Below are 70,498 nucleotides of genomic sequence, written 5' to 3' on the forward strand. Positions count from 1 at the left end.
GGCTGTGTAAGAGACACGTTTGAGTGGGACTGTAATCACAACCAAATAAAATAGCACACACTCACAGACAAGCACATACACACTGTCTCATGGAAAGTCCACAACAGTAAAATTGTGTTCATTGTTTATTTACACAATGTTTAAAACAGTAGAAAAATAAATACTTTATCGGACGTGAGTTCAGAATCCACACGCAAAAATAAATACATGGATTGAATAGTGGGACAATAAATTAAGGCAGTTGATTGACACATAAATAATATCTGGGATTCCAGGCCAGGAGGACGTAGGTCTGGGTCACACACACAGGTCTCCACTGGCAACACATCTCAGGTCCCGGGTGAGGAGGCGAAAGAGGTTGGAGGTGACAGAGACCTCCAGGCAGCCGGGGGACTCCTGTGGGGACAGGGGTGGCTCACGAGGGCCCATGGTCAGGGCTGCAGGGGCTCCACACCCCTGTCCCTCCTGCTCGCTCACCTTGTCCTGGGCGACCTGGAGCCTGAGCAGCCAGTGGGCCAGGCGGTGACTGCGGGGACTGGGGGCTGTTGTGGGCTGAGCCTGGGCCTGTGGCAGAGGAGGCAGTGTGAGGCGGGAGCAAAGGCTCAGAGCCCAGCGTGGGAGGGAGGCCCGGGGCCCAGCACTCACACAGGACTGCAGCTGGGAGTGAAGGTGGCTCAGTGTGTGGAGGGGCTGTTCCAGGATGTCCCCCAGGGCAGAGTCACACACCTTCTCCAGCACCTTCAGTGTCAGGGCCAGCTCAGCCTGCAGGGCCGCGGGGCGCTCCCACACCTGAGCCAGGAGACAGGGGAGGGTTAAGAGGAAGAGAACAGGCTGGCTGAGGAGGACAGTGGAGAGGAGGAGGGGCAGAGAGGCCAGGACAGGTGGATGAAGGACAATCTAGGCAGGAGAGAGGGGAGGTGAGGGGCTGCCGGGAGGAGGGGAGAGGACAGAAGAAGGTGAGGCCAGCCAGGGGCTACTTGGCATCCCTGTCCCAACTCACCTGCAGCTGCCTCAGGTCCCAGGGCCTGGGGAAGAGGCGGGAGCTGCACCTGTGGTCCTGGAGCCGGAGCGACTCTTCCTAGAGAGTGGGCATAGGTTAGCCCAAGATGTAGGGTGAAGGCTAGACCACACCTCTAGGGTGCTAGCAATGGAAAGAAAGCCACTTCATTCCATGGACATCAGTCATCCCAGTGAGGTGAGAGTGGGAGGTAGCCCCTGGCAGACAGAGCGGTGGAGAGCCCACTGCAGCAAGGACACAGCTCCATTCTCAAGTGGGTGAGGCCGCCACAGAGCACGAGTGCAGGTAACCCACAGCAGGAGGGTCCGGGAGACTCACAATGGCGTTTTTGGCCCTCTTGAAGGCCTGCAGCTCTTGTGGGGACAGAGATTGGAACTGGTCCACGTGGCACGGCCTTGCTGCCGGGAGCACCCCGAGGGGCCTGGAGATGGGATCTGCCAGGGTCCTGGTCAGCGCGGCTGCCATCAGCATCAGAAGGAGCACGCAGCTCGCAGCCATGTCTGTGTGGTGGACGAGGACACACGAGGAGGCTGAGTACACCAGGAGAGAGGGATCGTGGGCTGAGGGGCCGTCACCACCCCAGCAGGGCTCACCCGGCTTCGTCCTGGTCTGCGGGTCTGACAGCAAGGGCACCCAAGCAAGCCTGCACTGCAGCCTGTCTCCCGGGGTCGGTCCCTCTGTTGCTTGGAGAGTAGGGCTGGGTCTTCCTTGGTTAATGTCAGGTGTTCCTCTGTCCAGCTGTGTCTTGACTTCCAGCTGGGTTTGGGTTGGAACAGCTGGCTGTGCTCCATGGTGCAGCTTTTAGCTTGGACCTGGGGGCCTCCCCACTGATGTAGCAAAAGTGAAAATCCTGAGCTGGCCACCAGGGAGCCCAGGCTGGGGAAGCCCGGAGGGACGGGGCCTGGGCCAGGTGAGCAGCTGCAGGGAAAGTGAAAGTGAGAGGCCCAGCTCACCTGCTGCAGGTGAGTTCAGAAAGGGCCCAGGCTGGGCCAGCTGCAGGCCAGGGCGGGCCTGGTGCCCTGTCTGGGTGAATCCTGGACAAGGGTGCAGCTAGGGACAGGGAAAGCTCCTTCAGGGAGACCCAGGCAGGGAGGGAGGAAGGGGTTCCCTGAGGAGGTGCTGCCTGGGAACTAGAACTTCCCTGAGCCAGGTGGTGTGGGGAGCAAGGAGATGGGGGGCTGCCAGGGTGGGGAGGCTCAGGAACGCAATTCCCAGGAGTGAAGAGGAGTCAGCGCATTCTCCTCCCCACCCACCGCCACAAGAGGAGGCTGTGAGCTGAGCGGCCACATGTCTCCTTGTCCAGCCAGGAAGGACCATAACATGAGGTTCTGGTCAGCATTTGGGTCTGGGCCTAGGAGGCAAGGAACCATGAAACTCCTGGGAAACACCTTCAGTCATTCTCTAAGGGTCTGCTAAGTCCACACTTTGTGGCAGGCCCTGTTCAAAGGGTCAGTGATATGACACTGATTTTTATTGTTTTTCTTTGAAATAAAAAATGAAACAAAACAACCAGAAGTCTGTCCTCCTTGGCGCTTTAGTATGCCGGAGTCACTGGCTTCCGAGCGGGGCACACCCTGGAACTATGTCAAATAAGAGAAAACAAAACCAGGAATGCACAGTGCCTGGGGAGTTTTCCTCAGTGTGGTGGCCTGAGCAAGGGACATCTCTGCAGAGCACGGAGGAGGGAGGGTCCCCGGAGTCCAGGAAGAGCCTTGTAGGCCCCGCAGCCAGCGCCAGGGAGACACGCACAGCCCTTGTGCATAGCACTCTCGTGTTCAGCGCTGGCCTGGCTCTTGGCCTCCATATGAAATTGAATACATGGGGTGACACCAAAGGCCTACAGTGGCTGGCCTGCATTTCAATAAGTAGTGAACTGGGGAGACTCCGAGGTTCAAAGGCTCTTCCAAGGTGACACAGCAAATAATCCCTGAAATTTTCATATTATCTGTTTTCTCTCATACCCGGAGAGCACCTCTGCTCCTCAACATGGATCTCCTGTACGCAGAGCTGATGAACTGTGGCAGGGGCCTCTGGTCCTGGACACTGGTCTCCAAACTCGACCCCTTCTTCCCTCCCTGCTATTCCAGGAAGTGGATATACAGTTCACAACTCTTTCAGTTCTCCTGCTTAAACATGTTTCCAAATCACCAGAGAATCCAGATGCAGGGATCCTAACTGGGGTGTAGAAGACAGGACACCAGCAAACAATTCAGAACATCATTTCAACTTGCAAATCTCAAAATGCCACAGCTTTTCCCCCCTACTTTTTCTTTTTCTGAGGAGCTTGCCATGATCCCAGGGCCTTGCACCCCTAAAGAAGTGTCCTCCTACTGTGTTGCTTCCAGTCCTGTTTCTCTTGGGATGGAAGTTGAAGCAGTGACCAGGCGAATTCGTGCAGCTCAAGGTGGGTTTTTTTGTTTTGTTTTGTTGTGTGGTACTGGGGATGGAACCCGAGGGCCTTCTACCTCTGGGCTACACTCCTAGACCTATTTTATATTTTGTATTTGAAAACGGGGTCTCTTAAGGCAGTGGAGGCTGGCTTTGAACCTGCGCGACCCTCCAATCTCAGCCTCCCAAGCGAGGGGATAAGAAGCGTGTGCCACCACGCCCTGCACTCAAGGGGTTTAGAGTTCACTCCTGGCTCCATCCTTCAAGAGCTCTGTGGCTTTGGGAAGACTTGGAAAGATGTGTGTGGCTAGCAGGGGGGGGGGGGGACCTGGTTAGGACCAAAAATAATAGTTTTGTTGATTTCTTTCTTTTCTTTTTAATTGAGTCTCAATAAGTTGCTGAGACTGGCTTCCAACGTGCAATCCTCCTGTCTCAGACTCCCAAGCACTAGGATTACAGCCCTGCATCCCCACACCAGGCTCAAATAATAATGAAGTTCTTGGTGTATTCGTGTATAGCGTTTTTTGATAGAGACCACTTATCACACTGCAGTGCAGTCTCACCTGGGAGCTCTACAAATCCTGATTCAGTGCCTGTGATTCCTTTGCAAGAGAAGTAGAACCTCTTTGTACAGCCGAGGAGACTGAGGCTCTGACACAGGAAGTTTCCAGAGTCGCACTCTAATTACAAGGCAGCAGCGTGAGACGGAAAGCAGGCCACCTGATTCCCTGGCTCGGCCTTTTCTGCTGCAGGGTGCACCCCCAAGTGTCATAAGGAAAACAGCAATGCAACCGCAACACTGTTTATTAACGAATAAAGTGACTCCCGCAGACAGAAGAGCGGACGGGCACAGCAATTCCACGCACGGGAGCCACACGAGTAGCAGAATGGAAGGGGCGCGGCAACTCCAGGGCCCTGCCTTTCACTACCAAGTCCCTCGGGGAAGTGGGGCCCTCGGTGGGGATCCCAGCGTCGCAGATGCACGGGCTCTCAGAGCGGGCCTCGAGGACACCGCGACTAGGCTCAGAGGTGCGGTGCCCAGCCACCCCGGCGGCAGGGGCTCGTCCCGGGGCGTGGAGGCGGCGCCGCTCGTGCCGGGGCTCAAGGCCCTGCGTCCTCCGGAGTCGCCGCGAAGGCCGGGGCCGGCCTGGCTCCCACCGCGCCGCTCGGGCACTGCGGTCCCCGGCTGAGGCGCGCTCCTGGCGCCGCGCTCCGCGGGCTCAGCGACCATTGGCTGAGAGCCACGCCAGTCCGGGCGGCAGCCAATGGCGTGGGGCGCTGCGGCGTCGCGGGGCCGGGCGGGCCAGCCCCGAGCCCGAGCGCGCCGCCGCCTGCCGTCCGGCCAGAGGAGCGGGCGCGCGGGGGCAGAGGCCGGCGGCCGACGGCAGGCGGCGGGTCCCGGAGCCCGGGGGCGGCCGGGGCTTCCTTCCACCGCCTCCCCTGCGCGTCGCCGTGCCCGCTCCCTGGGTCGTCGCCGGAGGTGGGCGCCCGCCAGCCCCTGCAGCCCGGCTTCCCGGACGGGCGGTCGCCGAGGCGCGGCGGGTTCCGCGGCCGCGGGCCAGGACGCGGGCCGGCGGGTTAGGGCCTGTGGCGCCGCGCGCGCCTCCCGCCGCTCCCTCGAGGGCCGAGCAGGCTCGCTCCGCGGCCGGAGCCGCTGCCGGGCTCAGCTCAGCTCGCTGCGTCCTGCGGGGCCGGCGCCGGGTCCTGGTCGTCTGCGGTGTCGGAACGTGGCGTGGAGCGGGCCCCGGACGCCCGCGCGTGCAGAGTGCAGAGCCCGGACTCTGGGAAGGCGGGAGCCGGGCACACACCGCGCTCGTCGTCCCCGCGCGGAGCTGCGGCCGTCCAGCGGGCGCCCTTTGCTGCCTGCCACGAGCCTGAGTTCTTGCTTAGGATGGGAACCCAGGGAAGTTTCCTGCCCAGAACTTTGGATCCCGAGGAAGGAGACTGTCCTCTGGACTCTAGGAAGCAATGGCCTCTTGGGACAAGAACACTCGTCTCTGAAGCCTGTGGGACCAGCGCTGGGCACCTTGGCGTAGGGTCTGGGTGCTTGTCCATGTAGCGTCAGTGTTTTGAGCGCTGCCAGCGCCCTGGGGTCCTTCGAGAGGCAGTGAGATGTCAGGCAGCGCCCACGTACTTACACATCAAGGTCCACCACTAGGCCCAAGTTCACAGGACCCACAGCCCAAACCCACTGTGTCTGGGCCTCTGAAGTTGGTCTCTCCACCTGTAAGAGGCGAGGACTTCAGGAAGTTGGAAGAGTCTTTGTGAGGCCAGCCTCTGCCTCTGTGCACATTGCAGAGGAGCTGGCTCCCAGAGCTCAGATGCTGGCATCCGCAAAGGGATAGGGCATACACCTGGGAGCCTCTTGTGCTCAGCCTGTCCCCTCACCTTGTGCTGCTACAGGGCCTGCCCCCCACCGTGTCCTGGGAGGTACACAGTGGTCTCTGTCCTCACTGTGGTCTATGGCCATGGAAGAGGAAACGATCCAGTTGGGCTTCCCTGGCCCAGATAACCTGATCCTCAGCGTTGGTCCCAGGCCCTTGGGATCTCTGCTGGGTTGGAGGACTTTACCCACAAGTTGTCCCGTGCCACCGATGGCCAGGCCCAACTGTCTACCAGTGCAAGTCACTTAGTCATTTTCTTCAACATGGATGTGTTCTAATAGTATCTGGTCTCCATTCTGCTATCTGGGGAGGAAATATAACACACCTTTTTTTCTGTTTGATGCTACATGCTTATCTCTGTCTCTTACCTAGGGAGCCCAAGCTGCATATATTTAGTGCTTTGTCTTCATGGGTCTTCTTGCTTTGTGGTTACATTTCTGTCTCTTTTTTCTTTTCTTCCTTGAATATTCCCTTTTCTTCCTTCTGGTCCTTCCTTTCTTCCTCCCTCCTTTACCTTCCCTTTTCTTCCCTTCCTCCTCTTTCTTGTCTTATTGAGGACTGAACCCAGGGTCGCTCTACCACTAAGCTACCCCCCAGCCTCCCACCTTTTCTTTTGTGGTACTGGAGATTGAATTCGGATATTCTACCTTAGATGCCTATCAGAATGAATCTGTATTCTTACTGCTGGAGAAAAAAGCCTAAGAGCTGGGAGTGGTGGTGGTATATGCCTGTAACCCCAGAATTTAGCAGGCTGAGACAGGAGGAAGGCAGGTTTCAGGTCAGCCTCAGCAACTTAGTGAAGCCCTGTTTCAAAATAAATTAAGAAATAGAGCTGGAGCCAGGCATGGTGGTGCACATCTGTAATCTCAGCATTTGGGAGGCTGAGACAGGAGGATTACAGTTCTCCGACAACCTCAGCTACATAGGCCCTATGCAACTCAGTGAAACCCTGTTTCAAAATAAAAAATAGAGCCGGGTGTGGTGGCTCATGCTTGTAATCCAAACGCTTGGGCGGCTGAGACAGGAGGATCGCACAGGTTCAAAGCCAGCCTCAGCTACTTAGTGAGGCTCTCAGCAACTTAGACCCTGTTTCCAAATAAAGTATAAAAATAAGTCTGGGAGTATAGCCTGGAGGTGGAAAAGCCCCTGGGTTCCATCCCCAGTACCACAAAAAAATTAAATTAAAATAAAAAATAGACCTGGGAGTGTTTCTCAGATATAGAATGCCCCTGGGTTCGATCTCCAGTGCGGTAAGTTAAAAATGAAAGGAAGGAAGGATGGAAAGAAAGATGAAACCTAAATCCCAGGGAGATGCTGGCACCCATCTTGGAAGTACAAATGTAAACAGCCTTCTCACTAGTAGAAGGGTGATCTGAAAGATTTTAACAACAAATGAACTTGAAAATTCATGATGTCTCATGCCACTGGATCAAACCGTACCTGAAGCTTCATTTCTAATTCTGCACTTCTCAGTTTTGTAAGCCCACAAGTTCTCCATTGTAGTAGCGAGCATGCATTGGATTTGGAGTTGTCATCCAATGTGTGCAGGTGATATGCACCATAGGAATGAAATAAATCATATGTCTCCAAAGATTGAAATACTAGAAGTAAAACTGGTAATGGCTGGAAGAATGGAGTACTGTTAAGTACTAGATGCAAATTATTGACAATCAGTGGTTCAGTTCTGAGCAAGACAGTGAGCTCAAGTTATAAATAAAAAATTAAATTTAATACCATTCCAATGGAAAGGCTTCCTGTGGCCCATGGTTTGAAACCCCTGCCCTATTAAAATACAACTCCAGGAATTTAAGCAACAACATCAAAGCAAACGAAAAAGCTCTGGAAAACAACACATTTGTGAGTATAACTCAAAAATTATTTAGAAACTGGGTCACTCAAGCGTTGCTGGTCGGAAGGGGAAGCTGCTGGAGCTGCTCTCAGCACCATCTGACAACTCATAAAACAAATCTAGCAACTCCTACTTGCACAAGCAACTGTATGCCTGGACATTTAAAAATAAATTTATGTATTAATAAGTTATTAATTAAATGTATTAATTAATTAATTAATTATTTTGGTGGTACTGGGGTTCCTGGAAGCCCTTCTACCTCCGGGCTACACTCCCAGACCTATTTTTACATTTTTTTAAAATTTGGAAACAGGGTCTCCTAAGCCAGTGTGCACGGCTGGCTTCGAACCTGCGCGATCCTCCTGTCTCTGCCTCCGTAGCGCGGGGATTACAAGCGTGCGCCACCATGCCCGGCTTAAATGTATTAATTTAAACTGGGGATTGATTTCAGGAGCATTCTACCCCAAGCTACACCCCCTAGCCCTTTTTATGTTGAAGCATGGTCTTCCTAAGTTGCTGAGGATCTGGCTAAGTTGTGGACTGGCCTTGAACCTGTACTCTCCCAAGTACTGGGATTACAAGTGTTTACCACCACAGTCAGCTATGGATGTTTATTCCAGAGAAATAATAACCATGTAATAGCATAGGTATTTGCTATTCATATGTTCATAAAAGCTGTAATAGCTGAAACTAGAAAACCTAGATGATCTTCAAAGGGCTAAAGGTTCCAAAAAGCCTATCATATAAAGCCTATGAAATAGGAATGAACTCTTCATATATGCGGCAACCTGGACAAATATCCAGGGAAGTATGCTGGATGAGAAAAACCCATCATCAAATATGACTTATGGCACGGCCCTCCTTATAGGGTATTTTGAAATGGCAGTATTTCAAAATGGAGATTAGATTGGTTGCCAAGGGTTATGGACGAGGTGGGTGGTGGAGGGAAGCAGGTGAGTGTAGTTACACAAAGGCAACCTCAGGGGCCCTGGTGGGATGGGATTGTTCTGTCTTGACTGTGGTGGCGTGTTCCTGAACCTAGACATGTGACAAAATTCTATAGAACAGAACACACGCACACACTGAATATAAGTGAAACTGGGGATGTCGAATGAGATGGGTGGATTGTATCAAGGTCGCTTTCCTGGTTGTGATACTGTACTACAGTTGTTCTGTGTGATTTTACCCTGGGAGGAGGAGAGACTGGGTAAAGGGTATATAGGATCTCTGTGTATTATTTCTTATAACAGCATGTGAATTGTCTATTACTTCAATAAAAATTTCAAGAAACTGGGCAAATATGAAATCTACCAGAAACTGGTGGCCTGCTAAAAAATTCAACCAGAGCCAGGTGTGGAGGTGCACACCTGTAATCCCAGTACTTGGGGGGCTGAGACAGGAGGATCACAGATTCCAGACCAAACCTCAGTTTCAAGACTCTCAGCAACCTAGCCAGACCCTATTTCAAAACAAAAAAGGCTGGGAATGTAGCTCAGAGGTAAAATGCCTCTGGGTTCAATCCCCAGTATCACACATGCACACAAAAGCTATTATAAGCAAAAGAGTATGGTAGGTAAAGTGATAAGCTAATCAGGAGACAGAATTGAGAGCACAGGAGTAGACCCACACATGTATGGGCCACTGAACTTTTAAAAAAGGAAGTAAATGCAGTGGAGAAAGGATAGGGGTTTTGTTTGTTTCAATAATGGTACTGGAACATCTAGACATCATATACATTAAAAAAAACCCAAATACTTCACTTTCACAAGGATTAACTCAACATGCAGCATTAACCTGTCAAATGCAAGCCAAGAATATTCCTAGAAGATAACATGGTAGGAAATCTAGGTGACCTTGGGCTTGTTGATGACTTTTTGGATACACAAAAAGTACAATCCATGAAGAAAAAAAAACTTGAAAATTTAAAATTTTGGCTCTAAGAAATACACTGTAAGAGAATAAAGGAAAAAACCCAGTCGCTTCTCATCCCCCACCTCATTGATAACCAAGGCTTTAATAAAGTATTGGGAAAGCCTTAGTGGCAGCAGATAGGAGGCTGGTTATTGACAAACCTGCTAGGATGGAGGCTGTCCTGGTGGTTCACGTGGGGTGTCTTCCATTGACCTCTCCACATCCATTCTCCCACATCTCCATCCTGCTCTGCGCACCAGAAAGATAGCGGTTGGCCTCCATTGGGTGCAGCCTAGCAGTAGAGCCAGGGGAGAAGAGGACGGGGCATTTATTCTCCAGGCTTCTTCTCCACAGGCCCACCAAAACTGACCTGGATCTCTAACCTGCCTGTGACTCCCTGCATGCATCTCAGATCATGTAATCACATTCTCCCCATGCTGGTCCAGAGCCTTGAACTGTTCCTGGACACTCCCCATTCACTATCCAATCCCTTTGGAAAGGCTCCTGGTATCAACCCCTCCTCAAGTTATTCCAAGTTGATTGAGCCATCCGTTTCCTTCTGGGTCCTGATATAGTATCATTAACAAAGTGAGAAAATGCAAATGAGAGGTAATAGTGATACATAAAAAGCAGGCTACCAAGCTGTAGAAAGCATAGTTCCATTTTGGGTGAAATAGTTCATGGAAAGGGAAAAAGGAGGAGAAATAGTTACAAGTTGTTAATAGATTTCTTCCAAGAGGTAGGATTCAAAACTTGCTTTAAGACTTCAAATTGTTTTGTGTCAGTGGACTGTTTACAAGAAAACATTACTTTGGTAATAAGAAAACATATGCAGGAATAAAATACAGAAAATCCCTACACATTGGGACTGTTCCAGAGGTGGGTGAAGAGTGAGAGGAAGTGACACTGTAGGTGGATTGTTCTCTTCTTCATGGTTTTCTGTATTTCTCAAGCTTCATCCAATAAATATGCATTGCTAATTTAATCAGAAAAAGGAGTAGTAGATTTTATTTCAAAACTAAAACCCAGAGATTGAGACAGAGAGACCCTGAGCTGGATGATGATTGGAAAAAATGAATGAAGAGAGAATGATTGAGTCACAAAAAGGTAGAGACAGAGAGAGGTGCAGAGAGATTGCATCTTTTGTTGTACTGGGGATTGAACCCAGTGGTGTTCTACCTCAGAGATACACTCCCACTCTTTTTCACTTTTTATATATCTTTTTTTTTTTTTTTTGGTGGTACTGGGGTTCCTGGAAGCCCTTCTACCTCCGGGATACACTCCCAGACCTATTTTATATCTTTTATTTGGAAACAGGGTCTCTTAAGCCAGCGCGCGTGGCTGGCTTTGAACCTGCGCGATCCTCCTGTCTCTGCCTCCCAAGCGCGGGGATTACAAGCGTGCGCCACCATGCCCGGCTTTTTATATATCTTTTTAATTTTGAAGAACAATCATGCTGTTGGTGAGGGTCTAAATTTCTGAGGCTGGCCTCAAGTACTGTGATTACAGGTGTACACCACCATGCCCAACCAAGGTGCAAAGAAACTGGGGCAAAAGGAAGCATATACAGAAAGAGAGATGGGATGAAAGGAAGACAGAGTGAAGGAGACACTGAATTACATGTTTCAATGCAGTTTTGACATTACAGAACAAGCTTTGAAGAAGGACGGTGTATAGGTTCAAATCCTATTTGTACTGCTTAATGGACATGTATTTTGGGAAAGTCCCTTTATATCACTGAACCTTAGTTTTCCATCTAAACTGGGCCAATGATAGGACATAACTTTTGTGAAACTGCTCAGGATTGAGATGATGTTTACACATCAATTGCTTAAAAAGATCTGGAGCAAGCCAGATGTGGCGGCACACACTTGTAATCCCAGTACCAGGGAGGCTGAGACAGGAGGATCATAGGTTTGCATAGCCTCAGATACTTAGTGAGGCCCTCTGCAACTTAGACCCTCTTTCAAAATAAAGAATAAAAAATAGGGCTGGGGTGGAGCGCGCAGAAGTAGAATGCCCCTGGGTTCAATTCCTGGTGGGAAAAAAAACACTCTATGGCAAGATTGGCTAATAAGTAAACTCTATGGCAAGATTGGCAAATGATGGTGATGGTGTGTGGATAATGAAAATAGTGATTAGAAAGAGACTGAATGTGGTAGATAAGGATCAGTTTGGAGCCACTCTTGGCATTGAACTACTTCTAGGTAAAGTCCCTAACAATGGCCAGGAGCCTAGGCCAGGGAAGCCAGCTGGGACTGGTTTCTAATTCGGGTGCAATAAAAGTCACAGTAGATGACCAGAGACCACTGTGCCAGAACCGAGGAGACGTTGGGGGTAGGCCCTGCAGCAGCACAAGGTGAGGGGTGAAGGGACAGGCTGAGCACAGGAGGGTGTACCTCTGCGGGGGCATCTGCATTTGCAGATCCTGGCATCTCAGTAACTCTCTCCTAACTCCCTGATGTCCTCGTCTCCTACAGGCACAGAGACACAGTGGCTTTGGGCTGTGGGTCCTATGAACTTGGGCCTGGTGGCGGACATTGACCAGAGCAGCGCTGCCTAACATCTCAATGCCGCTCACAGGACCCCAGGGTGCCAAGACAGGACACCTCCCCCCCCAACCCCCGCAGAGCGCCAAAACCATCCACCAAGGTACCCAGCGCTGGTCCCACAGGCTTCAGAGACGAGTGTTCTTGTCCCAAGAGGCCATTGCTTCCTAGAGTCCAGAGGACAGTCTCCTTCCTCGGGGTCCAAAGTTCTGGGCAGGAAACTTCCCTGGGTTCCCATCCTAAGCAAGAACTCAGGCTCGTGGCAGGCAGCAAAGGGCGCCCGCTGGACGGCCGCAGCTCCGCGCGGGGACGACGAGCGCGGTGTGTGCCCGGCTCCCGCCTTCCCAGAGTCCGGGCTCTGCACTCTGCACGCGCGGGCGTCCGGGGCCCGCTCCACGCCACGTTCCGACACCGCAGACGACCAGGACCCGGCGCCGGCCCCGCAGGACGCAGCGAGCTGAGCTGAGCCCGGCAGCGGCTCCGGCCGCGGAGCGAGCCTGCTCGGCCCTCGAGGGAGCGGCGGGAGGCGCGCGCGGCGCCACAGGCCCTAACCCGCCGGCCCGCGTCCTGGCCCGCGGCCGCGGAACCCGCCGCGCCTCGGCGACCGCCCGTCCGGGAAGCCGGGCTGCAGGGGCTGGCGGGCGCCCACCTCCGGCGACGACCCAGGGAGCGGGCACGGCGACGCGCAGGGGAGGCGGTGGAAGGAAGCCCCGGCCGCCCCCGGGCTCCGGGACCCGCCGCCTGCCGTCGGCCGCCGGCCTCTGCCCCCGCGCGCCCGCTCCTCTGGCCGGACGGCAGGCGGCGGCGCGCTCGGGCTCGGGGCTGGCCCGCCCGGCCCCGCGACGCCGCAGCGCCCCACGCCATTGGCTGCCGCCCGGACTGGCGTGGCTCTCAGCCAATGGTCGCTGAGCCCGCGGAGCGCGGCGCCAGGAGCGCGCCTCAGCCGGGGACCGCAGTGCCCGAGCGGCGCGGTGGGAGCCAGGCCGGCCCCGGCCTTCGCGGCGACTCCGGAGGACGCAGGGCCTTGAGCCCCGGCACGAGCGGCGCCGCCTCCACGCCCCGGGACGAGCCCCTGCCGCCGGGGTGGCTGGGCACCGCACCTCTGAGCCTAGTCGCGGTGTCCTCGAGGCCCGCTCTGAGAGCCCGTGCATCTGCGACGCTGGGATCCCCACCGAGGGCCCCACTTCCCCGAGGGACTTGGTAGTGAAAGGCAGGGCCCTGGAGTTGCCGCGCCCCTTCCATTCTGCTACTCGTGTGGCTCCCGTGCGTGGAATTGCTGTGCCCGTCCGCTCTTCTGTCTGCGGGAGTCACTTTATTCGTTAATAAACAGTGTTGCGGTTGCATTGCTGTTTTCCTTATGACACTTGGGGGTGCACCCTGCAGCAGAAAAGGCCGAGCCAGGGAATCAGGTGGCCTGCTTTCCGTCTCACGCTGCTGCCTTGTAATTAGAGTGCGACTCTGGAAACTTCCTGTGTCAGAGCCTCAGTCTCCTCGGCTGTACAAAGAGGTTCTACTTCTCTTGCAAAGGAATCACAGGCACTGAATCAGGATTTGTAGAGCTCCCAGGTGAGACTGCACTGCAGTGTGATAAGTGGTCTCTATCAAAAAACGCTATACACGAATACACCAAGAACTTCATTATTATTTGAGCCTGGTGTGGGGATGCAGGGCTGTAATCCTAGTGCTTGGGAGTCTGAGACAGGAGGATTGCACGTTGGAAGCCAGTCTCAGCAACTTATTGAGACTCAATTAAAAAGAAAAGAAAGAAATCAACAAAACTATTATTTTTGGTCCTAACCAGGTCCCCCCCCCCCCCTGCTAGCCACACACATCTTTCCAAGTCTTCCCAAAGCCACAGAGCTCTTGAAGGATGGAGCCAGGAGTGAACTCTAAACCCCTTGAGTGCAGGGCGTGGTGGCACACGCTTCTTATCCCCTCGCTTGGGAGGCTGAGATTGGAGGGTCGCGCAGGTTCAAAGCCAGCCTCCACTGCCTTAAGAGACCCCGTTTTCAAATACAAAATATAAAATAGGTCTAGGAGTGTAGCCCAGAGGTAGAAGGCCCTCGGGTTCCATCCCCAGTACCACACAACAAAACAAAACAAAAAAACCCACCTTGAGCTGCACGAATTCGCCTGGTCACTGCTTCAACTTCCATCCCAAGAGAAACAGGACTGGAAGCAACACAGTAGGAGGACACTTCTTTAGGGGTGCAAGGCCCTGGGATCATGGCAAGCTCCTCAGAAAAAGAAAAAGTAGGGGGGAAAAGCTGTGGCATTTTGAGATTTGCAAGTTGAAATGATGTTCTGAATTGTTTGCTGGTGTCCTGTCTTCTACACCCCAGTTAGGATCCCTGCATCTGGATTCTCTGGTGATTTGGAAACATGTTTAAGCAGGAGAACTGAAAGAGTTGTGAACTGTATATCCACTTCCTGGAATAGCAGGGAGGGAAGAAGGGGTCGAGTTTGGAGACCAGTGTCCAGGACCAGAGGCCCCTGCCACAGTTCATCAGCTCTGCGTACAGGAGATCCATGTTGAGGAGCAGAGGTGCTCTCCGGGTATGAGAGAAAACAGATAATATGAAAATTTCAGGGATTATTTGCTGTGTCACCTTGGAAGAGCCTTTGAACCTCGGAGTCTCCCCAGTTCACTACTTATTGAAATGCAGGCCAGCCACTGTAGGCCTTTGGTGTCACCCCATGTATTCAATTTCATATGGAGGCCAAGAGCCAGGCCAGCGCTGAACACGAGAGTGCTATGCACAAGGGCTGTGCGTGTCTCCCTGGCGCTGGCTGCGGGGCCTACCTGGACTCCAGGGACCCTCCCTCCTCCGTGCTCTGCAGAGATGTCCCTTGCTCAGGCCACCACACTGAGGAAAACTCCCCAGGCACTGTGCATTCCTGGTTTTGTTTTCTCTTATTTGACATAGTTCCAGGGTGTGCCCCGCTCGGAAGCCAGTGACTCCGGCATACTAAAGCGCCAAGGAGGACAGACTTCTGGTTGTTTTGTTTCATTTTTTATTTCAAAGAAAAACAATAAAAATCAGTGTCATATCACTGACCCTTTGAACAGCGCCTGCCACAAAGTGTGGACTTAGCAGACCCTTAGAGAATGACTGAAGGTGTTTCCCAGGAGTTTCATGGTTCCTTGCCTCCTAGGCCCAGACCCAAATGCTGACCAGAACCTCATGTTATGGTCCTTCCTGGCTGGACAAGGAGACATGTGGCCGCTCAGCTCACAGCCTCCTCTTGTGGCGGTGGGTGGGGAGGAGAATGCGCTGACTCCTCTTCACTCCTGGGAATTGCGTTCCTGAGCCTCCCCACCCTGGCAGCCCCCCATCTCCTTGCTCCCCACACCACCTGGCTCAGGGAAGTTCTAGTTCCCAGGCAGCACCTCCTCAGGGAACCCCTTCCTCCCTCCCTGCCTGGGTCTCCCTGAAGGAGCTTTCCCTGTCCCTAGCTGCACCCTTGTCCAGGATTCACCCAGACAGGGCACCAGGCCCGCCCTGGCCTGCAGCTGGCCCAGCCTGGGCCCTTTCTGAACTCACCTGCAGCAGGTGAGCTGGGCCTCTCACTTTCACTTTCCCTGCAGCTGCTCACCTGGCCCAGGCCCCGCCCCTCCGGGCTTCCCCAGCCTGGGCTCCCTGGTGGCCAGCTCAGGATTTTCACTTTTGCTACATCAGTGGGGAGGCCCCCAGGTCCAAGCTAAAAGCTGCACCATGGAGCACAGCCAGCTGTTCCAACCCAAACCCAGCTGGAAGTCAAGACACAGCTGGACAGAGGAACACCTGACATTAACCAAGGAAGACCCAGCCCTACTCTCCAAGCAACAGAGGGACCGACCCCGGGAGACAGGCTGCAGTGCAGGCTTGCTTGGGTGCCCTTGCTGTCAGACCCGCAGACCAGGACGAAGCCGGGTGAGCCCTGCTGGGGTGGTGACGGCCCCTCAGCCCACGCTCCCTCTCTCCTGGTGTACTCAGCCTCCTCGTGTGTCCTCGTCCACCACACAGACATGGCTGCGAGCTGCGTGCTCCTTCTGATGCTGATGGCAGCCGCGCTGACCAGGACCCTGGCAGATCCCATCTCCAGGCCCCTCGAGGTGCTCCCGGTAGCAAGGCCGTGCCACGTGGACCAGTTCCAATCTCTGTCCCCACAAGAGCTGCAGGCCTTCAAGAGGGCCAAAAACGCCATTGTGAGTCTCCCGGACCCTCCTGCTGTGGGTTACCTGCACCCGTGCTCTGTGGCGGCCTCACCCACTTGAGAATGGAGCTGTGTCCTTGCTGCAGTGGGCTCTCCACCGCTCTGTCTGCCAGGGGCTACCTCCCACTCTCACCTCACTGGGATGACTGATGTCCATGGAATGAAGTGGCTTTCTTTCCATTGCTAGCACCCTAGAGGTGTGGTCTAGCCTTCACCCTACATCTTGGGCTAACCTATGCCCACTCTCTAGGAAGAGTCGCTTCTGCTCCAGGACCACAGGTGCAGCTCCCGCCTCTTCCCCAGGCCCTGGGACCTGAGGCAGCTGCAGGTGAGTTGGGACAGGGATGCCAAGTAGCCCCTGGCTGGCCTCACCTTCTTCTGTCCTCTCCCCTCCTCCCGGCAGCCCCTCACCTCCCCTCTCTCCTGCCTAGATTGTCCTTCATCCACCTGTCCTGGCCTTGTTGCCCCTCCTCCTCCCCGCTGTCCTCCTCAGCCAGCCTGTTCTCTTCCTCTTAACCCTCCCCTGTCTCCTGGCTCAGGTGTGGGAGCGCCCCGCGGCCCTGCAGGCTGAGCTGGCCCTGACACTGAAGGTGCTGGAGAAGGTGTGTGACTCTGCCCTGGGGGACATCCTGGAACAGCCCCTCCACACACTGAGCCACCTTCACTCCCAGCTGCAGTCCTGTGTGAGTGCTGGGCCCCGGGCCTCCCTCCCACGCTGGGCTCTGAGCCTTTGCTCCTGCCTCACACTGCCTCCTCTGCCACAGGCCCAGGCTCAGCCCACAACAGCCCCCAGGCCCCGCAGTCACCGCCTGGCCCACTGGCTGCTCAGGCTCCAGGTCGCCCAGGACAAGGTGAGCGAGCAGGAGGGACAGGGGTGTGGAGCCCCTGCAGCCCTGACCATGGGCCCTCGTGAGCCACCCCTGTCCCCACAGGAGTCCCCCGGCTGCCTGGAGGTCTCTGTCACCTCCAACCTCTTTCGCCTCCTCACCCGGGACCTGAGATGTGTCGCCAGTGGAGACCTGTGTGTGTGACCCAGACCTACGTGCTCCTGGCCTGGAATCCCAGATATTATTTATGTGTCAATCAACTGCCTTAATTTATTGTCCCACTATTCAATCCATGTATTTATTTTTCATGTGGATTCTGAACTCACGTCCGATAAAGTATTTATTTTTCTACTGTTTTAAACATTGTGTAAATAAACAATGAACACAACTTTCCTGTTGTGGACTTTCCATGAGACAGTGTGTATGTGCTTGTCTGTGAGTGTGTGTGCTATTTTATTTGGTTGTGATTACAGTCCCACTCAAACGTGTCTCTTACACAGCCACAGAGTTGTCTGTCAGGGTGTAGTGAGTCTGGGTGTCTTTCCTGGTGTCTCTGCTCCTGGTTTCCTGGGCACAAAGGCAAGCGTGGCCGCTGGCCCTTCCGGGGTCTCTGCAGGAAGACACTTTTCTCTGCAGCATGGCGTCCTGCGCTCTCACAGGCCGGGCTCTGCTCCTCTGTCCTGGGCTTCTACATCTCTGAGCCTGCAATGGAGCATCCGCATCTGAGCCTTAGAACCTCCCTGATTCTTCCTCTGCCCGAGTTCTTCTTCCTCTGGCAAAACGCTTTCTCTGTGTTTAAATTACATGTCCTTGGCCTGGCGTGGTGGCTCAGGCTTGTAAAACCTGCGCTTGAGAGACGGACACAGGAAGATCGTGCAGGTTCGAAGCCAGCTGTGCTGGCTCAGGAGACCCTGTTTCAAAAAATAAAATAGGTCTGTGAGTTAGCTCAGAGGTAGAAGGGCTTCCAGGAACCCCAGTATCACAATAAATAAATAAATAAATAAATAAATAAATAAATAAATAAATCCATGTCCTGGAGTGTCCCTGCACATCACCCAGACCCATGTCCCTAGTTAGGTTATAAGCCTTGCCCACACCTGTAGTTCTTGCCCTCACGTGTGCGATGTGCCCAGGGTGTAGGTCACGGGGCGGTGGGGCATTTTGTGTCTTGTTCATCGGGTCATGGTGCATGTGTGGTTTTTCTGATTGTGTTCAGTGTGTCCATTGTGCTCTGGTTCCTCGGGGATGTTTTGGGGACCGTGGAAACCCCTTCTACATTCTTAGTCTGTGGGAAACCATTAAGGTTTTCCCCTAAAAAGAATATTTCTGTCTCAGCTGACTGTCCTTCGCCCAGAGTCAACTAGGTTTGGGGTCATAGAAGGTTCAAAGTAAAAGATCTGAGAGAAGATCAGGTGGTGATGGCACGAGGGTACTGCTTGACCTACCTATAATGTATGTGCTTTGATTTGTTCTTTATTGTATTCTGGTGGTGAAAGCGCGAGGATATTGATTGACCTGTAACAGTATAAATACCTCTAGAAAAATAAACCTTTTGTTGGCCCAATAGAGAATACTGACCCAGGAGTAGTCGTTGACCAGTAGAGATATTGACCCAGGAGAAGGGTTGGCCAGTTGAGATATTAGGCTGGCGCCCCCCCCTCCCCACATTAGAATTAAAACATTCTTGAAATCAAATTCTTAAGAGTTGAATTCTTCATCCTCACGCCTCTCTTCAGAACCCGTACTTTTGCCAGCTGGCTCCGGCAGGTGGTGGCCTTACGGGGAGATTCTGAAACTGAGGATCCCATGAAGGACACCGCTGAATAGAAAAAGGAGCGCGCTCAAAGATTTGTGGTGGCGGTGAAAACCGTGGGAATTATAATATACAATGGATTAATTAAGAGATGCTTTATGCTAGAGAAACTAAGACAGAACACGAAGGCACCTAACGTAAGGGTTGTAATATACAATGGGTCAAAAAATGTAATATACAATGGGTCAAAAAATTCGTTTTTTGTTTTTTGCACATAAATTAAAATATATGCTTTGTGTTAAGCTTCCTAAAGAAGATGAGGATACTTTAGATACTGAAAAAGAGGAGCAGCTTGAGGAAACTGCTGCTCAGTACCATAGAGATGAGTTGTTTTCTTTAATATCACTGCTTCAGGCAGCTATAAATTGGGCTGCAGAAAATGGAGAAGATACTAGAGCATTCAGAGTTTTCCTGGTTACTGAAGACCCTGATGGTCAAGGAGGTGTTATTAGATTTTTAAATGCCGACAAAACTGGGTCAAGGAGGTCAATTAATTTATTGAATGCTAACAAAACTGGTCACACAGCAGCAGATAGATATTGGCATCCATGCTCCAGAAATAATTTTGCTCTAGTAAAATGGATAGATCTTTGCACAGGAATTTGGAAAGGTCCCGACTCCATACTAATATGGGGAAGAGGGCATGTTTGTGTTTTCTCACAGGATGAAGATAATGCACAGTAGATACCTGAGCGGCTGGTGTGACATATGGATCAATCAAAAATAGAAGACTCTCGGATTAATGCTGATGACTGAAACATGGGCTTACGTTCCAGATCATCCCATACTTTATCCAGCTGTTTGGGAACAACGGGAGATCACTGTCTTCATTAACAACTCACGATTGCTGGGACTTCTTGCTTTGAATTTTACACCCATTGTGGAAACTTTTGGTTATTTTGGACAAAGAACTGGTACACTCATGTTTTTCTATGGATGTCAAGAAGATGGGATGTCTGCAGTTGACACCTATGGTATTACAGACAAGTAGTAACTGTGCTATTAAAGGTTTGGTCTTGTGGGGACCTGATTATATAGGGAAAGAAGATAAAAATGTTAGTCCACTAATAACTTGTTTACTCTGTTAAACTGATTTAACATGTAAAAATCATAGTGTTAATTGGAGAAAATGTCTTACTGAAATGCCTATTTTACATAATATTCCCAATACCTTGTTTGTTAGAGACTCAAGACAAAGTGTGGTCTTAGGACAAAGTGAAAACATTTTTATTTAGCAAAAGTGCACAATTTACATTTGAAAAGTAACCCCATTTAAGAGGCTGGTAGCCAATGATGGGTAAAATTTTTTGGGACAAGCAAACCTAAAACAGGATATACAGCTTATCAAAAGACGTGTAATCCTTGATACCTGAAGGAAACAACCTAAGACAGGCACAGTCTTCTTTGAATATAATAAGAAATGGGGAATTGTGGGAAGCCATTAAGGTTTTCTGACTCAGGTGACTGTCCTTTGCCCAGAGTCAACAAGGTTTGGGGTCATAGAAGGTTCAAAGTAAAAGGTCTGAGAGAAGATCAGGTAGTGATGGCATGAGGGTACTGCTTGACCTACTTGTAATGTATGTGCTTTGGATTGGTCTTTATTGTATTCTGGTGGTGATAGCACAAGGATATTGATTGACCTGTAACTGTATAAATACCTCTAGAAAAATAAACCTTTTGTCAGCCTAATAGAGAATACTGACCCAGGAGTAGGGGTCAACCAGTAGAGATATTGACCCAGGAGCAGGGGTCGGCCAGTAGAGATAGTAGGCTGGTGGTCCCCCCACATTTGAATTAAAAAATTCTAGAAATCAAATTCTTTTTTTTTTGGTGGTACTGGGTGTGGAACCCAGAGGCTTTCTACCTCCGGGCTATAATCCCAGACCTTTTTTATATTTTATTTGGAAACAGGGTCTCACTAAGTTGCTAAGAGCCTCACTAAGTAGCTGAGGCTGGCTTTGAATCTGTGCGATCCTCCTGTCTCAGCTGCCCAAGCGCGGGGATTACAAGCATGCGCCACCACGCCTGGCAGAATCAAATTCTTAAGGGTTGAATGCTTCATCCTCATGCCTCTCTCTGGAGCCCATACTTTTGCCGGCTGGCTCCCGCATTAGTCCTTGAGCCTTCACCTTGAACTTGTTGGTGGTCGGGGCTTAATGTTAAGGTGGCCCGACTGTTATCCCTGATTGCCCAAGGTCCCTGGTTCTCTGAGCTTCCCGGCTGTGCTGCTATCTCCCTACTTCTGTTTCCACTAGGACTGGTCAACAGAGGAGCTGAAGGTGTCCTGCAGATCCCTGTGTCCTGAGCACATCCCCGCCCTGTGCCGCAGCCCCTCTGGTGAGCAGGAGCAGGAGCCCGCCATGGCGCTGCCTCCTTCCTCAGCTCTGGATCTCGCAGAGGAGCACAGTGACTGGGTGACAGTCACAACCCAGGCGATGGCAGGGAGGATTTTCTTGGGGATCCGTGGCCTCTCCACGAGCACAGTGTTGAGAGCCCATTGTGGGGAAGACGGGACCAGGTCTCAGCTGGCTCAGTGGGCATGCTGCAAGCAAGGCTGTTTTGGTATCTGGTCAAACCATGGTGAAGGTTGCCATGAGGGGTTCCTGTATTCCATGTATATGAATCTATTTTCATTACTGTAACAAAGGTAACAGTAAGGTATGGAGGTATGCTGACTTTATAATGACCAGTTATCGAGCTTACTATGGTAAGCTGACTATAAACACAAGGTTGTCTGATTTTAGCATCATTGGGTTACAATAACACACATCTACTGATAGCTTGCTTGCAGGTAGGGTCTCTAGGTGGCACATTACTTGGCAAAGGGCAGAGAGCATGTGTGCCTATTTTTTTGCATCTGTCTGGTTCCTCTTCTTATAAAGGCCCAAGGAACATCCTTGGGGGTCCACCCTAATGCCCTCATACAATTCTGATCCCCTCTCAGTCAACCCTCCTCTAAATACCTGGTCAGATTAATCCTCACACTGGGGCTGTGTCCTCACATGAATCTGTGGGGGACTCTTACCACATCTTAGCCATAAAGGGGTGGTGTGGTCGATCCTGCAGTTTTCAGCCCAGCTACAGCCCAAGCTGTGTCTGTAGAAGCATTTCCCCACTCCGTGGGAACAGAAGTTTCCGGGTTGGGTTTGTGGTGGGAACGTGGCCCTGGGCCCCGGGCCTGGATGCATCTCTGCTATGAGCCAGGTCTGCAACCCATGGTGGTTTCTGGGCTCCTGTTGCTACTGGGCTCTGCAGCCCCTCAGCTGGCAGCTCCTGAGCCAGGCAGAGGACAGGGAGGAAGAGCAGGCCTGGGCCTCTGGCTCAGGCAAATCCCTGTCCCCTCCAGTGTGGAAGGGACCCAGGTGCTCACTTGCCCCATCTGCAGCTTGGCCTCCGCAGGGGACAGCGGCTCTGCTGGCAGCGTGGACCTCAGCGCTGCCCTGTGGAGCAGCTGGTAACGTGATTTCAGTGCCCCAGGTAGGATGGCACCTCCCGCCATAGCTGCCCCACTGAACTGCTGTGGGCCCTGGGACAGGTGCTGATGACCTAGGCCAAGGGTTTACCGCTGGCTGAGTGGAGATTCCTCCTGGTTGGACAGTGCGGCTTCTGTGCTAGATTCTCTGGACCATGAACACAAGAGTAAAGAAGCTTGGCCCACAGTCCTGCTGTTGGACGTGGGGGGCTGTGTGCCCGAGGGCTGAAGTGCTGCAGGTTTGGTCCTCCTCGTGTGATGATGGGAGTAGGTGGGCCCTTTAAAAGGTGGAGCTAAGCCCAGTGTGGTGGCGCACCCTTGTAATCCCAGCGCTTGGGAGGCGAGACAGGCTGATTGCACAGGTTCGAAGCCAGCATCAGCTCCTTAGTGAGGCTTTCAGCAACGTAGTGAAACCCTTTTTCCAAATAAAATATAAAACAGGTCTGGGAGCGTGGCCTGGAGGTAGAAAAGCCCCTGGGTTCCACCCCCAGTACCACCCCCCCCCAAAAAAAAAAATGGAGCCAGCCAGGCTGGTTCTAGAGATGGAGACAGGAGGATTGAGGTTCAAGGACAGCCTCAGCTTCTTAGGGTGACCCTTCGCAAGTCAGCGAGACCCTGTTTCAAAATATAAAATGATGACGGGCGTGGTGGCGCACGCTTGTAATCCCAGTGCATGGGAGGCAGAGACAGAAGGATCGTGCAGGTTCGAAGTCAGCCTTGCTGGCTTAAGAGACCCTGTTTCCAAATAAAATATAAAATAGGTCTGGGAGTGTACCCCGGACATAGAAGAGTTCCATCCCCAGTACCACCAATAAATAAATAAATAAATAAACAAATAAATAAATAAATAAAATGACTCAAAGATAGGACTATTGGTGTAGTTCGGAGGTGCAATGCCCCTGTGTCCCATTCCTAGTACCACAACAAATAAATAAATAAATAAATAAATAATAAAAATAATAAAATGTGAAGCCATAGCCAGGCCCAGTGGCCCATTCCTGACATCCCAGTACTTGGAAGCTGAGACAGGAGAATAGCAGGTTGGAGGCCTACCTCATTAACTTAGTGTGACCCTGTTTCTAAAAAAAAAAAAAAAAAAAAGCTGTGAGTGAATTCAGAAGTAGAATTCCCCTTAGGTTCATCCCTAGTATCAAAAACAATTTAAAAAAAAATTTTGTATGGGGGATGGAACCCAGGGGCATTCTAACTCCGAGTAACACCCCCAGCCCTATTTTTTATTCTTTATTTTAAAACCAGTTTCACTGAGTTGCAAAGAGCCTCGCCATGTAGCTGAGGGTGTCTGTGAACTGCGATCCTCTGTCTCAGCCTCCCGAATGCTGGGACTACAAGCGTGCACCACCACGCCCTGCTTTCTTTTTTTTTTTGTACTGGGAATTAAACACAGAGTCATTCTACCTCTGACCAATACCTCTGACCCTTTTTAATTTTTTATTTTAAATTGTTTGAGTGGGATGCTGAGAATCTCACTAAGTTTCTGAGGCTAGCCTCAAACCTGTGATCCTCCTGTCTTAGTCTCCTAATACTGGGATGATAGGTTTGTGAGACCATGCATGGCTATTTTTAAAAATTATTATTATTTTATTTTTGAAACATGGTCTTGCTAAGTTCCTGAGGGTCTCAACAAATTGCTGAGCCTGGCCTCAAACCTGTGATCCTCCTGTGTCAGCCTCCCAAGTACTGGAATGACAGGTGTGCATCACCATGCCTGAGTACCTGCCCTTCAAGAAGACTCCCGTGGCTAGGAGGTCTCCTCCTCCTTAAGCCGCAGCCCTCTAGGAGCTTCCAATCCCCTGCAGAAAATTCTTCCAGGGTATCTACTTACCCCTGTAGGTTTGACCAGCAGGCAGGAAGATGAACCACACTCATTCCCACACCCCAACGCCTCGGGGCACCTGTGGCCCCTTCTTGCTGTCTGAGGCCGCCCAGCCCCAGGGATTGTCCTGCTTAGGATGCAGGTGGGCGCTGGCCGCCTGGGCCACTGGCTTCCTCAAGGCTCCGCCCGCTCCGGCCGCCCCAGCCTGGAGCTCCCCCTGGCGGCTGGAAGCGGGGGGACAGGCTCGGCGGTGTTTTCTGCTACGCCTTGCAGGCCCTTCTGCCTTACCAAGTCTGCAGGTGAAGCAGGCAGGAATGACACCCTGGTGAACTAGGAAGCTCAGACAACCAGGGACTGAGATCTGGAAGAGGACACTGAGGCCAGGGCGAGCCACCGAGCGGCGGAGCCAGGAGAGCCTGCAGCCTGGGCTCAGAGGAGGCGCAGGAGCAGGAGTGAGGAGGTAGGTTAGGGTGGGGTAGGTTAGGGGGAAAGACGTCTTCCTGAGGCTCCCTGTGGTCTAGCCTCCACCCTACAGCTTGGGCTAACCTGTGCCTGCTCTCCAGGAAGAGTCGCTCCTGCTCCAGGACCACAGGTGCAGCTCCCGCCTCTTCCCCAGGCCCTGGGACCTGAGGCAGCTGCAGGTGAGTTGGGACAGGGAAGCCAAGCTGCCCCCAGCTGGCCTCACCTTCTCCTTCTGTCCTCTCCCCTCCTCCCGGCAGCCTCAACCTCCCCTCTCTCCTGCCTAGATTGTCCTGCATCCACCTGTCCTGGCCTCTCTGCCCCTCCTCCTCCCCGCTGTCCTCCTCAGCCAGCCTGTTCTCTTCCTCTTAACCCTCCTCTGTCTCCTGGCTCAGGTGTGGGAGCGCCCCGCGGCCCTGCAGGCTGAGCTGGCCCTGACACTGAAGGTCCTGGGGAAGGTGTGTGACTCTGCCCTGGGGGACGTCCTGGACCAGCCCCTCCACACTCTGCGCCACCTCCACTCCCAGCTGCAGGCTTGTGTGAGTGCTGGGCCCCGGGCCTCCCTCCCACGCTGGGCTCTGAGCCCGTGCTCCCGCCTCACGCTACCTCCTCTGCCACAGGCCCCGGCTCAGTCCACAGCAGCCCCCAGGCCCCGCAGTCCCCGCCTGGCCCACTGGCTGCACAGGCTCCAGGTCGCCCAGGACAAGGTGAGGGAGCGGGAGGGACAGGGGTGTGGAGCCCCTGCAGCCCTGACCATGGGCCCTCGTGAGCCAACCCTGTCCCCACAGGAGTCCCCCGGCTGCCTGGAGGCCTCTGTCACCTTCAACCTCTTTCGCCTCCTCACCCGGGACCTGAGATGTGTCGCCAGTGGAGACCTGTGTGTGTGACCCAGACCCACCCGCATGTCCTAGCTCCTTAGATGTCATGAGCCAACTACCTCCTCTAGATCATAGCCCATGGGAGTCCACTGCCTTATGAAGCCCCCAAAGATGTTTATTCTTGTGATTTTCATACGATTTGTGAAAAATAAGCAATGAGAAAAGCCATTTGTCTGCGACATGGACCTTGTTTGTATAAGAGACTGTATGAGACTGCTTTTACACACCTGTGACTGTGGCTCTCTTGACTGTGAGAGGCAGACAGACAGAAACCAAGAGAGGGACCAGGGGAGGGGAGAGAATATGAAACAGAGAGTAGACGAGTAGTGAAATGACCAGGAGGGAGGCTTTCGGCTCCAAGTCGTGGGCTATTTCTTTGCAGGTGAGTTGAATATGGCAAGCAATCACAAGTACTAAGATATGCAGAGGGAGGCTGCGACAGTCACATCAGCAGGGCAAAGGCACCTCACAGACGCAGGGTCTGCACCTGAGTGTGTTTCTAAAGACACATGTCAAACTTGTATCTGCAGTTCATTCCCCTTCGCCTCCTGTGGTTGCAAACCTGGGGTGATGTCTCAGTCTGTTTTCTGCTGCTATGACAGAAGACATGTGACTGGGTAGTTTATACAGAACAAAGGTTTATTACAGCTTCCAGAGGCTGGGAATTCCAAGAGAATGGCATTGGCATCCAGTGAGCCCCTTCTTGCTACATCAGAACATAGAGGAGGCCATTGAAGGGAGAGAACAGGCTTGTGCTCCAGAGAGCGGAAGAAAGCAGGTGAACTCACCTCGTCAGGAGCGGGCTCCCACAGTCCCCATCCACCCCATGACTGCCGTCTTCATCTACTGATGAGGATGGTGTTCTGTGACCTGATACCCCCTATAGTTCCACCTCTTCATACTGGTATAGTGGCAATTAAATTTCAATACAAGTTTTGGAGAAGACATGTTCAAACCATAACAGGTGACTCTTGTCAGGGTGGGGATCTCTTGGGAGGAATGTCACAGAGAGAGTTGTCATCCATAAGACAGTTTTTTGATGGCTTAGGGAGATTAGAATTCATTTTGATTGCAAGCAATAGAAACCCACTCAAGCTAGCTTAAGTGAAAAGAGGAAAGTAATATAAGGATACAGGGTGTGTTCGAGAATCTAATAGAAACATTTTGGCATTGTCTTGTAAAGTTGAATATATGCAGATTTTATGAACCAGAAATTCTACACTTAAGACCTGTCGAGAGAAACTCTTGTACTGAAGATGTGTATGAGAATGTTCTTTGCGGCACTGTGGGTGACAGCAAAAAAATTCAAAACTACCTGAACAGCCACTAACAGATAGCCCAAGAAAATTGGGGTGTGGAATATTATGCAGTGGGAAAATGGACCATTACACTTTTCAATATGGATAAGTCTTGGAACTCTGTCAATGCTGGAGCAGTACCACTGGATTCCCTTCCAAAAGAGAACATACGAGCTATGTGCAGTGGCACACACCTGTAATCCCGGTACTCAGGAGGCTGAGACAGGAGGATCACACATTAGAGAACAGCCTCGGCAACTTAGTGAGACCCTGTTTCAAAATAAAAAATAGAAAGGGCTGAGGGTTTATTGCTTGGTGGTAGAGTGCCCCTGGATTCAATTCCTAGTACCAAAGGTGAGTGAGTGAGTGAGTGAGAGAGAGAGAGAGAAAGAAAGAAGAAGAAGAAGAAGAAGAAGAAGAAGAAGAAGAAGAAGAAGAAGAGGAGGAGGAGGAGGAGGAGGAGGAGGAGGAGGAGGAGGGAGGGGGGAGGGGGAGGAGGAGAAGGAGGAGGAGGAGGAGGAGGAGGAGAGAGAAAGCGCGAGCTAGCAAGCATGCCTCTCATCTTCCACCTGTACAGTTTGCTTCCAGCCACGGCACCTTCAGGATCTGCTTCCAAATCAGGACGGGAGCCATGATTTTTCAGGCCCTCCCTGACTGGCCCCTTCCTTTTCCCAGATGTGTCACATCTGCACCACAGCGTGGGGTTTCCCGGCCAGATTCTGCCTCCTCTCCTTCATAGCTCTTTCAGGCATCACCCGCCAAAGAACCTCTCACTCTCCAAACCACGCGGCAGCACCTGACCCCAGCAGGTCATGACGCGGATGTGATGTGCTCCGCCATCCAGCTGCCGAAGGCTGCCCCGCACAGGAGACGCTTCTGTAAGGTCCAGCAGCAGTCAGCTGCCTGCTCACGTGCGGTCCAGGCAGAGTCGCAATGGATAGTAGAATGAAATGCGGCCAGCGGTCATCTGAGAACCAGGTCGGTGAGCTCGGGTGGGGCCCGGAGGCGGTTCTGATGGCACTGTGATATTCTCTCTCTTGAGCTGAGTGAAGACGTTTATAAATACTTATCATTAAGATGCATGACTCACATATATACTTCAGATATTCTTTTGTGAGTCTCAAATATTTTATACTTAAAAATGAAGCCCTGGCGGTGGCGCGGTTTGAGGGGCAGCTCAGTGATAACGCATTTGCCTAATAGGTCCTGGCTTCAAGATCCAGCACCAAGCTTGGGAGGCTGAGACAAGAGGTTTGCAGGTTTAAGGCCAGCCGCAGCAATTTAGTAAGACTCTCAGCAACTTAATGAGACTCTGTCGGGAAGGAAGGAAGGGAGGGAGGGAGGGAAGGATTGAGAAGAAGTCTAGAACCAGACACTACAACATCAATTAGAACTCTGTTTCTTTAGGATAAAGACGTGATGGAGACTGGCTGTACCATTTTGTATTCCCACTAGCAATATAGGAGTGACCCAGTTTCTCTGCGTCTTCACCGGCATTTCGTGTTGTCACTGTTTTTTGTTTTAATCATTCTGGTAGGTGTGTGGAGCTGTCTTCTCGTGGTTTTAATGGACATTTCTCTAATGGCTAATGGTTTTGGGCATGCTCACATAGGATTATTGGCCATCTGTGTGTCCTCTCTGGTGAAATGTCTCTGCTTCTAATTAGATTGCTGTTTTTCTTTTATGGCTCAGTTTGAGAATTAAATATATATTTAATATATAACCAATATAATATGTTAAACTAGTATGTATTAAATATGTATTAGTATATATAACATATACTACACAGACACACATATATATATTATATTATATGTATTACTACTTTGTTACAAGTGTGTTTTCCAAATATTTTCTCTCAGTCTGTAGCTTATCTTTTCATTCTCTTACTGGGATCTTTTGTGTGTGTGTGTGTGTGTGTGTGTGTGTGTGTGTGTGTGTGTGTGTGTGGTACTGGGGTTCCTGGAAACCCTTCTACCTCTGGGCTACACTCCCAGACCTATTTTTATACTTTTTTATTTGGAAACAGGGTCTCTTTTTTTTGTGTGTGGTACTGAGGATGGAACCCAGGGGCCTTCTACCTCCGGGCTACACCCCCAGACCTATTTTATATTTTTATTTGGAAACAGGGTCTCTTAAGCCTGTGTGGCTGGCTTCGAATCTGCGCAATCCTCCTGTCTCCGCCTCCCAAGCGCGGGGATTACAAGTGTGCACCACCGCGCCCGGTGTCTTACTGGGATCTTTAATAGAGAAAAGAATACCCATTTTGATGAAGTCCAGGCTTTTCCCGGCGTCTTACTGGGATCTTTAATAGAGAAAAGGATACCCGTTTTGATGAAGTCCAGGCTTTTCCTTTTATGAATTCTGCTCTTGATGTCAAGTCTGAGACCTCTCTGCCTAGCCCTAGATCTCAAAGATCTTCTTCTATAGAGATGTTCCTCTGCTTATAGTGGGTTTATGTCCTAATAAACTCATTGATAAACTGAAAAAGCCATAAGTCAAAAATTTATTTAATATCTTGAGCCCTATAGCTGAGTACCACAGCACACTTCAGGGTATCGGTTGCTTCAGATCCTGTGGCCAACAGGGACCTGCGCCTTGCGGCCACTGCCAGGCATCTCCCGAGACTGTGGTCCCTGGGTTGTCCCAGGTAGAGAGCTCGTCTAGTGCACTTGAGCCCCTGGGTTCAGTCAACTCCAGCACTGGGGTGGGTGGAACAGAACAAGAGCATTATGCCACATGTCGCCAGCTCAGGGAAAGACCAAATTCAAAGTATAGTTTCTACTAAATGCATATAGCTTTTACAGCTTTGTGATATTGAAAAAATGCATATTACACCATTGGCGCTGTTTTCTAAAAGTTTTACGGTTTTTTATTTATCTATTTTATGTATTTATTTGATACTGGGGACTGAACTCGATGGCATTCTACCTCTAACTATACTCCAGCCCCTTTTCTATTTTTTTTATTTTGAAACAGATTCTTACTAAGTTGCTGAGAGCCTTGCTATGTTGATGAGGCTGATTTTGAACCTGTGATCCTCCTGACTAAGCCTCTCAAGTACTGGGATTACGGGCATGTGCCACTATGCCTGGCTTTAGGCGTGTGTGTGTGTGTGTGTGTGTGTGTGTGTGTGTGTGTGTGGTTTCTGGGGGTTGAACCCAGGGCCATTCTGATTCCAAACTATACCTCCAGCCTTTTTATTTTTTTGTTTTGAAACAAGATCTCACTAAATTGCTGAGGCCTTGAACCCGTGATCCTTTTGTCTCAGCTTCTCAAGTGCTGGGTTTACACGTATGCAACACCAGGCCTGGCTTATGCCAGCCTCTTAAAGGTTCCCATGTGCCCTGGGCTGAGCATCAAGCATTTAACATTTGGGCCTTTGTGGGGGATACTTATCCAAACTAGTGTAGGTGAAAGCTGCTAAGAGTTGGGGTTGTTACTGCAGCAAAACAGAGCCTGTCCTGACTGTTAAGATCATTGTGGCCGTCCCATTGAGTGTTTCTGATGATAAAGGAGGACACATACAAGCTCTTAACAGAATCTAGCGCATAGTAAGACTTCACAAAATGGTAACTATTGCTGGTACTGTTTGGGATTGTTTTTTGTTGTTTGTTTTTTGGTACTATGGGATTGAACCCAGGGGCACTGTACTTCTGAGCTATATTACCCCCTGCTCTTTTTATTTTGAAACAGTGTCTTACTAATTTACTGAGGATCTAAGTTGCTGACCCTGGCCTCAAACCTGTGGCCTTCCTGTCTCAGCCTCCCAAGTACTTGGATTACAGGCCTGCGCTAGCAGTCCCAGCTGCTGGTATTGTTTTTCTTATTGCTAGTATCATTTTTTCTTTTTTGGCATAGGTGTCAGCCCCAGGGCCTCACATATGCTGGACAAATGCTCTACCAAGTGAGCTACACACCCTGGCCTGCACTACTACTGCTTTTGAGTAAACTGACGCTGTTTTTCAAATCCACCTCTTGCATGGAGAAGTCCCCTCCCCCAGGCCCCCATAATGACTTTCCCTGGAAGACTTCAGCCCACATGGGGGATTCCAGGGCAGCGTGGCTGAGTCTGTGAGCATTCCTGCAGCCATCATCTAAAAATCTCACCACTTAACTTGGAGGAAAGAAGAGTTATAGTTTTATTCTTATACTTATGGACTTAGTCCATGTGAGCTGGGGACAGCTGATCTCAGGCCATGGTGGCCAGAGAGCGCATGGGCTGCGTTCCTCACATCACAGAGGCCCAGACAGATGGATAGACGGACGGACAGACAGACACACACACACACACACACACACACACACACACACACACACACACGAGGGGAGGAGGAATCTCCAAGGCCGCACCCCCAGGGACCGCCTCCTCTAGCCACACCCTACCAGCCCACCAGGTACCAGCCAAGGGGATTCATGACAATGGACTTACCCACTTGTGGGAGTACACCCTCGTGACTCAGTTACATCACCTCCAAACATTAGTGAGCTCTTGAGGGGACATTTTATACCTAACTATAAGTCAGTGTACTGTTTCCTATGGCCCTGGGAAGACATCCCCGTGAAGCCGGTGGCTTGCCACAGTCCCCTTATTCCTGTGTGGTTCTGGAGGCCAGTAGTGCAGTGGGTCTCATGGGGCTCCAACCAGGTTGTGGCCGAGCCGGTTCCTAGGGAGGCCCCGAGGAAAAGCCACACGCTTGCCCCTCTCCACTTAGAGTGGCCACCTGGGTTCCTTGACTTGGGGCCCCTTGCCCTGTCTTCCAGGAGCATCCCTCCAATCTGTCTCCGCCTTCACATGGCCTTCGCTGAAGCTGGGTCTCCCTGCGCCTCCCCCTCTTAGAGGGGCGCTGGTGATTCCATTTAGGTGATTCCAGATAGTCCAGAAGAATCTCCCCATCTAGAGATCCTTGACACAGTTATCCCCAAGACCTTTGTGCCAAATAAGACACATGCTCAGGTCCCAGGGTTAGGCCCTGGGCATCTTTGGGGACCATTAGCTATCACAGTCTCTCTTTCTCTATCGACTCAGGTCATGGAAAGGTTAGATACTCTCTCTCTCTCTCTCTCTCTCTCTCTCTCTCTCTCTCTCTGTCTCTCTCTGTCTCTCTGTCTCTCTGTCTCTCTCTGTCTCTCTCTCTGTCTTTCTCTGTCTCTCTGTCTCTCTCTCTCTGTCTCTCTCTCTGTCTCTCTCTCTGTCTCTCTCTGTCTCTCTGTCTCTCTCTGTCTCTCTCTCTGTCTCTCTCTGTCTCTCTGTGTCTCTCTCTGTCTCTCTCTCTCTGTCTCTCTCTCTGTCTCTCTCTCTGTCTCTCTCTGTGTCTCTCTATCTCTCTGCCTGTCTCTCTCTCTGTCTCTCTGTCTCTCTCTCTGTCTCTCTATCTCTCTGCCTGTCTCTCTCTGTCTCTCTGTGTCTCTCTCTGTCTCTCTCTCTGTCTCTCTATCTCTGTCTCTCTCTCTGTCTCTCTATCTCTCTCTGTCTCTCTCTGTCTCTCTGTCTCTCTCTCTGTCTCTCTGTCTCTCTGTCTCTGTCTCTCTGTCTCTCTGTCTCTGTCTCTCTCTCTGTCTCTCTGTCTCTCTCTCTGTCTCTGTCTCTCTCTCTCCTGGAGAACTGTGCCCCTGTCTGATTCTCTATCATCTTGCCAATCTGCCTGAGCTTTGTGTCAAACCTCAATATCTGTTCTTCCATCTGTAATAAGAAATTTGATTTTGCCAGGCGTGGTGGTACATGTCTGTAATCCCAGTACTTGGGAGGCTGAGACAGGAGGATCACAGGCCTGAGGCCAGCGTCAGCAACTTAGTAAGACTTTCAGCAACCTAGCAAGACTGTTTCAAAAGAAAATAATGCTGGGGATGTAGCTCAGAATACCCCTGGTTGAATCCTCAGTACCAAGAAAAAGAGAAGAAAGAAAGAAAGAGGAAGAAAGAAAAAAAGAAAAGGGAAGAAAGGAAAGAGTGGAGGAGAGAGAAAAGGAAGAAAGGAAGGGAGGGAGAAACTTGATTTTAGACCAGGCAGATGGCCACCCGGGATCTAGACTCAGCTATAGCTAAGTTCTGACAAGAAGGTGTAGACAGGAGCGCTCTTTACTGTACTTCTGGGAAGAGCACTCCCTTCCCTCCTCCCTCTTCTTCCCCCACAGTTTGGCTGGGATGCAGATGTGGAGGATGGAGCTCAAGCAGTCACTTTGGACCATGAGGAGGTAGCCATATCTTGACGATAGGGCATCAGGACAGGAGTCTGCACTCTGACATTGGGGAGGGGCAGAGAGAGCCACCTCCCTTCATATGACAGAGAACATTCCTCACTTGCAATAAACCCAAACGCTTATTTGTGGGCAGAATACTGGCCTCCAGAGATGTCCCCGGAACCGTGATTGTGCCGTATTAGGTGGCAAGAAGTTAAGGTTCTAGAGTGAAGTCAATTACAACTCAGCGGACCTTAAAATACAGGAGTCTTCCTTTATCTGTGATTTCTCTTTCCATGGACCCAGTTCCTTCTGGTTAATCAGAGTCTGAAAACATTAAAAGAAGAATTCCAGAAATAAACAATTTGCAAGTTTTAAAGTAGCGGTGTGCTGAGTAGCAAGATGAAATCTTGTGCTCTCCTGCTCCATCCTGCCTGGGGTGGCAACCATGCCTTCGTCCAGTGTATCCACGAGGTATACACTACTGGCCCGTTAGTCGCTGCGCCATCTTGGTTACAGATCAGCTGTCACAGGATCGCAATGCTCGTGCTCAGGCCAGCTTCAGTTTACCTCATAATGGTCCCAAGCACAGAGTAGTGATGCTGGCAATTCAGATACGCCGGAGAGAGGCCACAAAGTGCTTCCTTGAAGCGAGAGTGTGAACGTTCTCTACTTAATAGGGAATGCGAGGGAAGAAAAGCTGATGAGCTTGCTAAAAGCTACTAAAAATGAATCTTCTGTCTGTGAAACTGTGAAGAAGAAAAAGGAGAGACATGCTAGTTGCTGGCAACACCTTAAACTGCAAAGCAGTTACGGCCACAGTGTGTTTGAGTGTTTAGTTAAGATGGAAACAACAATAAACTCTATCATAGGTACGTACATACAGGGGAAACACCGTCTCTGCAGTTTGGTAGTATCTGCGGTTTCCGACGTCCTCAGGAGGTCTTGGAATGTATAACCTGTAAATAAGGGGTACGTTTCTATTATGGTTATACCTCTGACAATCAACTTAGAGTAAAGGGTTATTTTGGCGCAGGTGTGTGTGTGTGCGCGCGCGCGCAAGTATATGTGATACTGGGAATTGAACTCAGGGTCATTCTACCTTTGAGCCCCAGCCCCATTTTTTATTCTTTATTTTGAAACAGGGTCTCACGAAGCTGCAGAGGACCTCACTAAGTAGCTGAGGCCAGCCACGAACCTGCGATCCTCTTGTCTCGGCCTCCCAAGTACTGGGAGGGTATACACCACGATGCCAGGCTCTTGGCGCAGTATTCTACCTCGGAGCCACCACACCAACCCCCCCCCCTTTTTTTGTGGTACTGAGGATTGAACCCAGGGGCATTCTACCTCTGAGCTCTACCCCCAGCCCTATTTTTTTATTCTATTGAAAACAGGGTCTCACTGAGTGGCAAAGGGCCTCACTAAGTAGCTGAGGCTGTCCGCGAACCGTGATCATCCTGTCTCAGCCTCCCGAATGCTGGGATTGTAAGTGTGCACCACCAGACCCAGCTCACCCCAACCCTTTTAAATTTTGAAACAGGGTCTTGCTAAATTGCTGAGAGTCTTCATAAATTGCTGGCAGTGACCTCAGACCTACAGTCCTCCTATCTCAGCCTCCTAAGTACTGGGATTATAGGCATGTGCCACCATATCCAGTTTCTTTTGGACTTTTGATGTCCAGAATTGTAAGATAATAAAGCTTTTGTTTTAAATTACTAACTTTTCAATCACTTGTGACAGCAATAGAAAATTAATAGGTGACTGACTCGGGCTTCTTGGGTCTTTGTCTTTAAAACCCCTGATCAGAGCCGGCGTGGTGACACACTCTTGGAATCTCAGTACTTGGGAGGCTGAGACGGGAGGATCGCAGGTTTGCGGCCAGCCTCAGCTACTTAGTGAGACTATTTCAAAATAAAATAAAAGCCGGGTTGCCGGGCGCTTGTAATCCCTGCGTTTGGGAGGCGGAGACAGGAGGATGGTGCAGGTTCGGAGCCAGCCTCCCTGGTTTAAGAGACCCTGTTTCCAAATAAAAATATAAAATAGGTCTGGGAGTGTATCCTGGAGGTAGAAGGGTTTCCAGGAACCCCAGTACCATCAAAAATACAAATAAACAAATAAATAAAAGCCGGGTGAGATGGCACATGCCTGTAATCCCGGTATTTGGGAGGCTGAGGCAGGAGAATCGCAGGTTTGAGACCAGTATCAGCAATTTAGCGAGACCCTGTTTCAAAATAAAAATAAATTAAATTAAATCAGGCTGGGGGGATAGCTTGGAGATAGAAAATCCCTGAGATCAATTCTGAGTATATAAATAACCCCTGGTCAGTAATAAAACCAACACCCACATTAGCAAGTGTGCTAATCACTTTCTGTGTGCCTGACACAGTCTTACATACTGAGCTTTTTTGTTTTTTTGGGTGTTTTTGTTTGTTTTTTGCAGCACTGGGGATGGAACCCCAGGGCATTCTACCTCTGAGCTATGCCCCTAAACCTATTTTTTATTCTTTATTTGGAAACAGGGTCTCACTGAGTTGCAAAGGGCCTCACTAAGTAGCTGAGGCTGTCCTTGAACCACGATCCTCCTGTTTTAGCCTCCCAAATGCTGGGATTACAAGTGTGTGCTACCATGCCTGGCAAGTACACTGAGCAAAATTTTTACCCGTGTGACCCACACAGCAATTCTACACTGAAGCATAAAGGCTTAACTACAAATATGAGAAAATAAAAACAGTTAAACATGCAATGGGAAGATCAGTCTTAAATCTTAGGAAATAGTCTGGGTGTGGTGATACATGCCTGCAATCCCAGTACTTGGGAGCCTGAGGCAGGAGGATGGCAGGTTTGAGGACACCCTTAGCAATTTAGTGAGACCTTCAGCAATTAAGCAAGACCCTGTTTCAAAGTAAAAAGGCCTGGAGTGAAAGCAGGTGTGGTGGCGCACGCTTGTGATTCCAGTACTTGTGAGGCTGAGACGAAGATTGTGGTTTGCAGACAGCCTCAGTTACAGAGTGAGACCTTCCGCTACTTAGTGAGAACTTGTTTCAGAATAAAGAATAATAAAAGCCGGGCATGGCGCACGCCTGTAATCCCCGCTCTTGGGAGGCGGAGACAGGAGGATCGCGCAGGTTCGAAGCCAGCTGAGCGAGCGCACTGGCTTAGGAGACCCTGTTTCCAAATAAAAATATAAAATAGGTCTGGGAATGTAGCCTGGAGGTAGAAGGGCTTCCAGTACCACCAAAAATAAATAAATAAATAAATAAATAATAATAATAATAAATAAATAAATAAATAAATAAAATAAAAGAAAGAAAGAAAAAATAAAAATAGGGCGGGGAGTGTAGTTTAGAGGTAGAATGCCCCTGGGTTCCACTTCCAGTACCAGAAAAAAAAAAAAAGGCTAGATTATATTTTGGAGATAGAACGTTCCTGGGTTTAATCCCCAGAAAACACACAAAAAAATTAATGATTATTATTTTTTGTGGTATTGGGAATTAAACCCAGGAGTATTCAACCTCCAATCTATATCCCAAGCCCTATTTTCTATTCTTTATTTTTGAAACAGGGTCTCACTAAGTTGCGGAGGGCCTCGCTTAAATAGCTGAGGCTGGCTGTGAACCTGTGATCCTCCTGTCTCAGCCTCCCACGTATTGGGATTACAGGCATGTACCATCATGCCTGGCTTACTTGATTAATTTAAAAATAGGACTGGGGATGTGGCTCAGAGGTAGAGTGCTCCTGGGTTCAAACTCCAGTACCAAAAAGGAAAAGCATAGATATCTGGGTTCCAGGCACTGTCTTATGAGGAAGAATCCACCTGAGATTCCCTGGGAAATGTTTTTTGTTGGTTTTGTTTTTATTTTGGTACTAGGGGTTGAAGCTAGGGGCATTCTACCTCCACCTCCAAGCCACAATCCCAGCCCAATTTCATTTTGTATGTATGTATGCTGTATGTATGTATGTATGTATGTATGTATGTGGTGCTAAAGGTTGAACACAGAGGCCTAACTCTGATACGCCCAGCTCTATTTTATTTGAATCAGACTCTTGCTAGGTTAATGAGAATCTCACTACTTTCTGAGGCTGTCCTTGAACCTGTGATCCTCCTGTCTCAGCCTCCCAAGTACTGGCAATAAATTTGTGTCACCACGCCCGGCTCTGGTTTATTTTTTACTTTTGAAACAGGGTTTCACTAAGTCACTGAGAGTCTTGCTAAATTGCTGAGGCTGACCTCAAGCCTGTGATCCTTCAGTCTCGGCCTCCTAAATACTGGAGTTACATGCCCAGTTAGAAATGTTCTTTTTTTTTATTGATGTTTTATAATCTGAAAAATTATATAAAATAAACCTCTAAAAGAGCTGAACAAAGAGAAATATCACTACAGCAACCAACAATCAAAGCCCAACCCAGGAATTCTCAAATTGAGCTTGCTGGATCACAAGACCTCAGTCCCAGAATTCCTGCCTCAGTAGGCGGGGCCAGGCTGAGCAGGGTCCCAGCAGAGGCTGGCGCTCTTGGTCTGGGGGAGCGCACTTTGACCATTGCTCCCAAACCATGAGGTTATGGCTGCTCTGAGGTGATGTTGTCCCTTAAGAGTTATAATCAGCCATGGGTGGTGGTGCATACCTGTAATCCCAGTACTTGGGAGGCTGAGACAGGAGGATTACAGGTTCATGGCCAGTCTTAACAACCTTAGTGAGGCCCTCTGCAACTTAGTGAGACCCTGAAGCCGGGCGTGGTGGCGCACACTTGTAATCTCAGTACTTGGGAGGCTGAGACAGGAGGATCGCGCAGGTTCGAAGCCAGCCTCAGCTACTTAGTGAGGCTCTCAGCAACTTAGTGAGACCCTGTTTCAAATAAAATATAAATAGGTCTGGGAGTGTAGCCTGGAGGTAAAAAGCCCCTGGGTTCCACCCCCAGTACCACACACACACACACAAACACACACACAGAGTCTAACTTAGAACCTGTTTAAAAAAAATTTTATATATATATATATATATATATATATATATATATATATATATATATATGGCTGGGGGTGTGGCTTGGAGGTAGAATGCCCCTGGATTCAAACTCCAGTACCAAAATAACAATACTACTCCTCCTAACAATAATTACTATTATAATTATTATTATTACCATGCCCCACAGGACGTTTGGGCAACGAGGAATCCCATACACGATGTGATCCTCTAAGGTTATATCACCTCGTGACATCACAGTTGTTTAAATTTGTATAAATATTCTGTTTGCACAACAAAACTGTGACACAGGGCTCAAAACGTGTCCCCATTGTTAAGGAACCAGTGACTGTGTGTGGAAATAATCCCGCGCAGTGACATATCATTACACAATTGTAATGAGTCCTGATGCCTAAGTGTGAACTAAGTTCTAATCTGAATATTTTCTTGTATTTATGTAACACACTTAGCATTTTCATTTAAATTAGGAAATTAAGCCGGGCGTGGTGGTGCACACTTGTAACCCCAGCATTTAGGAGGCTGAGACTGGATCGTGGTTCGTGGACAGCCCTTTGCAATTTAGTGAGTGATAAGTAAAATAAAAAATTAAATGCGAGTAAAATAAAAATAATGTGCATACGGCGGAGTGTGAAAAACACGAGAGAGGTCCGGTACACGTGGCATGTAAAGTTTTAATGGCACGGCTCTCCCGGGGATCAGGGCGAGGCACCGTGGGGCCCGCGCGCCTGTCCGAAGCTTGAGGACGCGGGCTCTCCTTTTAAAGGCATGCATCTCGCGAGATGAGGGTTTACTCGCGGGAATGCCCAATTCTCGCGGGGGTTTCAGCCCCTCCCTTGCCCTGCAGAGGTCATGTGACACAAAGTCACATGAGTGCAGGACCCAACTTAACATTCCGGCCTTTTGATGGTAGGGATAATGGATGACGTTGGACCCTCTAGCTTCTTCCTGCTGTCAAGGGGCGTCGTCAGGGGCCCCAGGCCGGGAGGAGTCGGGAGTTCAGTCCCCCAGAAGGGGGTGCAGGTGGGTGCATAGCTGCAGTGCGAATTGGAGGTTACCCTGGACAGCTTAGTGATGTGCGCTTGAGGAGGCTTGAACAGGCAAGGGCTATTAAAGAAAAAAACAAATCATGAGATTGAGCAGGCGACCAAAAAGGAGACTGGCTTACTCAGTACCTGGAGAGCTACCCTGAGCTGGCAAAGAGGATGGAGGTTGAGGGATCCAGGAGCCATCAGTCTTCAGCCAGGCTGAGTAGGGCCAGCGGCGGGGCCTGGTCTGGAAAGGTGCTCCCCCTGTGTTGAGGCACCTGGGGCTCACCCTTTTCCAAGGGCACTGTTCCAGTGGCCCTCCTGGCCACACACCGAGCAGTCTGATTGGTAGGCGTGGCTTTGCCCCACTTGAGGCAGGCTCCTGGAGGTAGTTGTTGTTGCAGTCCTCCACACCTAGGTGGCGCTCCAGGGGGCTGAGCCGCCACCGCCAGCCGAAGGGCAGCTACCAGGGATCTGCTTTTTGGCAAAGTCGGAGTGTATGCTCCATTTCCGCCTGTTTCTCTCTGGAATTAAAACTTAGATGCTATGTTAAGGTTCTGTCAGCTGCGACGGACCTATACTCACAAAGAGCAAGTCCCGAGACGGGTGTCCAGCAAGAATGGCAACGCGGACTCCGCACGGGCAGACAGAGAGTGTCGCCCCAGCCCCGGCCTGTCGTTTCCCGCAGCACCTAGGGCGCGCCCGAGCGGGCCACCCAGCAAAATTGCAGTCTGGCGCAGGCCAAGATGGTGACTGTGACATCACCAGGCAGTGACTATGCGCCATCACAAAATGGCAGCTGGCAGGAAAATAAATGGAAGCTGATGGGGGAGAGCATTTGGAGGGATACCAGACCGCTTATAAAAGTTCCTAACTATTCCTGGGCCACCGCAACCTATTTCCCAACTCCTATCAAGGCAGACAGGCATTCAGGGCATCTGCTAGTATAAAGGTTCGACTCCCCATAATTGGTTCACGGGCGGAAACGAAGAACAGGAAATGGGCGTCCCCAAATTCCCTGCTCAATCGTTCAGAAACAGAGGTTAAGAGATAGGGAAGAACGTCTTCATTCCTTCTCAAAACCGGAGGATGACCTGGTCATCCACAGGGTGGTCCCAGTGGACCGGGGGACAATGGGTCACCAAGCGCTTGGATTTTTGGGTCCCAGTGGACCGGAAGACCCAAGTCCGGAACCCGCTAACCAAGGGAAGGAGGCAGTTTACCGGAGTGAAGTGTTGCCAGCCAGCGCTGGCTGCGACAGAAGCGCTGAGAAGCTGCTGGGAGCGTGGTGGAGCTGGGGCGCGTGGATGCCGGTGGCTGGTGTGGACGGCACTGGTGGCTGGTGCAGGTGGGATCAGTGGGGGTGCGCAGGCGGCATGGCTTGCCGGGCCCGCGGCGTGGAGACAAAATGGCTTCCAGGCACGCGCCAGACGCTGAGGCTGGGCCCCGAGGAGCACCGCCAGTGAGCCTGGCTCGGGGCGGGTGGGGCAAACCGGCCAGAGGTCCCGGCGGTGACCGGAGAACCAAGCTGGAACGGTGCTTTAGGAGGTCCAAGCGGCAGGCAGAGGTCCTGGCCCGCGCAGGCAGTTGGCAGGCAGAGCAAGTGCCAAGCTGCCTGGCTCAGGCCGGAAAGATGGCCGCCGACTCCTAGGATTGGTTAGGAGTGGAAAGTGGGAGGGATTAAAGATTGTGAGGCCTCCAGTGAGGCCATGAGGTGGGAGGGGTTAAAGATGGCGAGGCCTCCAGTGAGGCCATGAGGTGGGAGGGGTTAAAGATGGCGAGGCCTCCAGTGAGGCCATGAGGTGGGAGGGGTTAAGGATAGCGAGGCCTCCAGTGAGGCCATGAGGTGGGAGGGGTTAAGGATGGCGAGGCCTCCAGTGAGGCCATGAGGTGGGAGGGGTTAAAGATGGCGAGGCCTCCAGTGAGGCCATGAGGTGGGAGGGGTTAAGGATGGCGAGGCCTCCAGTGAGGCCATGAGGTGGGAGGGGTTAAGGATGGCGAGGCCTCCAGTGAGGCCATGAGGTGGGAGGGGTTAAGGATGGCGAGGCCTCCAGTGAGGCCATGAGGTGGGAGGGGTTAAGGATGGCGAGGCCTCCAGTGAGGCCATGAGGTGGGAGGGGTTAAGGATGGGGACCTCCAGTGAGGCCATGAGGTGGGAGGGGTTAAGGATGGCGAGGCCTCCAGTGAGGCCATGAGGTGGGAGGGGTTAAGGATGGGGGCCTCCAGTGAGGCCATGAGGTGGGAGGGGTTAAGGATGGCGAGGCCTCCAGTGAGGCCATGAGGTGGGAGGGGTTAAAGATGGTGGGGCCAAGATGGCGGCCCCCCAGTGATTCCACGTGTCCAAGATGGCGGGCCACAGCTGGCGACCCCCCCCCCCAGTAATTCCATGTGGCTGCTTACCGGAATGGCCAGGCCCAGGCAGCAGGGGTGGGCAGGCACAGGGTGAAGGGCGCCAGGGCGCGAGTCCGAGTGGAGGAACCAGCTGGAGCGCGGGCTGGACTTGGTGGGCTGGGGGCTGTTTAGCAGAGTGGCGGCCACCTAGATGGAGGAGGCAGGCGGCCCCGGCAGGCGGGTCTAAGCAACGCCAGGCGCGGAGAAGACATAGGCGCGCGGTGTGGCGCAGTCCGCGGGCGACGCGGTCCCATTCCAGCGGTGGGTGGCGTGGGCAGGCGGGAACGGCGGTTTTAGGAGGTCCAAGCAGCAGTGGCGGGAGCAACGCCTGCAAGCGGAGCGCTGGTGTGGGACCTCACAGTCGAGCTGCTGGCGGATCGGAGAGTCCAGGGCTCAAAAAGAGAGTAAAAAGAAAAAGAGAAAAAAACGAAAAAAAACGAAAAAAAAAAGAAAAAATGGGGAGGAACCCAAGAGTTCTCCCGGTTCGGCACCAAATGATAAGTAAAATAAAAAATTAAATGCGAGTAAAATAAAAATAATGTGCATACGGCGGAGTGTGAAAAACACGAGAGAGGTCCGGTACACGTGGCATGTAAAGTTTTAATGGCACGGCTCTCCCGGGGATCAGGGCGAGGCACCGTGGGGCCCGCGCGCCTGTCCGAAGCTTGAGGACGCGGGCTCTCCTTTTAAAGGCATGCATCTCGCGAGATGAGGGTTTACTCGCGGGAATGCCCAATTCTCGCGGGGGTTTCAGCCCCTCCCTTGCCCTGCAGAGGTCATGTGACACAAAGTCACATGAGTGCAGGACCCAACTTAACAGTGAGAAGACCCTGTTTCAAAATAAAAAATAAAAAAATAGGGCAGGGGGTGTAGCTCGGAGGCCAAATGCCCCTTGGCTCCATCCCAAGACCCACAAATAAATAAATTAGGAATTTAGCCAGGCGTGGTGGCGCACGCTTGTAATCCCCGCGCTTGGGAGGCTGAGACAGGAGGATCACACAGGTTCAAAGCCAGCCTCAGTTACCTAGTGAGGCTTTCAGCAACTTAGCAAGACCTTGTTTCCAAATAAAATATTAAAAAGGTCTGGGAGTATAGCCCGGAGGTAGAAAGCCTCTGGGTTCCACCCCAGTACCACCAAAAATAAATAAATAAATAAATATAAATTAGGAATTTATTTTATGCTACATGGTGTTGTTTCTGTGGAGGTACCTCTGTGGTGGAAACAAATCCTTTTTTATTTCGAGTGGCAATTTCACGTGTATGGCAGTTTCCTTTTTTATGGTCTGCTGGAAAATGTCAGGTCAAGGTTTTGAGATCTGAAAGGAGGATTTCTTATATGAATCAAACTTTATCAGCGGAGATTATAAAAACAAACCTGTCTTTCTTCCCACTGCACTCCCAGAATCCCTTGCGACTCCCCTGTTAGAACTCTTTCCATGTGGAGTTTGAATTATTGATTTACCATCTGACTTTTTCCAGGGCTTTTGGGTTCTTTGAGCGTGGGATGTTCTTCCATATAAAGAAAAAAAATTGTGCAATATGGAGAGATGTTTATTTTTCTAGTATTTGTCCAGTTTGTGTTAATAAACCACGTGAAAATTGTTTCTGGGAAAGAAAGCTGGGCATATGGGTCTTCTTATGTGCACTAGCATGTAATACTTTGCCAGGTATTTTGTGTGGGATTCTGTGGCGGGGTCGAGGACTGGGGGCTTGTTGGTAACGGTGGGGGTGTGACTCCATGGGGGGCACATGTTCCGATGAAGGCGTCTGTGGCCGCATTTCTCTGAGCGTGGGTATCCAGCAGGTTACGCAAAGTGTGCAGCCCCTTAGAATTCACCAGTGAGGGGCTGGGTGAGGCTCGGTGGCTGAGCCCCCAGCTTCCATCCTAGCACCACAAAATGAAAAGAGAAGGCGCTTTGTGGCGCACGCCTGTAATCCCGGTACTTGTGAGGCTGAGACAGGAGGATCACCAAGGACGGCCTCTGCAACTTAGCGAGATCCTGTTTCCAAACAAAAAATAGGGCTGAAGGGGACAGTTCAGAAGTAGAATAAAGAAAAGGAATTATAAAGAATTCACAAGTGAGAAGCCGGGCGTGGGGCGCATGCTTGTGATCCCAGTACTTGGGAGGCTGAGACAGGAGGATCGCGGTTCGCGGACAGCCTCAGCTACTTAGTGAGGCTCTCTGCAACTTAGTGAGACCCTGTTTCAAAATAAAGGATAAAAACATAGGGCTGGGGCCGGGCGTGGTGGCGCACACTTGTAATCCCCCCACTTGGGAGGCGGAGACAGGAGGATCGCACAGCTTTGAAGCCAGCCGTGCTGGCTTAGGAGACCCTGTTTCCAAATACAAATATAAAAAAATAGGTGTCTGGGAATATAGCCCAGAGGTACAAGGGTTTCCAGGAACCCCAGTACCACCACCATCAAAATATATATATATGGCTGGGATGTAGCTCGGAGGTAGAATGCCCCTGGATCCCCAGCACCACACACACACACACACACACACACACACACACACACACACACTCTCTCTCTCACACACACTCACTCACTCACTTACACACACACACAGAATTCACCAGTGAGAATGGAGATGCTGAAGGTTCTGTGCCCATGCCTGGTCTCCACCTGCTCTGTGGGTCACACCACACTGGCTGTGTGCGGCAGGCAGTGCTCCTGTCCCCATCCGCCTCCCTCTCGGGGTCTTCCTGTCCCATGTGTCTGTGGCTGCCATACTTACAGCAGACTCCCTGCAGGCAGGGGCCCTTGCTGAGTGGGGGAGGGGCGCCGTGACCTCAGAGTCAAGGTGCTGTCTGAGAATGCCGCAGCTGGGGAGATTAGATTTCATGATTTCGGGGAAGGAGAGCAGACAGACTCAGTTCTGGTCAGCGCCAGGTTCTCAGAACCACTAGACCATCACGGAACTCCTGTGATTCATGACCGGGTATGCGCCAGGCGGGTGCCTCGTACTCTGTATGTTTATATGGTACTAGGAGTCGAACCCAGGGGGAGTTCTACATCTGAGCCACACCCCCAACCCTTTTTATTTATTTATTTTTATTTATTTATTTATTTATTTATTTATTTTTTTGGTGGTACTGGGGTTCCGGGAAGCCCTTCTACCTCTGGGCTCCACTCCCAGACCTATTTTTATATTTTTATTTGGAAACAGGGTCTCCTAAGCCAGCGCGCGCGGCTGGCTTCGAACCTGCGCGATCCTCCTGCCTCCGCCTCCCAAGCGCGGGGATGACAAGCGTGCGCCACCACGCCCGGCTATTTATTTTTATTTTGAAAAAGAATCTTGCTACATTGCTGAGGACCTCACTGGGTTGCTGAGGCCGTCCTTGAACCTGCAATCCTCCTGTCTCAGCCTCCCAAGTACTAGGATTACAGGTGTGGGCCACCACGCCAGGCTTATATGTATTAATATTACATGTTAATATACGTATGAGTGTCAATGTATAATATTATGTTAAGTGTTCGTCGATAACAATTACATGAATAGTTCATAATGTTTCAAATTACTATAAATTATTTTATATAGCAACCTTATCCTCTCTCTCTCTTTTTTCAGCACTGGGGATTGAAACCAGGGGAATATACCTCTGAGCTACATCCCAGCCTTTTTTATTTTGAAATACAGTCTTGCTAAGTTGCTGAGGACCTCTCTAAATTGCTGAGGCTGGCCAGGAACCTGTGAGCTTCTTGTTTGAGCCTCCCAGGTACATGGATTACAAGTATATGCCACCATACCTGACCCTCGTTTTATTTTGTTATTTATTTATTTATTTATTTATTTATTTATTTATTTATTTATTTATTGTGATACTGGGGATGGAACCCAGAGGCTTTCTCTCTTCCGGCTACACCCCAGAGGTATTTTATACTTTATTTGGAAACAGAGTCTCACTGAGTTGCCGAGAGCCTCACTAAGTAGCTGAGGCTGGCTTCGAACCTGCACGATCCTCCTGTCTCAGCCTCCCAAGTGCGGGGATGACAAGCGGGCGCCACCACGCCCGGCTTTTTAATTTTTATTTTGAAACAGGGTCTCGCTAAGTTGCTGAGACTGGCCTCCTTTATGTTTTTATTTTCAAGCAGGGTCTAAGTTGCCAAGGCTGGTCTTGAGCTTTTGGTCATCCTACCCTAGCCTCTCCAGGAGCTGGGATTACAGGTGTGCACTCACTACTGTATCTGGCTAGATCTTTCTTTCTTTCTTTTTTTATATTAGAGATTGGATCCATTCTACGTCCAAGGTACACCCTCAGCTGAATTTTATTTCTTATTTGGAAACAGGGTCTCACTAGGTTACTGAGAGCCTGGCTAAGTTTCCGTGGCTGTCTTTGAACCTGTGATCCTCCTGTCTTAGCCTCTCAAGTACTGGGATTACAAGCATGTACCACCACGCCCGGATCCACCATTTATTTTATAGGTTCAGGATTTCCAGCCTTGGTTGAGAAAGCCCCCTGGTAGAGCTGTGGATGCAGCTCAGTGGTAGATCACTTTCCTAACATATGGTGAAGTCCTGAGTTCAATCCCCAGCATCACATACATACAACAAAAGTCGGGCTCCTAGGGAATAGAGAAGGATTGGCAGCCTCCTCCCCTCTCCCACTGCCCCTCCTGGGTCTTTCCTTTAGTGTATATGTGTGTGTGTGTGTGTGTGTGTGTGTGTGTGTGTGTGTCTGTATCAGAGGGGGAGAAACTGATTTCTTGTCAATTTGTAATCAATCTTTATATACTATAGCTATCTACTCTATTTGTCTGAGTGTGGCAAAATTTTCCCCGTGCTTTTTGTACGTTGTCTGGCAAAGGTTTTTAAAGTGTTATGCAAACCAGGTATGGTGGAAACGCCTGTGATCCAGGATGTAAGAGGCTGAGGTAGGAGGATCACAGATCAGGGACAGCCTCATCAAGTAGTGAGACTCTGCTTCAAAATAAAAATAGGGCTGAGGACATAGCTTGAAAATAGAATGCCTGTGGGTTCAATTCCCAGTACCACACACAAATAATAAATAATAATAAAGTGTTATGCAGGAGCCAGGTGTGGTGGCGCATGCCTGTAATCCTAGTACGTGGGAGGCTGAGACCGGAGGATTGCAGGTTTGAAGCCAGCCTTAGCAATTTATTGAAGCCCTCAGCAACTTAGAAAGACCTTGTTTCTAAATAAATAGTAAAATAGGGCTGAGGGGCATAGCTCAGAGGTAGAATGCACCCTGGGATCAATCCTTAGCACCACACAAACACACACAAAAGACAAACCAACCAAAAAAATTTTTTAAAGTGTTATAGATGAGTGTGATGGCTCACACTTGTAATCCTAGTACTTGGGAGGCTGAGGCAGCAGGATTGCAGGTTCAAGGCCAGCCTCAGCTACTTAGTGAGGCCCTCTACAACTTAGTTTCTAAATAAAGAATAAAAAATAGGGCTGGGGATGAAGCTGGGCATGGTGGCACACACTTGTAATCCCGGCATTTGGAGGCTGAGACGGGAGGATCACGGTTCTCAGACAGCCTCTGCTACTACTTAGTGAGGTCCTTGCAACTCATTAAGACCCAGTTTCAAAAAATAAAGAATAGCCCGGTGTGGTGGCGCACGCTTGTAACACCAGTATTTGGCTGAGATGGGAGGATTGCAGTTCGAGGACAGCCTCAGCTACTACTTAGTGAGGCCCTTCGCAACTCAGTGAGACCCTATTTCAAAATAAAGAATAAAAAGTAGGGCTGGGGACGCCGGGTGTGGTGGCGCATACTTGTAATCCCCGTGCTTGGGAGGCGGAGACAGGGGGATCTCGCACAGGTTTGAAGCCAGCCTCACTGGCTTAAGAGACCCTGTTTCCAAATAATAAAAAAATATATAAAATAGGTCTGGGAGTGTAGCCCAGAAGTAGAAGGGTTTCCAGGAACCCCAGTACCACACACATACAAAAATAGGGCTGGGGGTGGAGCTTGGAGGTAGAATGCCCCTGGGTTCCATCCCAGCACCACAAAAAGAAAGAAGAAAGAAAGAAAGAAAGAAAGAAAGAAAGAAAGAAAGAAAGAAAGAAAGAAAATAAAGAACAAAAAAATAGGGCTGGAGCTGGGCGTGGTGGCGCACGCTTGTAGTCCCCGTGCTTGGGAGGCTGAGACAGGAGGTTTGCACAGGTTCGAAGCCAGCCTCAGCTACTTAGTGAGGCTCTCAGCAACTTAGTGAGACCCTGTTTCCAAATAAAATATAAAATAGGGCTGGGAGTATAGCCCAGAGGTAGAAAGCCTCTGGGTTCCACTCCCAGTACCACCACCAAAAAAAAAAAAAAAAAAAAAAAATAGGGCTGGGGTTATAGCTCGAAGGTAGATTGCCCCTGGGTTCCATTTCAAAAAGAAAGGAAGAAAGAAAGGAAGAAAGAAAGAAAGAAAGAAAGAAAGAAAGAAAGAAAGAAAGAGGGAGGGAGGAAGAAAGAAAGAAAGAGGGAGGGAGGGAGGAAGAAAGAAAGAAAGAAAGAAAGAAAGGAAAAGAAAGAAGAGAAAAAAAAGGCTGGGAATGGAGCTTGGAGGTAAAATGTCCCTTGGTTTCAATCTCTAGTACAGAGGGAATATATATATATATATATATATATATATATATATATATATATATATATATAGTCTGGGGATTAAGAGTGCCTCTGGGTTGGGTTCAATCACCAGTACAAATCCCAAAAAAACTCTGAAGTGCTAGATCTTCTCCAGATGCACCCCACCTTCCTGTGGTGCTGAGCGCAGGTTGGGCAGGTCTCCCAGGGGATGGGCGCCTCCCCTTCCCTCTTATCTCGCAGCTTCTCCCTTCCCACGGGTCAGGTGCATATAAAAGTGCACAGGTGCACAGCCCCACCGTGTCGCTGCCATGTCTCCTCTGTGCCCGTTGCTGCTGCTGGCCCTGGCCCTGGCGGTTGTTCCCGAGGTCCGAGGCTCCTGCCCTCTGCCTGCCGACCTCAAGCATGAAAATGGGACCCGCACGTGTGCCAGGCTCTACGACAAGAGCGACCCCTACTACGCCAACTGCTGCCAGGGGGCAGAGCTGTCGTTGAACCCAGACACCGACCTGCCCTACCTGCCCCGCGACTGGGTCAACAAGGCGTCCTCGCTGGTAGTGGCCCAGCGCTGCGAGCTCACCGTGTGGTCACTCCCAGGCAAGAAGGGAAAGAGCCGCAAGTTCTCCTCCGGCACCTACCCCCGCCTGGAGGAGTACCGCAAGGGCATCTTCGGACACTGGTCCAACTCCATCTCCGGCCTTTACTGCAGGTGCACCCCGCCCCGCCCCGCCCGGCCTGTGGAGCTGCCTCTGAAGCTCTGGCCTCCAGCCCTATCACGCTGGGGCTTGTGCAGACCCCAGGCACCCCCAGATCACACTAGGAGAGGCAGGCCAGCTTCCGGAGCCTGAGATGGGAGTCCTGGAGACACTCATCTCTGAGTGCACCCGAAAAATCCTCCTGCATTTCACCCCAGCCCTGGGCCTGGGCTCCTCAAACTTTGACCTAACCTCACTCCAGCCTCCATCCCGGGAGCAGCCCACCTGCCATTCTGGAATCCACCACATGCCCACTAACCCAGAGCCGCGCTTTCCAAGGAGGGCTGCTGGCTCTGATTCATCTGCTCCCTCATCTTGAAGACCCCAGACCCGAAGCCAGCCCCGTTTCAGATCATTGCATCTGAAAGCTCCCTGCCTCAACTCTGATACTCCAAGATTCCCAACCTGCTTCAGGTCTCATGTCCCCAGGCCCAGCCCCATGACACCCCATCCTCGCCTAACCGCCATGCTCTCCCCCCAACCCCTCTAGATCAGCCTCAACCCCCAAACCAGTCTCAGAGCCCTCAGGCCCCCATCCTGGAGACCCCCCTGCACGCACATGCCTAATGCTCAGGCCCTGGCACCCACATCCAGCTGTGGCACCCTCTCAGACCAGTCCCAGGTGTGCCCAAGACCTGTGTGGCACCTAAACGTGGAGCCTCAGAGCCCTGCTCACCAGCCCCCACCATACTCAGGGTCCCTAAGCTCACCATACTCAGGGTCCCTAAGCTCCTGGCATCCCCTGGTGACAATTTCTGATTATGTTGCAGGTGCTACTGATTCCTGGAGGACCCCTCACCTGGCTCATCCCTGGGGCCTGCTCTCGCAGGAGGAGAGGGCTTTCTGCCTGCCTGCCACCCTACCCACCCTGCAATACAGCCTTTGTGAAATTCTCCCTGTCTGCCATCTGCCTGTGCTTGTGATCCGAGTCTATGCAGGACTGGAAGGGACTGGAACAGAGCAGGTGGGCAGCCCTGGGCCAGCCATACCTGGGCAATGCCAGGGATAGAGAAGCAGGCACAGATTTTAGTATGGAGTTAGGGGCACACATAGACACCCACGGGAGGGCGGGGTAGCGGGGTTGTGCCGCTGACTGTTCAATTTTGAAGTGCTTTCTAAACCTTTTTGTAAATAGCTCTTCAGAGTTCTTCCCTAACTGGGCATGGTGGTGCACACTTGTAATCCCAGTACTTGGGGAGTTGAGACAGGAGGATGGCAGGTTTGCGGCCAGCCTCAGATACTTAGTGAGGCCCTGTTTCAAAATAAGGAATGAAAAATAGGGCTGGGGGTATAGCTTGGAGGTAGAATGCCCCTGGGTTTGAACCTCAGTACCGAAGGGGGGAAAAAAAAGAAGCTCTTCCCTGAGCTTCTGGCTTCCCAGGGAGCTCTAGACCCTGGGACTTGTGCCTGGAACAGCAGTCTTCTAGAGGAGTCTGTCCAGTGATCTAGTCTTTCAATACCTTTAACCCCCCCCCACACACACACACACACGGAAGCCACTTTAGTGTTCGGGTTGCAATCTGTGTCCCCAGAGACAAGTGCCCTTGATGGAAATTTAGGTCTAGGGACCCTGGGACACTGGAGAAGAGGCACAAGGGTTCTGGGAGGAGGAGAGGTCGGGGACAGTTGGAAGACAGCGACTGAGATTGGTTGGAGGAAGGAGTGGGCTTTGGAGAGATTCTGAGAGTTAAGAGCTACCCGCCAAGCCAGGTGCGGTGCGTATGGCTGTAATCACCGTAGTTGGGAGGCTGAGGCAGGAGGATCACTGGTTTAAAGCCGATGTGTGGTAACTTAGCAAGACCCTGTTTTCAGATAGAAAACAGATAAATACAAGGAGCTAGGGTGTGGCTCACTGGCAGAACCCCCGCCCCCTGCCCCAAATTCAATCCCTGAGGAGGTGGGAGAGAGAGACAGAGAGAGAGAGAGAGAGAGACTGAGACTGACTGGATAAGTGAGTAGGGGGCCTCATGCTGGGGCTGTATAAAGAGATCTGTGTGAAAAGCCCAGGGCCATGAAGTTTCTGGAGAGTGAAAAGTTGGAGGGTGTGTGAATGGGATATGAATTGAAGAAATTTCTTTAAAAAAAAAGTGTGTGTGTGTGTATGTGTGTTACTGGGGATTGAACCCAGGGACATTTTACCTCCAAGCTATACCCCCAGACCTTTTTATTTTTTATTTTGAAACAGGGTCTTGCCAGGGTGCTGAGGGTCTTGCTAAAACTGTGGAGGTGCTGGAGAAGAGGCACACGGGTTCTGGGAGGAACCCTCCCCTCTCAGCCTCCCAAGTACTGGAGTACAGCTGTGCACCACCGTGCCTGGTTAAACTGGGGGGGTTTCTAAGGATGGGAGATGAGGGAAGAGCTCAGCATCCCTGGGCATGTGTTGATTAATTCATTCCTTGAAACTTTATTGAGCACCAACTATCTTAACAAGCAGTAAATTTGCAAGGAGTGGCCCCTACCTCAGGGAGCAGAGAGAGCCATTGTTGGATAATCAGGGATGTGGGGCAGTTTTAAACCAGAAAGCAGGGGTCGGACAGGACAAGACTAAAGAACGAGAAGGTGGAAAGGGACCGCGTGGGGCGGAGCCGTCAGGAGAGCAGCAGGGTGGCGATGAGACCCGGGAGGCACCAGGGCTGCTGTCAAGTCAGAGGGATGCAGAGAGGTGACCAGGGGCGGGAGGAAGGAGACGTGTTATGGGGCCTGGCAAGTGCTCAGCATCGTGGGGATGGAGAGTGAGGACCTGGGACCTCTGAAGGTCAGGGAGGGCACTGGGAGCTGCAGCTAGCCTGTCACTCCCTGAGCTGCACAGATACGGAGGAGTCGGTCACCCTGGTGCGCCGCAGCCCACCAGGCTCCGTGCGGTTCTTGGTCTTGTGCAGGAAGTGGACGAATCGCACGCCAGGCCCATACTGGCGGAAGACGTGGGACACCTGCGGGGCGGCGGGGATGAGGAAGGCGGCCTTCTTGGCTCCCCTCCCCCGGCCTCCCAGGGCTGGGAGGGGGCGCCTGCGCAGGGCTCACCTGCACCCAGCGGCCAGGCGGGCCTCGCCCGGAGCTGCGTGGCGCCACGTGGTGCTGCGCGATGATGGTGCGGCAGTCGCCCGCCAGCAGCCAGACGTGCAGCTCGTAGACACACTCGTCCAGCCGGCTGTCCTCGAACCTGGAGGGGGAACCCGGTCTTGGCTGACACCACAGTCCCAACACCCAGCCCCAGGCGCCAGTCCTCATAGGTCCCGCTCCCAGCATCAGGGATGCACTCCCTCCCGGCTTTGGCCCGGTGGCACCTTGCCCAACCCATCCCCGTGTATTCATAGCCCAGTGGAAGGCAGATATGTCACCCCACAGTGACCGCCATTCATGGTCAAGGTGGGAAAAGGGAGGCAGAGGAAGAGGGTCTGGGTGGGATGGGGAGGAGCAAGTCCTCCCACTCCACTGGGGTGTCAGATTTCCAAGTGGAGACTTTTGACTGACTCCTCCAGGACAGCCGACTCCATCTCAAAAATAGCAGAGGGAGCCAGACATGGTGGGACAGGCCTATAATCCCAGTACTTGGGAGGCTGAGACAGGATTGCAGGTTCAAGGCCAGCCTCGGCAACTTGGTGAGGCTCTTTGCAACTCAGTGAGACTCTGTCTCGAAACAAAATAAATAAACAAATAAAGGGTCTAGCATGTATCTCAGAGGTAGAATGTCTCCCAGGCTCAATCCACAGGACAGGAGGATCGCAAGTTTGAGGCCAGCCCAGGCAACTTAGCAGGACCTCTCAGAATAAAAAATAAAAAAGTCTAGGAGCCGGGCATGGAGGCACATGCCTGTAATCCCAGTACTCGAGAGGCTGAGACAGAAAGATCACAGGTTGGAGGCCAACCTCAGCAGTCTAAGAAGCCCTTGCTTCAAAGTAAAAAATTAAAAGAGCTGAGGGTGTAGCTTGGAGGTAGAACACCCCTGGGCTCAATCCCCAGGACCAAAACAACAACAGAGGAGAGCCGTTCAAGGAAAGAGGAACAGCCCCAGCAGAGCCCAAAGACAAAGAGGCCTGGCCCACTGCAAACCCAAAGAGCAGCCAGAGAGGTGGGCAGGGCTGGGCCTGCAGCACCACTGGGTCCCAGGGAGGAGATCAGCGCCAGGGGCAGCAGGCTGGGCCCCGCTCTGGGGACACCCCCCTTTACCAAGTGCGGGCTGCAGGGGGACACACACCAGTCCATGACCGTGACGTCCGGCTGCTCATCGTCCAGCAGCTCCTCCCACAGGCCCTCGGCCAGCAGGTTGACACACTGCTGCTTCACTGTCCAGCTGCGAAGACAGGGTGAGACATGGCCCAGCCCGCGGCCACACCCACGGGCATCCCAGGCCCAGGAGCCCACTCAGCACCCCTGAGCGAGGCCCTCTGAGGGTGAGCCATACCCACCCCACTGTTGATGACGGGAGAATGAGGCTGAGGCTAAGGACTTGCCCAAGGTCAGGCAGGGAAGAGGTGGCTGAGCCAGGATCCCGACCCAGGTGTGTGTGACCTGAGCCACTGAGTCACAGCCTCTCCTCCGCGGCGCAGGAGCAGAGCTGGGTGTAAGGGAGGACTCAAGGTGGCCTTGGGCAACTCTTCCCAACTCAGGAGGGAGTTCGAGAATAATAACGATGGCTGCTGTTTACTGAACACCTACTGTGTGCGTCCTGTATGATGCGTGTCTGGCAAGCATTCTCTCTTACAACTAACCGTGTTAACAGGGCAGGAAATAGAGGCCCCGAGGGGCCAAGTGGGCTTCTGCAGATTGCACAGTGAGGAAGAGAAGCAAAGGGGCCATGAGCAGCCCCGGCACACACCTCAGGTTCTGCTGGAGATTCTCCGTTCCGATGTGCCAGCCTCGGAAATTGCCTGGCGGGCGAGGGCGCAGTGTTAGAACATCCCCTCTGGAGGACCACCCTCCGCTGCTGGCACCCCAGGGACTTACCCAGAGCCTCCAGCGGCTGCCGAGTGGGGCGGGCAGGGGGTGCTGGCTGGTAGATGTTGATGCCTGCAATTCATAAGTGAGCGGGAGCCTCAGGCCAGCCCGCCCGCAGCACCCTACCCCCAGGGCCTCACTGGAAGGGCAGGAACCTGTGCCAGGTCCGACCAGCCCGGCAGGCCTGAGTCAGAGCCTGGGGAGAGGGGCTGGGCAGCGAGGGGGTTGTGGTGAAGCGGAGAAACCGAGAGGAACCGAGAGGAACGCGCCGAAAAGACCCGGGGTGAGACCCGGCCGCAGAGAGACTGAGGAGAGACAAGGAAGATGCAGGGACTCAGGAATAAAGAGGCCCGACGGCAGAAAGGAGACCACAGAGGGACGGACAGACCGACGGACAGACCGACAGACAGACAGACAGACACACACACACACACACACACACACACACGGAAGCTGAGATGGAGGAGACAGCCAGTGTGGGCGGCCCGCGCCTGCTCCAGCTCCAGCTCCAGCCCCCAGCCCGCCGTCGGTCGGTCGGTCGGTCTGTCCGTCCGCACCTTCGGGGTTGGGCGAGCGCAGCAGGTTGCGGTACAGCGGCCGCCGCAGGAAGAGCAGCTTCCAGGTGAGGCGCGGGGGCAGCTCCAGGCTCCCGCTCAGCGGCCCCCACTCCTCCACCAGCAGCTGCCGCGCGTGGGCCTCGGTCGGCGGCTCGGGCGGCCGCAGCGCGGGGCTCTCCGGGGCCGCGGGCGACGGGGGCGACGGCGGGGACGGCGGGGGCGGTGGGGACGGCGGGAGCTCCGCGGAGCCCTCGGGCCCGTCGGCCTCCATCCCTCCGCCGAGCGCGGCTGCGTCCCGCACCTCTTCCATGGCTCAGCTCTGCGCCACTGTCCGGGTTCTGCAGGGCTCCGGGTCAACTGGGGGCGGGCCGCCCTGCCCGCATTTAAGAGAGGGGCGTGGAGGGGAAGGATCCGGGTCCAGGGACCTCCTCCCTCCATTCAGGAATCCACCGGGGCCCTCCTCCGTCAGACTCAAGGGGCCAGACAACAACCCTCCTCCCCCAGACCCAGTGGTCCAGACCCCAGCCCTCCTCCCCAAGACCCAGGGGGCCAACCTCCCAGCCGGCCTCCCCCCAGACCCAGTGGTCCAGACCCCAGGCCTCCTCCCTCAGATCCAGGGTGCTAGACCCAGCCCTCCTCCCTCAGACTCTGGGGTTCAGGCCCCAGCCCTCCTCCCCCAGACCCAGGGGTCCAGACCCAGCCCTCCTCCCTCAGACTCGGGTTCAGGCCTCAGCCCTCCTCCCCCAGACCCAGGGGTCCAGACCCCAGCCCTCCTACCTCAGACCCAGGGGTCCAGACCCCAGCCTTCCTCCCTCAGACCCAGGGGTCCAGACCCCAGCCCTCTTCCCTCAGATCCAGGGGTCCAGACCCAGCCCTCCTCCCTCAGACCCAGGGGTCCAGACCCAGCCCTCCTTCCCCAGACCCAGGGGTCCAGACCCCAGCCTTCCTCCCCCAGACCCAGGGGTCCAGACCCCAGCCTTCCTCCCTTAGACCCAGGGGTCCAGACTCAGCCCTTCTCCCTCAGACTCTGGGGTTCAGGCCCCAGCCCTCCTTCCCCAGACCCATGGGTCCAGACCCAGCCCTCCTCCCTCAGACCCAGGAGTCCAGACCCAGCCCTCCTCCCCCAGACCCAGTGGTCCAGACCCCAGCCTTCCTCCCTCAGACCCAGGGGGCTAGACCAAGCCCTCCTCCTTCAGACTCTAGGGTTCCGGCGCCATCCCTCCTCCCCCAGACCCAGGGGTCCAGACCCAGCCCTCCTTCCTCAGACTCTGGGGTTCAGGCGCCAGCCCTCCTCCCTCAGACCCAGGGGTCCAGGCCCAGACTCTTCCCTCAGACCCAAGGGTCCAAGCCCAGCCCTTCTCCCTCAAGACCCAGGGGTCCAGACCCAGCCCTCCCCACTCAGACCCAGGGATCCAAGCCTATCCCTTCTCCTTCGAGACCCAGGGGTCCAGACCCAGCCCTCCTCCCTCAGACCCAGGGGTCCAGACCCAGCACTCCTCCCTCAAAACCCAGGAGTCTAGGCCCAGCCCTTCTCCCCCAGACCAGGGCTCCAGGCTCCAGGCCTCCTCCCCCAGACCCAGGGATCTAGGCCCAGCCCTCCTCCCCCAGACCCAGTGGTCCAGGCTCCAGCCCTTCTCCCCCAGACCAGGGCTCCAGGCCCAGCCCTCCTCCCTCAGCCCTGCCTCAGTTCCAGGACCTCCTGCCCTAGTTTCTGGGCCAGCTGAAGACCAGGCTGGCCCTGGGGTGTCGGAGGGGGGCAAATGAGCTGACGCCAGGGCTCTGCTGTAATGAGGCCTATCACCTCGTTAAGCTCTGCGCAGCAGGAGGAAGAGGCTAATTACTGGTGGCCCTGCTTCCTGCTCCTCCTCGCTGGGGGCCTGGGGTGAGAGGTCAGCCTGACCCCCGCCCCACCTGGGACACGCCCGTGAGACCCTGACATTTTCCGTCTAAAAAGCCAGGTGAGGACAGGAGGAGAGATGGGGAAGTAGAGGTGGCCCAGGAGCCGGGGGAGGCTCGTTCTCTGGGTTCTGCATCCTTCTGTCTCCTCCCTCAGAGGTCCTGAGAGTTTGGGGTGAGGGATCCGGTGATGGTGTGCAGAAGATTGGGGCGTGGAAGAGCTATGGGGCCAGAGCCCCAGGGCCACTTCCCGCCTGTGGCCATGTCCCACACGGGCCCAGGCGGACGGAGGCTCTGCCGCTGTGGCCCCCTTGCTGTGCTCGCCAGGTGGTGCTGAAGGTCATTTCATCCCCCAACAAAGATGAGGAGCAGGTGCTGCCTCCAGTGCCAGTCCCACCCCACAGCGACCGGGGTGCCCCCCACCCCGGCCTGGTCCCCACACACGTCCACAGGTACTTCCTGCTCACCTTCCCTTTAGACACAGCGGGACACATGTCCGGACTGTCAGGGAGCAGAGCTTGCGCCTGGCAAGATGCTGATGTGGTCAGCGGCTGCCGGCGTTCGCAGCGTGGTGGCCGGGCCCGAGGTGGAGTTAGTCCTTGGCATCCATCTGCGGGTGGGGGGGCACCTGCTGTTCTCATGTCCATCTTGCAGATGAGGAAACAGGCAGAGAGAGGTCTAGTGACTTCCTGAGGTTGCAGAACTCTGGCAAATCGACCCCAGGGGGAAACCCAGCTCACACGGGGGGAGGGGGGGACCAGGGTTATGCTTGATGTCGTATTCAACTTACTCAAGCTCATGATGCCTCTGCAGGGGTGGGGACCAGTAATGGTACCTCCACTTACAGATCAGGAAACTGAGTGGAGACAGGTGAAGGGTCCTGCCCCGAGAGGGACGCAGGCCAGCGTGCACCCGGAAGTCCCCAACGGATTCCCAGAAAAACAGAGACAGAGCCTATGACACACCCATGACCAGAGAAACTCCCGCCACCACAGCCGCACACCGCACCCCTGGCCCGTGGCCCGCCCACCTGCCGTTGCCATGGGGAGGAGGGCTGCCTGGCAAGAGGAGTCAGAATCCAGGGCAGGGCGTGGCCGGCAGCCGCGGACACCAGGAAGGAAGGGCACTGGAGAGTCTCCAGCAGGGATGAGCCCGCCCGCCCGCCCGCCCCGTTCGGGGTCCGCACATCATCTCTTTTCTGGGCATGTCACCCACATCATTCCACCACACACGTGACATCCGGGGTGGTCATACGGAAAGCCAAGCACAAGTCGTCCGTCTTCCGTGGAAAACCCCCATGGCTCCCCAGTGCCTCCAGGAGAAAATTTCAGCTCTGGGGTTGGCACTCAAGGCCCTGGATTCCTGGTCCCTGCCTCTGTGATCTGTTCTCTCCTTTCTTAGGGCTTTTAGTCCTGACGGTCTCTCCACCTGAGAATCCCTTTCCTCTCACCTAGAAATCTAACTTATAGCGTGTCAGAGTCACCCAGGGGACTTATTAGAAAGATGGATCCCCAAGTCCCCCTTTAGGGGTCTTCCATGGTCTTCCCTGGAAGCGTTTCTATGGAAACGCTTTTACTTACATCTGAGTGCTTCAGGGGCGCAGCAGCCGAGTGGACTCCACCATTACCGCCAAGCCTCCCCTCACTCCAGCAGAAGACCAGTAAAGGGCCAGCTGTGGGGACTCTTGACAGGCTGTTCTATAAACAGCTGCAGCCTGGGTGGGCAGCACGGCCCCTCCCAGAAAGCCGCTCTCACCTGTCAAGGACCATTTAAAGACTGGGCAGTGCTGGGAGTGGAATCCCTGTACTAGGAAGCTGAGACAGGAGGATCCCAGGTTTGAGACCAGCCTCAGCTACATAGTGACACTCTGTTTCAAATGAAAAATAAAATAGAATAAGACCAGGGGAGTAGCTCAGAGGTCTAATGCCCCTTGGTTCAGTCCCCAGTACTATCCTCCCCCACCACACACACACACACACACACACAAGCACACAAACACACACAAAGATTGGGCAGTGGTGTGGCTACTTTTGACAAGGATTTAGCAATTTTATAGAAAACCAAAAACATTTTTAACCTGCAACCCAATGATCCCACTCCTAAGTACTTAGGCAAAAATACTAAATACATGCCCCACAGAACTTTTCATAACAGCCTCCAACTGAGAATGACCCATGTGCCTGTGGACAGGTGCATGGATCAGCACTGTGTCCCCCAAAGGCCATGCCTTAGAGGCTCAGTTCTCATTGGTGCTTCTGGGAGGTGGTGGGACCTTTAAGAGGTGGGGCCTAGCCAGACGTGGTGGCACACGCTTGTAATCCCGAGTTTGGGAGGCGGAGACAGTTTGGCAGGCTCAAAGCCAGCCGTGCCGGCTTTAAGAGACCCTGTTTCCAAATTTAAAAACTATAAAATAGTTCTGGGAGTGTAGCCCGGAGGTAGAAGAGTTTCCAGGAACCCCAGAACCACCAAAAAAAAAAAAGAGATGGGGCCTAGCAGGAGGCCTTCTGGTCACTGAAGGTGGCCCTTGAAGGGGATTGTGAGACCAGCCCCTTCTAATTTAGCCCTTTTTCTTCCTTGAACAGATTTTCTCTGCCATACCCTCCTACCATGACACACTGCCTCTCTACAGGCCCAAAAGCAACAGGGCCAATCAATCATAATTGGGAACCTCTGAAACCATGAATTGATTGTCTCAGGTATTTTGCTACAGTAATGGAAAGTGGACTAACACAATGCAACACATCCATACAGTGGAAAATTACTCAGCAATAAAAAGGAATGAACTATTCAAAGCTGGGCGTGGTGGCGCACGCTTGTAATCCCCACACTTGGGAGGCTGAGACAGGAGGATCGCACAGGTTCAAAGCCAGCCTCAGCTACTTAGTGAGACTCTGTTTCCAAATAATGTATAAAATACTCCCAGACCTAATGTATAAAATAGGTCTGGGAGTATAACCCGGAGGTAGAAAAGCCCCTGGGTTTCACCCCCAGTACCACACACACACACAAAGGAATGAACTATTCAAACATACAACATGGATAAACCTAAAAATTGCAAGGCTGAGTGACAAGATTTGGGCAAAACAGCACCTCTTGTGTAATTTCACTTGTATAAAAATCTGGAAAATGCAAGGAGAATCAAAGAAAGCTGGTTGGGGGCCCAGAGGCTGTGGGGATTGACGGCCAACAGGCAGGAGGGGGCTGGGCACGGTGCCGCATGCCACCTATAATCCAGTATGTGGGAGGATGAGATAGGAGGACCGTGGGTTTGAGGCCACCCTCAGCAACTTACTGTTCCCCAGCACCACAAAACAAAGCAAGTAAAATGAAAACAAAAAGGGCCAGGCCGGGCGTGGTGGCGCACGCTTGTAATCCCCACGCTTGGGAGGTGGAGACAGGAGGATCGCACAGGTTCGAAGCCAGCCTCAGCAACTTAGTGAGACCTTGTTTCCAAATAAAATATAAAATGGGTCTGGGAGTATAGCCCAGAGGTAGAAAGCCCCTGGGGTCCACCCCCAGTACCACCAAAAAAAAAAAAAAAGAAAAAGAAAAAGTTCTCTCGCAATTGTGGCTTACCCAGGGGTGCACACATTGATCAAAACTCATCGAACCGCGTAATTTATTTGTTTGTTTATGCTGGGGATTGAACCCAGGGGCATTCTATCTCCAAGCTACACCCCAGCCCAATTTTATTTCTTATTTGGAAACTGGGTCTCACTAGAGTGTTGGGAGCCTCGCTAAATTGCCAAGGCTGGCTTTGAACCTGTGATCCTCCTATCTCAGCCTCACAAGTACTGGGATTACAAGTGTGTGCCACCGCATGAGGCTCAATTTTATTTTTCACTTTGAAACAAAGTCTCACTAAGTTGTGGTGAACCTCACCAAGTTATTGAGGCTGGCCTCGAACCTGTCATCCTCTCCCAAGTACTAAGATTGTAAGTGTGCACTACTATACCCAGCTTTACTGTGTATGGGAATATTTCATTATGGGAGTATTTTATTATATGTAAATTATATCTTGATTAATAAAACAAAACAATATGGCAAATTTCTGGACTTACTATGTTTTGGTGCTGGGGATAGAATCTGGGGGCGTTTTATTTTTTATTTTTATTTTTATTTTTTTTGAATTTTATTTTTTTAATTGGTGCATTGTAGTCATATATCAATCACATTGGAGTACAAGACTTGAGAGGATATACAAGCACACATCATCCAATTAGCCCTCATCCAGTCCCCATCCCGTTCCCTCCCCCTCCCTCGATCCCATGCTTGTTTGGTGATTAACTTTGATACATTTGTTTATGTACCTCCTGCGTTTTAAAGAGGCTCCATCCTTCCCTATTCCATACCCTCTGATTGGTCACCTTAGTTGCTTCATGATAGGGCCCTTTCTATAGCTCAACCTCTTCCTGTTGCCCCTTTCCTCCTAGTTATTGTTAATTAGGGGAAGCATCTGATTTTTATTTTCTGCGATATTTCTCTGTGCATGCCGTGTTACAAGTACCAATCCTACTCTTGAGGGCCCCAGTAGTGGCCTGGCTACCCAGTGGACTGATCCAGACCTCGCTGGCTCAAGCAGCAGCCTTGCCTCATGGGAGGCCCCGATTCTGGTCTCGCTGGCCCCGACACTGGCCTAAACCCTCAGCTGGCTCCAATCCCGGCCTCAGAGGCCCCAGTAGTGGCCTTGCCTCACGGCAGGCTCCGATGTCGGCCATTGGCCCTGGCACCGGCCTAACCTCTGGGGGCGTTTTATCTCTGAGCTACACCCCCAGCCCTATTTTTTATCCCTTATTTTGAAACAGGGTCTCACTAAATTGCGGAGGGTCTCACTAGGTAGCTGAGGTTGGCTGCCAACCTGCAATCCTCCTGTCTCAGCCTCCCAAATACTGGGATTACAAATGTGTGCCATCACACCCAGCTAATTTTCTGTACTTTCTAATACAGAAACATCTATAAGTCTTTACATGAAAAGCAAGATGTAGAGCTGTGGTCCTCATATGCTGCTATTTGTATGAGGAAACACACACAGTAAGGATTTGTCAGACTTCTCCAGAAGGGAAGTCAGCTTTCCATCACTATAACAAAATACCTAAGATATTCAACCTAAAAAGAGGAAAGGTTTCTCTTTGCTGACAGTTTGGGGGTTCAGAACATGGTCGCCTGCCCCGTTGTTTTGGGCTGTGGCAACCCAACATGGTGGGAGTATGAAATGGAGTTCGTGGCTTATCTCATGGCCAGGAAGGAAAAGGGACAAGTGGAAGGGGCTGGCCCTGTATCATCTTCAAGGATGCACCCACGATGGCCTCTGCCTCCCACAAGCTCCCCTCTCTTGAAGGTTCTGCCACTTCCCGGCAGCAGGGCGGGGGCTGAGCCTGCACTTCCTGGGCCTCTGGAGGACACATATCCAAACCACAGTGGAGCTGAGCATGGTGGCGCACGCTTGTAATCCCCGTGCTTGGGAGGATGAGCCAGGAGGATCACACAGTAGCCTCGGCTACTTAGTGAGGCTCTCAGCAACTCAGTGAAACCCTGTTTCCAAATTAAATTTAAAAAAATAAATAAAATAAAATAAGTCTGAGAGTATAGCCCAAAAGTAGAAGGCTCCTGGGGTTTCATCCCCAGTACCACAAAAAAACAAAACCAAAAACAAACCGCAGCGGGACCAGGACCGAGAAGGCAGAGGCCTTCGGGCTGTGATCTGGTGGTGGTTGTGACCATCAAAGGAGAGAAAACGACTTTCCATGCTACCACCTTCGTGCTTAATCAGATTTCTACCCCTTATGTGTATTATCTGCTCTAAAAAGTAATTCTTATGGAGGAAATTAAGGATTCCCAACACCACACAAATTTTTTTTGTGTGTGTGTGGTACTAGGGATAGAACCCTTCTAACTCCGGGCTGTACTCCCAGACCTATTTTATATTTTTATTTGAAAACAGCGTCTCTTAAGCCAGGGCGGCTGGCTTTGAACCTGCACGACCCTCCTGTCTCTGCCTCCCAAGCATGGGGATTACAAGTGTGTGCCACCACACCTGGCAAATTGTATTTGTATTTATGAATTGGAGATTGAACTCGGGGACATTCTACCTCTGAGCTACATGCCCAGCCCTTTTTAATTAATTAATTAATTAATTAATTAATTATTGCAGTACTGGGGATGGGACCTAGGGGCATTCTACCTCCGAGCTACATCCCCAGCCCTATTTTTTATTCTTTATTTTGAAATAGGGTCTCACTGAGTTGCAAAGGGCCTCACTAAGTAGCTGAGGCTGGCTTCAAACCTGTGCATCCTCCTGTCTCAGCCTTTCAAATGTTGGGATAACAAGCGTGTGCCACCACACCCAGCTTCCTTTTTTTATTTATTTATTATTTTATTTTACTTTATTTTATTTGCGGTACTGGGGATAGAACCCAGGGGCATTCTGCTTCCAAGCTACACCTCCAAATCTATTTCTTATTCTTTATTTTGAAATAGGGTTTCACTGAGTTGCAAAGGGCCTCACTAAGTAGCTGAGGCTGTCTGTGAACCATGAACCTCCTGTCTCAGCCTCCCAAATGCTGGGATTACAAGTGTGCGCCACCACACCTGACATTTTATTTTGTTTTGAAACAGGGTCTCACTAGATTGCTGAGAGCCCTACGACATTGCTGAGGTGGTCCTCAAACTTATGATTCTCCTTTCTCAGTCTCATAAGTACTGGGATTACGGGAGTGCACCACTATGCCTGGCTTTAAAATATTTTTAAATATTAAAAACAAACAAACAAACAGTTGGGTGTGGTGGTGCACACTTTTAATCTGGTACTGAGACAGGAGGATTGCAAGTTTGTGGCCATCCAGCTACTTAGTGATGCCTTCTGCAATTTAGTGAGACCCTGTTTAAAAATAAAGAATACAAAAATTGGGCTGGAGGGGAGCTTGGAGGTAGAATGCTTCTGGGTTCCATCCCCATTACTTCAAAACAAACAAACAAACAAAGGGCCATGGTGTTTCATGCTTGTAATCCTAGTACTTGGGAGGCTGAGATAGGAGGATCACAGGTTTGAGGCCAGCTTCAGCAATGTTGCAGGACTCTCAGCAGAATGTCATCATCTAGTGAGACCCTGTTTAAAAATGAAAAATAAAAAGGGCTTGAGTGTAGGTCAGAGGTAGAATGCCCTCAGATTTAATCCCTAGTACCACAAAAAAGTAAATAACTAAATAATAATAACAGTGTTATTATTATTATTAATAAAGAACCACTGTGCAAAGCAGAAGGCTGCCTGGACCTAACAGTGACCACCTCTGTGGTGTGTGTCCTTGGTGAAGAACATCCCTTCTCCAAGCCTTAGATTCTCCTGGGAGTCAGCCTTATTCTGCCCTAACTCCTGCTTGGAGCGGCCCATAGCGGGCTCTTGCCACGCTCACAGGCTCCCACATATATAGTTATTAGTACTGGGGGAACCCGCCGGCCTCCTACCTCCAGGCTGTACCCCCAGCCCTATTTCATTTCATTTTATTATATATATATATATATATATATATATTCATTGTAGTCATACATCACAATGGAATACAAGACTTGTGAGGATATCCAAGCACACATCATCCAATTAGCCTTTATCCAATCTCCATTCCATTCCCTCCCCCTCCCTCGATCCCATGCTTGATTGGTGATTAACTATGACACATTTGTTTACGTCCATCATGAGTTTTAAAGAGGTTCCATCCTCCCCCATCCCATCCCTCTGATTGGTCACCTTAATTGCTCCTCGATAGGGCCCTTTCTTCAATTAGATCTCCTCCTATTACCTATTTCTTCCTAGTTTTTGCATATTAGGGAAAGCATCTGATTTTTTATTTTCTGTGATATTTCTCTATGTATGCTGCATTGCAAGTTCCGATCCCACTCTTGACGGCCCCGGCACTGGCTGGCCACCCAGCAGACTCTGATGCCGGCCTCGCTGGCTCCAGCACCGGCCTGGCCTCATGACAGGCCCGATCCCGGCCTCGCTGGCCCCAGCACAGGCCTCACCCCTCAGCAGGCTTTGATCAGTGCACCCTCTTCACACAGCATGTTGTCCCAAGTTCCCAAGCATGCGCGGTGGTAGCGTTCTGCCTCTGGGGTTATTTCTTCAAAAGATCCAGGTGTATTGTGTCCTAAGTACTGGCCACTGCCCTTGCTGCTGCCTCCACCATCTCAATTCTTTCCCAAACTCCTTTCCTACACTGCATGTTGTCCGGTATTCCTGAGCATGCGTGACGGTAGCGTTCCACCTTTGGGGCAATTTCTTCAGAAGATCAGGGTGAGTTGGATCAGATCTCTGCCTCTCCCAAATACAAGCCTCCACCACCACCGCAGCCACTACTGCCACCACTGCCTTCCTCCTAGGTCTCCGCTGAGCTCCCTCCTTACAGATGATGTCCAGGATTCTTAAGCATGTAAGGAAGAAGCAGTCCCCCTTCGCGGGGAATTTTTCCAAAAGTTCCAGGTCAGTTGGATATATTTTGTCTGCATCTCCAGAATCCTGGCTGCCACTGCGGGCATCTTGACCCCTCTCCGATGTTTTTTCTTTTCTTTCTTCTTTCTTTCTTTCTTTCTTTCTTTCTTTGTTTCTTTCTTGAATAAGAGAAGACAGTATGTGTGGTTTGAAGAGGTTGTGGGATCAGGCACTAGGTATCAATGATTTTTTTCTCCCTTCCAAGAGCGGAGTCCTACAGCCTCACCGCGCAGAGCAGGATCTGCTGTTCTAGGTGCACCATGGCCCGGCGCACACAGCAGCGCTGAATCCTTGGTACCTGCAGCTCGGCCTCCCGCCCAGCACCGGGCCTTCCCGGGAGTGGGCCGGGCCGCCCGCCCCCAGCCTGGCACCAGGCCTTCCCACCCTATTTCATTTTAATTATTAATTTATTTGTGGCAGTAGGAATGGAACCCAGAGGCATTCTACCTCCAAGCTGCACTCCCAGCCCTGTTTTATTTGGAAAGAGGGTCTCACTAAGTTGCTGAGAGCCTCGCTAAGCTGCCAAGCCTGGCTTTGAACCTGTGATCCCCGTCTCAGCCTCTCAAGTCCTGGGATTACAGGTGTGCGCCACCATGCCTGGCTACAGGGTCCTATAGTTTTGCTGAACTTTGAGCTCCCAGCTTCCTCCCCTCGTCAGGGCCTTTGCGTGAGCCCCTCCTGCCTGCATGGCCTTCCTCTGAGTGTGTCTGGGGCCTCCTTCATCGCCATCCAAATGTCACCTTCTTGGTCTACATATACTTCTCTCTCTCTCTCTCTCTCTCTCTCTCTCTCTCTCTCTTTGGGGGGTACTGGGGCTCCTGGAAGCCCTTCTAACTCCGGGCTACACTCTCAGACCTATTTTTACATTTTTATTTGGAAACAGGGTATCCTAAGCCAGCGCCCACGGCTGGCTTCGAACCTGCGCGATCCTCCTGTCTCTGCCTCCCAAGCGTGGGGATTACAAGCGTGCGCCACCACGCCCGGCTCTCCTTTTTTTTTTCCTACTTAATAATACATCTTGGTAGCCCAGCATGATGGCACACGCCTGTGATCATAGTACTTGGGAGGCCAAGACAGGAGGATCGCAGGTCCGAGGACAGGCTTAGCAAGTAGTGAAACTCATCAACTTAGACCCTGTTTCAAAATAAAAATAAAACAGGCCTAGGGGTGTTGCTCAGAGGTACAATGCTCCTGGGTTCAATCTCTAGAACCAAAATAAGTATATTGAGCGTCTTGGTGATTGTTCCTGTTGGTACATGGGAAGAGCCCGGGTCCTCAGGGCGGGGATACTGCCCACCCCTCCTCTCTGTGGCCAACCTGCTCTTTCTTACACTGCCTGGGCTCTTTGATCATGACCTGGCTCACCCGGGCAGAATGCGACCTCACCCTGGCAGGCCTTGGGCAGGCCTGTTTACTGTTTGTCCCCAGCTCAGGGACGTGGCCCTGCTTGCTGGACAGGGAGGACAAGAAGGCCAGGCCCCGCAGCAGGAGCCGGAGGAGCCCCATCCAACCTGCCCAAGCCCATCTCTGAAGGCTCTTGCAGCAAAACCTGCATCACCCCCTGAGCCAGCCCATCCCAGGGCCGATCCTGCTGGAGGGCGGCGCTGGGCTCTGAGGAGCAGGTCCTGGGCTCACCACGGGCTGCGGGGGATGGGAAGGCGCCGCAGGTCAGGAGGGGCTGCAGGGGAAGAAAGCTGAGCTGGGTTGAGGGCTGTTGGTGGGACCGAGGGGTGCTGAGCCAGCTTCACCCTCCAGGGGGCGGCAGAGAGGCAGGAATGAGATGGGGAGAAAGACAGACAGAAGGAAAGAAAGAAAGGAAGGAAGGAAGAAAAGAGGGAGGGAAGAATTCAGAAAGAGTCAGAGATGGTCCAGGAGTCCAAGAGAGCCAAGAGAGAGAGATAAACAGACAGAAAACAGAAAGAGCTGGGCGTGGTGGCACACGCCTGTAATCCCAGTACTTGGGGAGCCTGAGACAGGAGGATCACAGGTTTGAAGCCAGCTTCGGCAACTTAGCAAAACCCTCAGCAACCTAGTGAATCTGTTGAGTCTTTTTTCTCTCTTTCTTTTTTTTTTTTTTGGTGGTACTGGTGGGGGAACCCTGGGGCCTTTTCTACCTCCGGGCTATACTCCTAGACCTATTTTATACTTTATTTGGAAACAGGGTCTCACTAAGTTGCTGAGAGCTTCACTAAGTAGCTGAGGCTGGCTTTGAACCTGTGTGATCCTCCTGTCTCAGCCTCTCAAGCGCTGGGATTACAAGCACACGCCACCACGCCCGGCTTCTGTTTTCAAATAAGAAATAAAGCCGGGCGTGGTAGCGCACACTTGTAATCCCCGCGATTGGGAGGTGGAGACAGGAGGATCACGCAGGTTCGAAGCCAGCTGTGCTGGCTTTAAGAGACCCTGTTTCCAAATAAAAAGTATAAAATAGGTCTGGGAGTGTAGCCCGGCGGTAGAAGGGTTTCCAGGAACTCGAGTACCACCAACCAACCAACCAACAAACAAAAAAAGAAATAAAATCTGGTTGGCCAGGGGTGTAACTTGAAGGTAGAGTGCCTCTGGGCTCAATCCCCAGCACACACACACATCAAAAGAAAAGAAGAGAAAAAAAGAGAAAGAGAGAGAGAGAGAGAGAGAGAGAGAGAGAGAGAGAGAGAGAGAGCGCACAGCTGTAGCATAGTGACAGACAGAGCCGCGCGCCGCCGCCGGGGTGGGGGTTGAGCAGAATCAGGGAGGACTCAGGGGGAGGACTCAGGGGGAGGCCTCGTGTGGAGCAGAGGGGAGTGAGTACCAGGGCGGTCAGGGGAGGGATGAAGCTCAGTGTGCTCCATACATCCCACGTGTGAGATCGCCAGCTCCCTGCTTCTCCACCGCGGCTCCCCGCTCGTGGAACACTAGCTGCCTGCTAACAGAAGCCTGCTCGTGTGAACAACAGGCAGCAATCGCCAAGATACACGGAGAGGCAAGAAACGCAAGAGGTGGGAATCTGTGTGTCTTATGCAAACAGCTGTCCAAAGCAAAACATCTCTTGCCCTGTGTGTGGAGGTGGGTGTCTCCTGGTGCTTGCACACTGTTCTGGGAGCAGAACCAGAGACTTGAGCCAGTGGCTGCCTCTGGGGAGAAGACAGAAGAGAAATGGGGCGGGGATGAGAGAGGCTGGCTTTTTAATTTACCCGCCTGGTTATCTTTTACATTCTGTGCCATATAGGTTTGGGTTACCTATTCAAATAATGAACAAGATCAAACAGAATGAGCTGGGCATGGTGGCCCATACCTGTCATCCCAGGACTTGAGAGGCTGAGACAGGAGGGTTGTAGATTTGAGGTCAGCCTTAGCAACTTAGGCCCTGTTTCAAATTAAAAAGAGCTGGGGGTGTAGCTCAGAGGTAGAATGTCCCTGGGTTCAACCCCCAGAACTACAAAAAACAAACCAGATAAAATAGGATGAAGCCGGGCCTGATGGCGCACACTTGTAATCCCAGCATTCAGGAGGCTGAGACCGGAAGATCGCGGTTCGCGCGCGGCCAGCCTCAGCTACTTTAGTGAGGACCTTTGCAACTCAGTGAGACCCAGTTTCAAAATAAAGAATAAGAAATAGGGCAGAGGGTGTAGCTTGGAGGTCGAATGCCCCTGGGTTCCAACCCCAGACCCCAAAAAAAAATAAATAAATAAGATGAAGAATGACAGAGACCAGAGACGGGTGCAGGTGAGTTCCTCCTGACTCAGCAGTCTGTCCCTGCAACTCAGAAGACACCCATGGTCTTCTGGAGGAGCCCCTGAGCGGTCCCCACCTCCCCAAACCTGCCTCTTGCCCCAGCCTTAAGTCTTCTCCTGGGGCTGCCCTGGACCCGCAGTCCCCGCCCAGCCCTGGTCCAGTGATGGCTGCTGGGGGAGGGAGAGGTCAATTCTCTTGTGTCCAGACCCTCAGGTGGCAGAGGGACAAACTTCCCAGGTGGCCTGGGCAGTGTGTGCACAGCCGCCCCGGCCAATTGCCTGGCCCCAGATCCTGCTGTGGCGGCTTTCTTGCAGCACTCTGGTCCTCTGTCACCTGCCCAGTGGGACAAGGGCGGGCTTCCCTACAGGGCAGCCAGGAGGGTGGTTTCCTAGGGCTGCTGGGCCATGTTGTCACAAATATGGGGCTGAAATAGCTGAAGTTTGCTCTGCCTCCCCCAAGCGCAAGCCTGAAAGCCAGGCGCCGGCTCCCCCGGGGCTCCTGGGGAGGCCCCGCGTGGCCTCTTCTGCTCTCCCGGGAGCTCTCTGCGCTGCCTTGCTGGGCTGGGTCTACACTGTCGCTCCCGCCTTGGTCTCATCCTCAGTGTGCCTCACAGTGGCCTCTGCTTTCCTCTCACTAGGACACTGCACTGGATGTAGGGGCCCTGGACGAGCCAGAGTGACCCTCCACAGGATGACATCTGCACCTGTCCTTTTCCCAAAGAAGCTTGTGTTCATAGGTGCCATATGGGCATATCTTTTAGGTTTTACCATCTGATCCACTCCAAAGGTAAAATGGGGTTAAACTAGGAGCTCAGCAGAGGCCTTGCCCTGAAAAGAACAGTAAGAGCTGGTGAGCCAGGCGTGGTGGTAAGGGCGGCGGTACACGCCTGTAATCCCAGTACTTGGGAGGTGAGACAGGAGGATCACTGGTTCGAGGCCAGCCTCAGCAACTTAGTGAGACTCTCAGCAACTTATCAAGACTGTGCTTCAAAATAAAAAATAAAGGCCGGGTGTGGTGGCGCACGCTTGTAATCCCCGCACTTGGGAGGCAGAGACAGGAGGATCGTGCAGGTTCGAAGCCAGCCGCCCGCGCTGGCTTAGGAGACCCTGTTTCCAAAAATAAAATAGGTCTGGGAGTGTAGCCCCGAGATAGACGGGCTTCCAGGAACCCCAGTACCACCACACACACACACAAAAAAATAAATAATAATAATAATAATAATAATAATAATAATAAAATAAAAAATAAAAAGGGCTAGGGGGGTAGCTTGGAGGTAGAATGCTCCTGGGTTCCAACCCTAGTACCATAAAAAGAAGGGAGGAAAAATAAAGAGGAGGAAGTAGATATGGGGCAGGGAGAAGACAGAGAAGACGGTGTGGCTACAACAAGAGGCCCAGCGCCCTACCCAGCTGTGGCTGCCTTCCCAGGGCTGCATGTGCCCCGCCTTTTAGCAGTTCTCAGGCCAGGGGGACATCTGGATCCCAGACCCCTGGGAGGCAAAGGCACAGGTGAGATCCGCTCTGCTCGCAGAGGCAGCCCCACCACCCAGCCCGAGGCCTGCCGATGCCATGCAGGGCCAAGACCTGCCCCTGGCCCCAAGGCGGAGTGAGCCAGGCCTCCGCCCCCCCACCCCTGTGGGCCTCGGTCTCCACTTCTGTGAGATGGGACTTCCTGAGAGTCCGGGGGCACTTGCTGGGGCCAGCATGAAGTTTGGGGTCCACAGTGACTTACTGTGGGATGAACTGCTGAGCAGGCCCCATGTCCGCTCTCTTGTCCTCCATCTGGGAGCACGTTAGAATCACCGGGATCACTGCTGCCTTTGGTACCTGTGACCCAAGGGGACTGCCCTTGCTGAGAGGACCTCCGGCATGGCTGCCAGGATTTTGCTTCTCTCAAGGCCTCTCCTGAGGCTTCCTTTTGTGAGTGTGTGTGTGTGTGTGTGTGTGTGTGTGTGTGTGTGTGTGTGTGTTACTGAGGATGGAATCCAGGAGTATTCTACCTCCAAGCTACACCCTCTGCCCTATTTTTTATTCTTTATTTTGAAACATGGTCTCACTAAATTGCAGAGGACCTCATTAAGCAGCTGAGGCTGGCTGAGAACTGTGATCCTCTGGTCTCAGCCTCCCAAGTACTGGGATTACAAGGGTGAGCCAC

At 51.9% G+C, this 70,498-nt stretch overlaps 3 protein-coding genes across 3 annotated transcripts; 2 read left to right on the forward strand and 1 right to left on the reverse strand.

The window, feature by feature from the left end:
- Positions 1-12,997: 12,997 nt before the first annotated feature.
- On the forward strand, positions 12,998-17,327 carry LOC308268450 (interferon lambda-2-like; the record flags this gene model as incomplete). Its single annotated transcript, XM_080703578.1, has 7 exons — positions 12,998-13,216; positions 15,557-15,653; positions 16,107-16,288; positions 16,547-16,624; positions 16,836-16,979; positions 17,061-17,147; positions 17,229-17,327. The coding sequence occupies 7 exons, from the start codon at positions 12,998-13,000 to the stop codon at positions 17,325-17,327; spliced, it is 906 nt and encodes a 301-aa protein (XP_080559704.1).
- Positions 17,328-48,316: 30,989 nt separating this feature from the next.
- SYCN (syncollin) lies at positions 48,317-49,683 on the forward strand (the record flags this gene model as incomplete). The annotated part of the gene is made up of 3 exons (XM_080703581.1): positions 48,317-48,714; positions 49,355-49,382; positions 49,531-49,683. 3 exons carry the CDS (start codon positions 48,317-48,319, stop codon positions 49,681-49,683), a joined length of 579 nt encoding a protein of 192 aa, XP_080559707.1.
- A 1,866-nt stretch (positions 49,684-51,549) lies between these two features.
- NCCRP1 (NCCRP1, F-box associated domain containing) lies at positions 51,550-54,562 on the reverse strand (the record flags this gene model as incomplete). Its single annotated transcript, XM_080704581.1, has 6 exons — positions 51,550-51,690; positions 51,782-51,920; positions 52,956-53,051; positions 53,577-53,628; positions 53,705-53,767; positions 54,253-54,562. 6 exons carry the CDS (start codon positions 54,560-54,562, stop codon positions 51,550-51,552), a joined length of 801 nt encoding a protein of 266 aa, XP_080560707.1.
- Between the last annotated feature and the right edge of the window lie 15,936 nt (positions 54,563-70,498).

This window comes from Muscardinus avellanarius, assembly GCF_963383645.1.
Source record: "Muscardinus avellanarius genome assembly, chromosome: 10".
Classification (NCBI taxonomy): domain Eukaryota; kingdom Metazoa; phylum Chordata; class Mammalia; order Rodentia; family Gliridae; genus Muscardinus; species Muscardinus avellanarius.